Below are 55,897 nucleotides of genomic sequence, written 5' to 3'. Positions count from 1 at the left end.
TGGTTGATCGAAGCTTTTGAAATATTAAAAATCTAGAAATAGATTTGAATTTTCAAAATTTCAATTCAAAGTATATCATCACTAATTTCCACTTCTTATTTTCTTATTTCTCTATCTTTGTCCCAACAAATTTTTTTCTATTGTCACAATTTCTAATAGTCTACTACAACAATAGTTTGAGATTGTTGTATTATGAACAAAAAAACGCTTTGTTAAGAATGTACAGTAAATTATAAAGTTGTGAATTTGATTGTGAAGTTAATTCTAATCGATCTTTAAATAAGTTTTTTTTAAGGGTCATCAAATAAAAAAGAGTAAAAGAAAATCCAATCCACAAAACACTTTATTAAGGATAATTAAAAGTAAAGTCAATGAAAGTTTTACTTCACTACAAAATTTTAATTAATTTTCAAAAGAATATTTTCAGTATGAATCAAGGGTTGAATCAAGTTATTTTGAGTCAAAGGCTAAGAAAGGTCAGTCCTAACCAAAGATTGAGATAGGTCATTTTGATCGGTTCAAAATTTGAGACAGGTCGATCGAGGTCAAAAATAAAAATGGACTGCCCTGAATCGAAGGTCGAAACAGATTGTTCTAGATCAAAGGTCAAGACGAGTCGGTTTGAGCCAAAGGTTGAGAATGGCTCGTCCAAGCCAAAGGTCAAGATTGACGAATCAGGCCAGAGATCGAGACTAGTCCTCTCGGGCCGAAGGTCAAGTTGGACCATTCCAAATAAAAGTCGAGACAAATTGTCTCAAGCCAAAGGTCGAGGCGGGTCAACCCAAGTCTAAGGTTGAGATAGACCAAAATTTGGGACAGATCATCTCAGGCTGAAGGTCAAAACAAGTTAGTCCATGTTGAAAATCGAGACGAGTTGGTCCTAATCGAAGGTCAAGACAACCTAACTTGGACCGAAGGCCCAAACAGGTCAGCCTGAGCCAAAGGTCGAGAGAGTCAAACTCGAGCCAAATATTTAAGATGGACCCCTGCAAGAAGGTTGAGACGAATCATTTTGGGCCAATGGTCGAGATGTTCCATCCCAAACCGAAGGTCAAGACGGATCGTGTCGAGTCAAAGGCCAATATGGGATATCACAAGCCGAAAGTCGAGACGAGATCTCTTGAGCCAAAGGTCGAGACAACCAAGCCTAGGCCAAAGATCAACATGATTCGTCCTAGGCTGAAGGTTAAGACAAGTTAGTTTAAGATGAAGGTTGAGATGGGTTGCTTCGAGCCTATGGTTGAGACAGGTAACCTGAGGCTCAAAGTCAAGATGGGTTGACCTAAGCCCAAGTTCAAAATAAGTACTCTTGCTTCGGAGGTTGAAATAGGTTGACAATGGCCGAAATCAAGACGGCTCAAGCCTAGTAAAAGGTTTAGACAAGTCAAAACGGGGCAAAGGTCGAGACAAACCATCCCAAACCAAAATTCGAGACGAGTCTTATTGGTGAGTCAGTCCAATCCAAAGGTCAAGATAGGTTGGCCTATGTCGAAGTTCGAGAATGGCTAGTCCGACCAAAGGCCGAGACATGGCCAATCCGGACCCTAGGTCGATACCAGTTGATTTAAGCCAAAGGTCGAGATGAACCAGTGTGAATTGAAAGTCCAAAATAATATATTTTAAAATATTAATGTTTTTGTTTTGAGTGTGAGGTCGAGTATCCCTATCAAACACTCCTTCACACTTTTCTTATGGTAAGTTTATGTTATCTTGAGTATACTTAGTCTAATTCTTCTATGTCCTCAATGTTTTTCCTCCAAACCGTACAGACGGGTACCTGTTAAAGGCACTTCGACGCCCAAGTCAGTAATCTAATTGATCGGGTGTCACAGTAAAATATTAAACTTGTAATAAATGCAATCACTCACCTCCTTACCTCATACTTGTATTTATAGGTTTCGAGATCGGCTTATGATTAGCACAACTGTAATCTCGGTCCAATACCTAATAATTAAGACTTACCAGTAAACTTGATTAGAGATTGTGCTTAAGGTTGCATAGGATTTGGGATCACTCAGTCACCTTATTCTCGGGCCGGGCGGTCTCTCAGTTTCCTGTACGGGCATACGGTATAGTTTTTTATGTTTTAAAAAATGTCTATTTATTGACCGTAACCCATAAAGCTTTTGAGGGCGATCATGTGAACTTTTCCAATTTGAAATTTTTTGGCCTTGTGGACATTGTTTACTTCAACCCATGTGGATTAGGACCAGGTCATCTTGTGAAGTGATTCAAATTAACAACTCTAGAAAATAGTTCCATAGAATTAATTTTGGAAGAGAATAGATTAAAAGATGTTAAGACTTTGTTAAGAATGGATTGTGCTATATTTTAGGAATGTTGGTGTGAAATTGTGAGGGATATATAATGACTCCTAAGAACATGTAAATAAGGAAGGGATTATTTAGAACATTTTGACAAAAGGATGACTACATAAAAGGTTTATATAAGATAAAATTGTTTTCTTTGAAAACTAGATTGATTTAAATTAAGGATGGTAAAATAGACTAACCCAATCCATTTTGACTCAGTCCATTTTTTGTTGTTTGTCATCCACTCGTCAAAAATAAGTTGGTTAAGATTGGCTCGTTGTTACAAAACGAGTTAGAATTTCTGATTCATCTTATTCAAAGGTAAATAGATAGGTTGACTCACCTTTTTTTTTAATGTTTAATTTTTTGTAATTTTTAATTTTGTATTTTTTTTTATTTTTTAATAGTTATAGATATAAATGTAAATATATAAACTCATAACTTACCACCTTAAATATTTTAAAATAAGATGTTACTTGTCTATAGATTTCTATTCATTTACACATGTATTTATGTTTTATATATGCTAAAGTGAAGATAATTATAAACTCTTAATTTTGATAATTAACAAATGATTACGCATCTTGATAAGATCATCTAATTAAAGTATAAGATAAAAGTTCTTTATATTAAGAAAGTGGAGGTTAAAAATAGTTTATAAATATCCTTTTCTTTTAAACTTAGTAATATGTCTTTTGCAAATAATAATGGTAGTAAATATGGACTCAAATGCGAGAAATTCCTTAAATAAATTATGTTATCTTAGAGAATTTGAATTTAGAATCGTAGTGTGGCTTGTAACAGCAAAAATCCTCTTTACCATTGATTGGAAGGCTTGTTTACATAGATTTAAAGGTTTTGTGGTGATAAATTTTAATATATTATTAATATAAATCTCACTAAGCTCACTAACAAAAATAGCAGCAGTAGTCATGAAGACAAATTAAGTAATACAAATGAGAAGGATATTCTTAGTGGAATGAGACTTCCATTGCACAAATAAGTCCACACAAATCAAAATTGAAAACTCGATCACAAAAACATATTCAAACGTAGTTTTTTGATCGACCAAGAATATCAAAGTCCAACCACCTTAAACTATTTTCATCTTTGACGCATTAGGTATTCAGTTGAAATTAACCTAACGTCAATCTTATTCATCTTCGATACGAAATTGTATATGGTTAAATTTTGTACTAAAATTAACTTTTATTTTTTGTTTCTGTTACTTTTCATTTTCAAATAATTTACATTAATATAAAATAAATTTTATCAATAAATTAAATAATATCATACAAATAAACGTCACATGAAATAAATAGTTTATAAGTAATCACTTACCAAAAAGAAGATAATATTTACATATAAAAAAATATTTATTTTTAAAATAAAAAATTAAATAAACATATAATAAACTGAAATATATTTATTTTGCTGAGAAAAACATTTTCTTAACATGTAACTACAAGCTCACCCCTATTTTTTAAACAATACCTTTTAGTGACTGACATAAGCAACTGTTAGTTACTTATCAATAAAATGTCGGTTAACACCCCACTTTAATTCTTTCGAAACTTTTCAAAACGTGAAAGCAAAACGTGTTTTTTCTTCCATGTTGTTTATTGTCACAGAATAGGTGTCTAGAATGAAATCTCTTCGCCATTAAGTCATTCGTTGACCTGCTTCTGACTTTTTGAAAAACAATTCTTTTCATCTTATAAAAGGGTTACCGAGCCCAACTACAGTCGTAAAATTGGATTAAAATGGCTGGACAACGAAAACCAGCAAGTCAAATCTTGAAGTCAGATTGAATTAAAAAAATTATAAATTTTCACGCAGGTTAATTCACTTTCACGTTTATAAATTTTAAATATTAAATTATATAAGAAACAAAAATTCTAAATGTTTTTTTATTGTTAAATATAATTAAATTATATTATATTTTTGTGATTTTACATTGTATTTGGATTCAACTTTTCATTAGAAAATATTCATAATTCTTTTATTAAAGAAAAACAAAATTATAAATAAGTGAGACAACTTGTTTAATTCACTAACTTGTTAATGAAATAAATTTCTTCAATATATATGATTCTACGTAAGATGGAAACTTCCAAATAAGTTGATGGTTGCGGAGGCTTAATGGTTGGTGAGAATAGATGTTATAGTTGTAGGGAGGGACAACACACACATATACACATAGATCTTCACACTGGTAAGATATTGTCCGCTTTGGGTCAAGCCCTCACGGATTTGCTTTTGGTATCACTCCAAAAGGCCTCTTACCAATGAAGGTATCTTATGTGTATATAAACTCATGTTCATCTCTTATTCTCTTTCACGATCCATGGTCACAACACTGAGCATCTCGTGCTCTCCACCTCTCATGACTCATCTGGCTATCTGTCACTGGCCACCTGTCATGGTTTCACCTGATCAAGGAGGGACGTACTCGACTGAGCTCGGTCACAGACCTGAACCATGGGCTCTGATACCATTTGTAGGGAGGGACAACACACACATATACACATAGATCTCCACACTGGTAAGATACTGTCCGCTTTGGGTCAAGCCCTCACGGATTTGCTTTTGGTACCACTCCAAAAGGCCTCTTACCAATGGAGGTATCTTATGTGTACATAAACTCATGTTCATTTCTTATTTTATCCGATGTGTGACTTTGTTTGTACCCAACACTAGCCTTGGTGACCTAAGTTGAGTAGTATAACACAATTTTGGCACCATAATCATACTCAATTCAAAGGTAAATTTACATGGGGGAAACACCTTTATTTTTAAGCTTATGTAATCCTAAGTGTGTCTCCAAATTGTAGAAGTAAAGCCATAATACTCTGACTTAGAGACCAAGGTAAAATATTTTCCATTATGATGATGACACGTTATCACTACTAAGGAAAAATCATCTCCATTGGGATTATGCCAAATGGCAAGAGCATGTGCCACAAAAGAGAGTAACTTGGAAACCACTCTAGCCAATGGCCCACAAGCTTCTAAAAGGTTTGTTTTCCAAGCTAGGTTTTTACCTTAGATCCATGTGTCTTCTTAGAGTTCATCTCCTCTAGGCCTAAAACCCTACACTACAATCCAAGACTCAAATAAAAGGTCCAAAAGAAACCTTATACTAGTTGGCCTATTATACAAAGTCCAAAAGAAAATCTTGCACTACTTGTCCATGATGATAAGAGCCTGAGCGCATACTTTTCACAAATGATTGCAATACTTCTTAAGTATGTTTGGTCATAGCTAGTGGTATGTCATCACCCATGATGGATAACACTGAATTTTAATTTTTTAAACTTACTAATAAGTAAGTAAGATTGGATTGAATCACTAAGTGACTAATTTGTGGTGAACTGAATGAGATAGTATGCTTTAATAGCTTTATCATAACAACCTAGTAATTATTTAGTTAATTTTGTATAAAAATTTAATTAAATTTTAAGTCTTGAAAACGTTACATAAATCTACTTTGGTTTTTGTTCCAAACAAATCAAACTGTACTAAAAAAAATACATATTTTAGTTTTTAAATAAAAAATAATAATCTTTACGATTTTAAAATATTTAATTTTTATAATGCTAAAATTGTTGTGCATATTTTTTTTTTCATGATTTGTTCGCAGAAAGTAAAAGTTGCTGAAATTCCAAAAATTAGAGTGATTTTTAATTTAAAACTCAAAAACAAATTTATCTTAACTTTCAAAAGTAAAAACATAATTAAGCATTTTATAAGTACTTATACGAGAAAAAAGTTACCATAATAAAACAAAGTAAGAGGTAGAAATGGTATATATATATATATATATGGATAAAATTTGTGATAAATATAACATTTAACATTTTTAATAGATATTTCATAGATAAGGTATTTAATTATCTGTTTAATGATGGATTGAGTAGAAGTATCTCTAGCCAAAAATATATTTACTCAAAAATAATTATTAATAAATTTTATTTGAGTTTTTTTTTTAAATTTAAGTGATCAGAATATATTGTTATCAGATAAAAAAAAATATTAATTATTAGATATTGTTTTAAAATTAATTTCACATATTTCTTATTTAAATCTATAAAATTAAAGTTATATTTTAAAATACTAATTTTTTAAAATTTATATTTTGATATAATTCATTTAAGTTTATCTAAAATTATTTGTATTAATATTTTAGTGAATAATTTTATTTGAATTAAACATTAAAATTAAAATCAATTTTATTATATAAGTTTATATTTTAAAAATTTTTTTGCAAAAAATTTTATTAACAATTTGTAAAAATAAAATATAAAATATCTGTGGCTTTTCATGAATATATATATATATATATATATATATATATATATATATATATATATATATATAGTATAAAAAACCTTATAGATATCATTTTTAAGAATATTCAATACATAAAAAAATGTTTTCAATTCTTAAATTTTGATGAAAAACTAAAATTTGTTATTATCTTAAGGGTTAAATATGTTTTTAGTCCCTAAACTATTGACCGTTTCTGGTTTTCGTCCCTCTTCCAAAGTAAGGTACAATTTAGTCCTCAATATTTAAAAAACGTTCGTTTTAGTCGAAAAAACGAACGTTTTGAGGACTAAAACGAGGACTAAAAACAAAATTTTGAGGACTAAAACGAACGTTTTTCTAAAGAATGAGGACCAAATTGTACCTTACTTTGGAAGAGGGACGAAAACCAGAAACGACCAATAGTTTAGGGACTAAAAACATATTTAACCCTTATCTTAAATATTAATATTTTAAACTTTTAAAATTAAATAAACTTAATCATTTTGTTAAATATTTTATATGTAAAATGTATTTCAATATATAACAAATTTAAAATTATTTATTATTAAGTTAAAATGATTATATTTATTTATTTTTAAAACTTATAAATAAAATATATTAAAATAAAAATTAAATCAAAAATTAATTTTAATTTATATCCAAATTTAGAAATTAAAAACATATTTTTTAATTTTTTTTTAAATAAAATAAATGCCTAATAGACACCTTGTGTGACTAATTGGAGAGACAATGATAAGAGTTGAGTGAGGTTTTTTTATGGATCTAGGTAAAAGTGAATCGGTTTTTTATTAATGTAGACATTTATTTATTCATTTATGCAAATAGAAAAGTCGTGTTGTCCTCATATAACTTCAAATAAAAAGATTGTGTAGAGGGTGCATGTTCTACCTTGACATACAAGAAAAAGTAAAGGTGCGCACCTCTCACACGTTTTCAGGAACTAGTAACTGATTGCAAGCATACATACTCAGTGTCAAAGTCTTGCAGGAAGATCACGATTTTATTGGTAATCAATTACACTCCTGCTGTAATCAATTACTAGTATTGTAACTCGAGAAGAAGCCTCTAATAATCGATTACGATGGTAATCTATTACTAAAGGAGAAATTTGTTAAAATTAAAGGTATTTATGTATAAAAAGGTTATGATGAATTTTTTTCTTCACCCTCTTATTTTTTGCTTTTGATTAGTGCAGTGATCTCTATTTTCTTTATTTCTTTTAAGATAATTTTTAAAATATTTCAAAGTAGATACATTTTGCAATTGAAAAATGAACTGGTATCTAATTCTAAAAAGTATCATTGTCTTAAACTAAAAATAAATTAAAACCTTTATAAGTAAATTCATAAACCAAATATAAACTATTTTATTAATGGATAAAATGATTACAAAAAATAACAATAAAAATAAAATATAGTTAATTTATTAATATTAAGAAATTATTAATACAATGATATAAATTATCGTATCAAAGTAGAAGTCGTGTATCTTTATACAACTTTTTGGTTTGAAGTTGTGGTGGGGCGACGGAACTTATGTATTTGTGTAGATAAAAAAGAAATTACCTAGATCTGTAAAAAAGAATCGTCTAAGTTAAGTGAAGAAAGCGTAATTAAGATTCTAACCCAATTAATTATTAACATCAACAACATCCACTGCAGTATAGAGATGTGGAAATCAAGGTAATATTACGGTTTTTCTTTTTATCTATTTGCTGTGTTTATGAGTTGTCCATTTAAATGTTTTTTCAAAATATACTAACTTTAATATTATAGAACATATATTACCAAATTTTAATATACTAATATATTTTAAAAATATAACGAAGTAACAATGAAGAATTTATGTGAAAAATCTAAACTTGTTTTGTGCAATGATATAGACATATGCATGGTTGTTTGTTGTGTTTCTAATTAACATCTGGCACACAGCCAAATCTAGCTATGTGAAGTATAAAAAAATAGAAGTTTCCAAGGCAAGAGACAAGTGCAAGACTGCCAATAGCTAGCCAAATGCCACCCACTTTGGATGACACGATGATGCTTCTTGCAACTTGTTCATTTAATAACAACCTCATTCTTATCAAACAAATCAATTGTCACTTGTATTTACCATATGCTTGATAAAGATAGTTTTTTCTTCAAGTGGTTAGAAACGCAATAAGTGTATTGCAATAATAACATAAATTAAGATAAAATAGAGTAACGGGGTGATTTGATCTTGAAACGAAAAACACAATTGGCATGCAACATACACGAATATGTGGTGGGACACTTCGATAGTTCAACAACCGCACGCGTAGTCACAACTTTCCAACAAAAAAATTGTGTATATAAGAACAACGAAACCTTTACAATCCATCAAATTCTCTTGATATCTATTTTTTTTATAACTATAAAAAATTACTTTTTCTAATTAATTAATTGCATAAATACAGTTGGAAAGTTGTATTAATTCTATCATACTCTCATAAAACTTGTATCAACCATAATTTAATCAAGTTTAACCAAATGATTCACCGGATTCAAACCTGATCTTAAAAATGCATTCGGTACAAGCATGTAAGTAATATTGTTGTGCTGCAAAGTGGTGTTCTTTATTTCATCTCTCTTCTGAAGTTTGTTGTGAATGATAACAATCATCATGCAAATTAAGTTTAATTCATAACAATGTTTCATGCATTCCTTGCCTCTATAGTTGTGTTACCTTTAAACCCATCTCCTCCATTCTCTCTTTCCTCGCAAAGAGTGTTTGCAGAACACAGTTATTTGAAGCTGCACGACACATCTCTCAATCTCTATCTCCTTCTCTTATGTCATTTTCTTTTTTCTTTCATATGCTTTTTTAAAACCCTTGGATCATAATAAAAGACATGGTGAGGTCTCCCTGTGAAAAAGTCAATGTCAAAAGGGGTGTGTGGGCCACGGAAGAAGACACAAAGAAGCTTGCATTTGGTTCCAAGCATGGATCTGGTAACTGGACTTCTGTCCCCAGGAAAACAAGTTAGACAACTTTATTTTTTAAACTTCCAAAGCTCAATTTTTGCACTTCCTTACTTAAAGTTTTGCATTTGGGGACATCATTTCAGGGCTCAAGAGGTGTGGAAAGAGTTGTAGGCTTAGATGGAGTAACTGCCTTAGGAATGATCTTAAGTACGACAATTTCACAACCCAAGAAGAAGATCTAATCATTAAGCTTCACGCAGCCATAGGTAGCAGGTGAATATTGTGGCCTAATTCTTCAACTGCTCTTGCTTCTCTGCTTTTTTTTCTGAATCATTTTGTGACAGGTGGTCTATAATAGCCCAACAGCTTCCTGGGAGAACAGACAATGATGTAAAGATCTACTGGAACACAAAGCTGAAAAAGAAACTCTCTGAAATGGGGATTGATCCTGTTACCCACAAGCCCTTTTCTAAACTCATTGCTGACTATGGAAACATCGGGGGTTGCCAGAAACCAAGTACCAGAATAGGGTCTATCAATAAAGACTTCAAGAGCGCAATGATGCTAAAATCAGAACCCCATCAAACCATGCCACAAGGATCTACAAATATAAATGACCAAGAAACCACTAGAAACAACTTTTTATTCAACAGAGCTCATGGTGATAATCTCTTAATGGACTTTGAGAATGAGATGATCTCAGGATCTATGTTAGGGGAAGATCGTTTGTCAAAAACTTCATCCCCTTCTACTCCTTCTACTTGTTCCACTTCAGCTTTTAGTTGGAATGACTTCCTTCTTCTAGAAGATGATTTTACACCACTTGACTACCAGGAAACAGACACCCTGGTTTCAAAGGAGAATGTGGTGACCATACAGAGTTGGAATAGCAAAGAGGTGAAGTCACAGCATGCCTCGGGTAGTAGTGACTTCCAATTTTCATCATCCTCTCACACTTCATTCATAGAAGCCATGCTTGATCAAGAAAATGAAATGTTTCTGAGTTTTCCACACCTTATGGAGGAACCATCCAACTTGAGTTAAATTTTCAAATAATAATTCCCCAATGTCGAAACGCATCTACCTTATCTTGCCTGTATTCTGGACTACCATGTTACTGCTTTTGTTCTTTCTTGCCTTCAAGCAAACATCATACATCAAGTCTCACCATGAATCTTCTACCATGGGAATGATTAGTAGTATTTTTCATTTTCCCCATCATGTGTATTGCTACTATTTTTCACTACTGTTTAATTATAACGACATCTCAATTATAAATAAAATAATATATATATATATATATATATATATATATATTTGTATAAAAGTGTGTAAGAAAAATAAAAAATATATAAATATTTAATTACATTCTCTGTTTGCGTATTTTTAAAAATATATAAATTAAAGAAGACCATGATATTGTAAGAAAAATTATATATGAAAAGACTAGACAACATTATTGTCAACTTCATTGTTTTTTTCTAACAAAAAATTTTGTAATTTATATTATAGTTTGTAATATATTTGATTTGATTTATAAAATGCTTGGTGTTACCCAATAATGACGAAATCAATTGAAAAGGATGACGTATATAAAAATTACGTTAAATTTACGAAGTGATAGCTATAAAAAGATGATACCGAAGATGAATGTTAGTTAATCCAAACAAAAATAAAATTGAAATATTTAAAATTCTTTAGGAAACCTATATAAGAACCCAAATTGTGTTGCCAAAAATGAACGAAATCCAAAAGGAGTCAAGAATGGTGGCAATCTCACTGTACAGAGGGAACCTTCACCGAGTACCGGAAGTGCCTCGCCGATGGCCTATGCCAGCCCCCAAAATCTCTCTCAAAGACTTCAAGTGTCTTCTCGCTCGCCGTTCCAAGGCACTATCTCGCCTTCAAGCCTCCAACCCTAACCCTAACAACACTCTCCCCGACGACTCCCATCTTCAACCAACTCCCGACGCCGCCGTCACCGTTGCTCACGCCGAGGGCCCTTCCGCCGTCTCCCAAGAAGACGAAGATCGCAAAGAACCGCTACTGGTCGCCGTCAGTTCTGCCAAAAGACCGCTCGGCGAATCGGATTCGCCTGTCGATGCAATGACTGCCGAGGCTTCCGAGAAAAAACCGTTTGACGGTGCTGACCTTTCGACGGAAAAACAGACTGAGCCGGTAACCGGTTTTGGATTTTTTTTTCTATTTTTCGTAAATCGTTTATTGTAATTTTGCGTTGTTTGTTTGCGATTGTCACGTTGTTTGTAATTTTGGCTAGGTCACTGACAATGTTGATCTGCCTGACGAAAAGGCGAAAAGGAAAAAGGAAATTGAGGAGAAGTTGCACGGCTTGAATGAGAATAAACATAACCTGGTGTTGGTGTTGAAGCAGGTAAATGATACTGCATAACTGACACCAGTTTGTATCGACGTATTGATCTTCCTTGATTTCCGTCGGATATAGAATATGTTTTGAAAGTCTGAGACTTTTAATTGTTGAATGATAAAATGTCTGAAATGTTTTTTTTTGTGTGCAGAGGGTTTGGTATTAATTAGCGAAGGTGTTATTTGTTTTGGTTTTTGTTGTGTTTATGTCCATGTCTTTTCCTGCAATGTCAAGTGTCATGTTGAAACCCTAGTCAAAATTCAAAACCATGATTGTGTCTGTGTGTATCCCTTGCATGTTGTGAATGATAATTTGGTCTTGGCAGATATTGAATGCGGAGGAGGAGTTTAAGAGACGAAATAGTATGCAAATGGCTGGGATTCGTGGTCCTTCGGGTCCAGTTCAAGGGGATGGAACCAACGATACTGGATCCATGATTAGGCACATGCCCCCTAGATTGGGATCGGAGGGAAATCTTGCTGGTGATGTGGATGGTGGTGACGGGGATGATTTAGCTAACCATACCATGCATTCTCGCCACATACTTCGGCCAAGTAGCATGTCACCTTCGTCAGAATCTCCTCTTCGGAGGACCCCTAGTGTTCAACAAAATGCGGTAACGTATATTAGCTATTTCAGTTAATTCATGTTGTTGATGTGCTTCGGATTGTATAACTGTCTTGTGGTTGGATCTATGATCTGTTTTGGTGGAATGAATCTGTGATTAATTATATATGTTATAGAGTGCATGTAGGAGTAGGACGGTCAAGAATGGCATGCTAGTTCGAGTTATATGTGCTTGAAATTTTGATATTAGTTTGCGGAAGTAAGTTATTCCTTTGTTTGGTTATTTTGCAATAAAGCAGCGGGAAAAAAAATGGGTCCATACTTACTAAATTGCAATGCATTCCATTCTTTCAATTTTAAACAATCCAAACAATAGAATCTAATACCATTACTTCCAGCTCACTTCATTTCATCATTCTAACATAGCGTAACTAAAGCCAAATTATAACGGAACCTTGAATGTTGCGCACTTGAACTAGCCTCATTGCACTAGTTACTGACTCAGTTTTGAGAAGGGTTGAATCAAGTAAATATTAGGTTGAACCTAATTTGTTGAATTTTATAAACTGCAATTTACAGATTTTAAATTGAATTTAGGGTCTTGTTTCATGTACTTTGTTGTTCGATACTTTTTATGGTTATGATTCTAAGAACTAGCTTGTATTTGTATTGAATATAATCGTACACTTGCAATCTTGTAGAGTCTAGGCTGCATTCATGTCACTCTTTTTCTTAACTCTTCAATCTATTCTTTCTCTCTGTTTTAGCTAATTACTTAGAGTATCTATAATGCAAGAGTCTTATAAAAAACCAATAAGGTTCTTAATAGCTTGATGTATGCATACACATATATGTTCTGCAAATGAGATAAATTATGCTTTAGTAGTTATGCTGTGTTAAGAAGCTGAATATACGAGTAAAGGTCAAGCCCGAATCCATAAGTAGAATACTTCCTTGAATTGCCCTGTTTTCTTTTGACGTACTTAGTTGTTACCTTTTCTATGAAGATTTCGAATCCTTCTCGAGCAAATTTGGGAGCTGCTGGAAGTCCATCACGCTTTGCTCTCTCAGGTCATCAGGGAAATCCAGCGAATCTACCACAAGTGTCAGTGTCAGGAACTAGTTACATTGCATCATCCCCTTCCCCAGCGGCATCTGGTGGCACTTCTGTTTTCAGAGATGCTCGACAGCCAAGTCCTTGGAAGTAGAAGGTTTTGGTTTTTATCATTGGTCATATGTTATCAATCGAAATTTCTATACTCTGATTTTATGTATATAATTTTCTTAATGAGTAATGATAAGAAGACCTCTGTTTCTGTGCGGAGAATTCTATGCATTTTTTTTTAACTGCCTAGCAGGCTGGTTCTTTATCTTGCTGTTTCTCGAGCAGGATTTTCTAGTCATAATCTACTTGTCCTCTAAAAAACATTGAAACATGAATGTTGCTGACTTGTCATACAGGTTTAGGTTGTCATTAGGAACATTGCTGAAATATCCTGGGTTTATGGTGATTATTTCTGCACTCTTTTTCGGTTCAATTGACCCTTTTTTGGTTTGGAAAAAAGTTGTTTTTCATTAAATAAAGGTATACATTTTATAATTAAAATAAATTTAGTTTTGTCGATTTCCTTGTTGTTCAAGCTTTTAAAATATTATTTTCTATTCAATTAATTGAGAATTTATGATCCATTTGATAAGTGAAATGATTTAAAAGCTCAATAGTCATAAATTAGTGAGTGAAATATTTTTTTAGTTTTTGAACTTTAATAGAAAATTAGAATTCGTTTATGTTGGAAACTTTGACACATTTTAGTTTTTAAACTTTAAAAATAAATTAATATAGCCTTTCTAATCTAATTATGTTAAAAAACATTATGTGGCAAACTTGTTTTAGGTTAACATTTAAATTGCTTCTAATGTTTGATACGTTCTTGTTTTAATGTTAGTTGGAAATGTGTGTTAAAAATTTAATGTAATTGGCAAGAAATTGATGATTGAGAGGGTTGTTTAACGATTGAGGTGAGTTTCAAAGAGTGTTTGTGGGGGTGGGTTAAATTGGTAATTGTAAGGTTGGGGTGGTGGTTGAAATATTGGAAGGGAAATTGATTGTGATAGAGGGGTCATGATTAGATCAAGGAGCTACAAAATATTCTTTTGCATTTGATCAACAAGGGTATTCTTGTTTGCGTCATTTCTTGAACTTGTTGGTCCTCATGGTTTGTGTTGCACTTCACTTTTCCGTTTGTTTATAAACACCAAATTGATCGGATAGAATGGTAGACTTTGAAGCCGTGATCGTCTAGGCACCTCCTCATCGTCAAACAGATGATTTGAGATCAAAAACTCTTAAAGAGAAGGTAGAGAACTCTAGAAAAGTAATTTCTAGAGAGATGAACGTTTTAAAATAATGAAATTTATTTATAACAAAACTATTTATAATAAAACTATTTAATATTAAAATAATCGAGTCTCACTATTTTTATACTACCACCGCTTCTAAAATATAATTTCATGGGGTTTTACAGTACATGTTATATATTTATATATATATATTTATATATATATATATATATATATATATATATATATATATATATATATATATATATATATATATATATATATATGGGTTTGCTAACGTGCGTACGCTTAATTTTAAGTTGGTACATTTTAGCAATGTGTACCGCGTTTTAGTAGACAAAAATATCTTTATATATGATGGACTCTAAATCTTAAAATTAAGGATATTTTAATAACTTTCATTCTCAAAACTAAAAAATTGACATTAAATATCCTTATATATATAATTTTTCTTTGTCCACATTTTAAAAATTATCCTTAACGTAGTTATATTTTAAAATTTAACCGTTTTCTTATATTTAATTATTTATTAAATTAAATAAATAAAAATTATGTACAGTTAAATTTCAAAAATTATTTATATTTATTTTCGTAATTATATTTCTATTACTTTTTTATCATAAAAAATAAATACAGATATAAAAATATTCCTTTTTTGTCCATATTTATTTTCTAAATTTATCATTTAAATTAATTTTTAAATTAAAATAAAAAAGAAATTCTTCTTTTTAGTGTCCTCCTTTGTATTTCAAATTTATCTTTTAAATAAAAGTTTGTTAATCTATACCTATATATTCTTTTTTTATCCACATTTGTTTTTTAAATTAAAATAAAAAATAAATTCTTTTTTTGTCCACGTTTTCTAAATTTACCTTTTTAAATAATATAGTTTTTTTAAATTAAGATAAGTATATCATCAATTTTACCGTTTTTCAAATTTAGCTTTTTTTTAGTTGATGGTTTTTCTAAACTTAACCATATTTTAATTATAAAACTATTACTAAAGAAAATAAAAGGTATTTATAATAAAATTACAAAAATCATTTACATTTAATTTCATAATTAATTTAATTTCATAATTAATAATAACAATAATAATTTTATGATTTTTCATAAATATAAAAAAGTGAACTTACATTTCATTAGTATATATAAAAAGAGATTTTACATTTTTATGTTTACATTTGTTTTTCAATTTTACTATTTAAATAAAAAAAATTAAATTAAAATAAATATTTTATGAATTTTACACTAACAGTTTTGTTTAGATTTAACCGATATGTTTTAGTTTGACCATTTTTAAAATTAACCATTTTTCATTATAAAACTACCTAAAAATGAATAAAAATATTTACAATAAAGTTTTGATAATTATTTATATTTAAGTTTATAATTATAACAATATATAAGAATATATATCTTCATATATATATATATATATATATATATATATATATATATATAGTTGTACACGAATATTGTTAAAAAATTATGTGATATTTGTATTTAACTAATAAATAATTATTTATTTATTTAGGTTAAAACTGTCAAATTAAAAGATGAACTAAAGGAATCAACTATAATAATGATGAAATGATAATTTTCTAAAAATAATATTAACAAATTATGTGATCGTTATTTTCAAAAATAGAAATCATTTATTTATTTTAAAATAAAAAAAGTATTCAATTACTTATTTTTTAATAAAAATTAAATTGACATTTATTAAAGAGTAAAGTTATCAAATTAAAAAAAAAATTATATCAAAGGAAGTTATGAAATGATGTGTAATTTTATATAAGAATATAGATGTTATAATAAAGAGTGGGAGTCCATTTAAATAACTGAAATGAATTTCTCTTTCTGTTATGAACTCAAATTAAAGAGTCATAAGTGCACATTAATATATAGAAATAATATTCTATCTCTAGAAATATGTGTACTACATTTATTGTATTCTTTATTTTCTTCTCTCTCATCTTTATTACTGGTAAAGTAAATAAGAGGTTTAATATGACAAATATTTATTTTGTTTTTAATATAATAAGAAAAAAAATTAAAATCTTAAGACAAAATTTTTATTTTTATTAATTTTTTATTTAAACATTGTTATTAAAGTAATTTAATATGTGTTTGACTTTTAACAATTATTATATTTGTTCATTAAAACAAAATTTAATATGTGTAAGGTTTTTTTACTTTATTAATTTTGACATGAAACTAACATTTGTTGTTAAAAGTTTTATATATTTTGATTATAAACTTAAAAAAAATTAATGTAGTGTTATTAATTCAAGTATATTAAATTATTTTAGCAGTTTGCAACTAATAAAAATAAAACATTGCAAGATATTTAAAATAAAACATATTAATAGAATTAATACAGCGATATCCAAAAAGTAAATAATTATAAAAATATATATAAAACATCTAAAGATAACTTAGAATTTATAAAACTCCTATACATGCTAATTATCACAAAACGAAAAAATAAAAAAGTTTGGTCATCATCATCTTCCACCATAGGCGCATTAACATTTACCCTTCATCCAATCACACCAATAAGATAATTATTGTAAAGTTAAAAAACACATACACAAAATAACATAAAAGAAAGTGTAATATAATAAATTATATCGATTATAAACTAAGCATGCATAAAAATATAATAAATTATATATATTCATACAAACACTTGACATTAAACTCAATTATTCAGATACATGTTTTTGATATAAAGTTTTCTCATAGGTAGGAATGACAAAAATACTTGTGCTCGCAGGTAGTTGAAGATAAAATTCACGATGGATAGTTGGTATTCGCGGATAGCGAATATTTTAATACTCGTTTATAAACCGGACGAGTGAAGATATTATTAAGTTAAATTTAATTAAAATTAAAATTAATTTATATTTTATTAGTTTAAATTTCATTCAAATTAAATGAAATTTTAATTTATATTATATTTTTTTGTAATTTTATTTAAATTTTATTCTTAAAGTTTATAAAATATATTTTTAAATATTTGTGGGGTATCCACATGTATATGCATGTTTTAAAATACTCATGAGTATTTTTTTATACGAGTATCCACGTAGGTAGAGGACGGGTAACATGTGGATTTTTTTGTTGCGGGTCAGGTAACAGGTAAGCACTATTTGTGTCTGACCCAACCCGTTGTTATTTATACTCATAAGCGTGCACTTGTAGTAGTATATGCTTTGGAAAGTCATAAACAAGGGATTATCACCCTACCACTTACAAGGGTAGTCCCCTTTCGCACCTAGGATCAAACATTTTTCGTAGACTAAAACCTTTTGCGACTCTCACCACATAACTCATTTTATTATATTTATGTGTGAATAATTATTAGAGTTCCGGATACATCCGTTCTGACTCTCATATGTCAATGCATACATTAATATCATCATTACAAAGAATTTCTCCTTGAAATTTTTTCAACATCATCACCATGCATATCCACAAAAATAACATAATCTCAATAAGTCATCATAATACTCATAAACATACATAAACTCCATTATAAATCTATCTCAAATAGTCAAACAAGAAAATAGATCCAAACATACACAATGACGCTCAAAGGTGGAGTCCAACGTCATACCTTTCACAAAAGGTGGTGCCTAATGTCACTCATGGCGCTCAACACCACTCTTTTCGCAAAAAGGTATGCTTAGCTACACTTTCTAACGCCTAGTGTCTTGGAGTGAAAAAGCTTCAGACATATAATACAAGAATGACGCACAATGATACCTTAACACCACTCAATGTTCAACCCTTCACAAAATTGGAGACTTAATGACATCCTAGAGTCACTCAACGTTATACCAACTATCAACACTTGTATTTTTTGTGTTTTTAAGGGAACTTATACCTATTCAATTGATCAAAATGACATTCCTTTCTTAGTGAATTAGTTCCAAAACAGTTTTAAACATGAAAACTTGCACCACTTGATCAATTGTCCAGATCATAAATCTCTTAAACTCACAAAACCAAGTCCAAACTATTACGATTCAAGGATCAATAATTCAAATCACAATTTCAACATATCATACATACCAACACATCAATCTTTAGTCAATTAACCATACAATCATATATTCAAAAATTTTAAAGTATCTATAACTTAAAAACAATGCAATTAACTTCCCTTACTTGAGAGACAAATGAACTTGCTTTAAAGAATCCCAAATCCCTTCCAGCTCATAGAATCTAGAAACAACACAAACGCGATAAGGACAACTATTAGAACCACTAATAAGAAAATACTCACATAGATGACTATAAAGACGCATATAAGTGAAAGAAGGTCCACATTCAACAGATAATAGGAAAAGACCAAGAAAAGGGGTTGAAACTCAACTTATACAAATGAAGAAGTTGATATGTCCAAATTGAAAAACTCGCTGGAAGAATCAATACTATGAAGAACTCTAAAAAATTAGTTCCTAGAATCATGGTATGTTTTAAAAATATAAGTCTCATCCATAACAAAATTATTTATATTAAAATCCTTTTATATTAAAATAGTTGTGTCTCAATATTTTTAAGTCATTGTCACTTCTAAAATTCATTTTCTAGGTCTTTATTGGCAATGATTTTAACATGTAAAAAAAAATAAAGTTTTTATATCCATTCATTTTTAAAGTTTGAGGACCAAAATGTATCAAAATTTTAGACAATTATAAATTTTAGTTTCTCATCAAAATTAAAAACTAGAAACATGCTTCATTCTATAATTAACTTTGAGTATTAGAGTATTAGAGTTGATATGTGTTTTAAAATAACGAGATCGAGTATGTTAGTTTTAAAGTAATTCAATAATATAAATAGAATTTATTAAACTCGTATCATTACTTAAAACACAAACCATCCCTCTAAAACTCGTTCCTTGAGTTTCTCCACATTCTCTTTAAGAAATCTAACTCCTCAATCATATGTTTGACTATTAGAACATGTTGAGGAGATCACAACAGAGTAATCTCCATTCCTATCCGATTAATTTCTGGTTAAGAGTAAGTAAGTTTCTACCCCTTTTTCCTTTTAGCTTTATGTCCATGATCATGCATAAGAACCCCTTTGCATGTGTCATTGGTCTTCTATTCCTGGTTCTTTGTCAATTTGAGGTTTTAATGACTTATTCTGATCATGATTCGGTGATTTGTAGGCATTTCTAGGATTCCTTGCGGTTGAAGCAAATGTTAGAAGTTCTTAGAGTTGTAGTAGTTCCCTTTGAGGTAAAAGAAGCTAGTTCCTATTTCATGTTAAATTATAAAGTATGAATTGATAACATTAGGATGTGTAGTTGGTAAATATTGAATGTTTATGATTGAAGTGTTATTGTTGTTGAGTAAGTGAATTTGATTACATGATGATTGCTGATGCATAATGATTTCATATTAAGTTCAAAGTGTATGATGAATGATGGTGTTTAGTTGTTTTGGTTGTGTTGTATGTGGTTAAAAATGGAGGAGAATGAAACTAGGTGGAGTAGTAGGTGTTTTTGGTCAAAATATGGAGTTTTGGTATGTGAGTTTTTGAGCTAAAGGTTAAAAATAACGAATTCAGTCTTAGAATCTGTTTATAAGGAAATTAAAACTTGTTAGAGTTGTTAATTAATTGAAATCTGGTCTAGATAGAGTTAGTAGTATTTTAATGGTGTTTTGGTTGGTTTTAAAGTACATTTTGGGATTTGGACTAATGAAATTTTAAATCAAGGTTATGTGTTCAAATGGAAGGTTTGAGGTGTGTTGGTAAGTCATTTTTGACTTGTTAGAGTCCTTAAGTTACTTTAAAATGGGCTAGAACTTGTAGAATTCAATTTTAGTCTCAAACGAAAGATTTTAGATGTTTTTAAGTGAACTCTTATGGTAAAATAATTTGATAACTAGTTTAAGTTAGGTAAAATACTTTTGTTTAGGTCTATAATAGTTTATAATCCAATCTAGGAGTGTTAGAAGTTGGTCAAAATTATTAGAATAGGTCATCGGCGGTTTAGGACTGTTAGTTATGCAGTTTTGGCGCTGCAAAATTGTGTAGTGAGGTCGACCGAGCAAAATGGGCTCGTTAGGCGAGTTGAGGAGAGTTCTGACAGTGAGTTCAGAGGCTAAGCAAGCCATCTCGCTCAACTTGGGGAGTTTGCTATTTTGGAACTCGTTGGACAGGTATTTGAGGTGTTTGACAGAGAGTTGTAGAGGTTAAGCGAGCCAACTCGCTTAGCTTGGGAGGCTTGCTGTTTTGCCTCTCGTTGGGTGAGCATAGGCTATTTGTTGGGCGAGTGGTTTGAGTTCTTGGGTGTTTATGAATTCTTTCTTTTATGTGTATGATTTTAAAAAATCTATCATGGTTTGTTATATGATTTGTGGTAAGGTTTGGAACATATGTTCGAATGGCATTAGGTGTGTAAGAGTTCTAGGGAGAATTCTTAATGGTTGTATCAAAGTACTGTTGGTATGAATGCATGAAGCTTAGTCTTGGGGTTATCTTGACACTCTAATGATTATTCTCAAGTATAGATGATAGATTCATGTGGTGAGAGTAGCATGAGGTCTTAGTCTAGTGCTTCTAGTATGACCTAAGATATGGTACAAACTAACCTTGTAAGTGTGGTAGGGTGAAACTCATTGACAATGACTTTGCAGAGTAGTAGAGACCACCACAAGTGCACAACCTGCCATAGCTCGACATTCATACTAAATCTAGTCCAGTCTAGGTTTTGGCATAATTAAGATGTTTGGATTATTGTATGTGAAATATGACTCACGTATTAAATGTTAATGCATATTATAATTTGTTTTGTATAACTAGCTTACCCTGTTTGTTTTTGTCTTGTTGGGACGTTCTTATGTGTTGTCTGTCTTAACGATGATCATCTGTTGAGTGTGAGAAGAAGGTGATCATGTGATACTAGAACAAGCGTTAGGTGAAGTTGACCTAGAGACTTAGAAATTTTAGTGCTTTTATCCTTATTATTTATGTTTTAGCTTTGATGGTCTAGATACAATTTTTGTGTATAATTTTGATTTCAGTACTTCGCATGTAAATTTTGTTAAATTTTGTTTTTATAATTATGTTAAATAATTATAAATTAACTTTATATTTTTGGGATTAATAGGTCTACTTTATCGTTTTAATACTATATAATTTAGATGTTATATTATAAATTTATTATTATTATTAATTTTTTTAATAAACTTGTATAATAATAATGATAAATAAAAGTTCAATTACCATAATTGTTAATAAAAATTAAATGAAATCAAAATATTAGATATGTGATTCTTTAATTATATTAAAACCAAATTTATAACTATTTATCTTTATTATTATGTAAAAGATATTGGAAATACTTATTTCTTATTTTTCATCACGTTATTGGAATAATAATCATATGACAATATAATAATAATAGTAAAAATTTTAATTAATATACATATTTCCTTTTGTAAATTATTTTGAATCTCTGTCAAAATAAATTACTTTTTAGTTTATGTTTATACTAACGGAAGATCTAAATAAAATAATAATGAATTATCCCAATATTCCATAAATATTAAACAGAAAAATATATTTCTAAAAAGTAGTTAATTCTTAAAAGATAATATTAAATTATAACTTACTTAAATAATGTATAATACAAATTTCCTTATTTTGAGTATATATTCCATATTAATATTTACACTTAATTATATTTTAATATTGTAATATTTTAAACATAATAATTATCTTAAGAAAAGTCAAAAAAGAAGAATAGATGTATAATTTCATGAAATGTAAAAGTTATTTTACTTTTTTTTATATCTTCTATCTTTATTTTTAATATATTAATATAAAGAAGAAATAATTACAATAATTAGGAATATATGTAAAGAGAGAAATAATATACATACATATTTCATTAATTTAAGTTATTAATTAAAATAAAATAAAATGATAAAATTGAAATTAATTCATTCAACTTATTCTTGAGTTACTAAACCAAGTGTAACTTTCAGTTCTCAGTCAATGATATAACGATATTATTGTAACTGAATAGTATTTTAGAAATATAACTGAAAGTAGTCCATGTAATTATTCTCATATCTTAATAGTTATTAATTAATGTTGAAGTAAGTTTAAAATTACAGAATACTCCGTGTTTAGAGTTTTTTAATCTAATTTTCAGTTTTAAGGTTCATTTAAATTTTTGAAACAGAACCAGAAATAATTTCTTTAAAACATTAATATTAACTTAGATTAAACAATTAATTTACACACCAAATATTTTATCATTTGTTCCTTAAATAATCATATAAAGAACAACAATTTGTTGATACAGAAAAATTCGTCTCATGTGACACAAAAGCAAAAGGATCCGTTGGCAAGAAAGTTTAATGGTGAGTGGGCCAGCCTCGGCCACTTCAACGAAATTTCAATTCCACTATTATTATTTTCCTAATTTTCCTTTCAAAACTTCAAACCGTTGCCGTTTCTTATTTAATTTTTTGCATTTTTCTATTATTCCATAAAGTCGGTCACCTCCTCCTTCTCTCACGTCTCTGTTCTCTTCTCCATAACTGAGGGGAGAGAGAAACAGCGTTTGAAGAATCTTCGCAAAAAAGAAAAGAAAACAGAGCAACATGAAGCGAAACCTTCAAACGTTGTTTATGTTAACACGAAAACGATCGATTCAGTTTCTAATCGGTGCGTTTTTCTTCTACCTCGTACTCGTTACACTCGAAATCCCTCTCGTTTTCAAAACCGACTTCACCACCGTCGCCACGCGCACCCACAAGCTCCTCAGCGAGGAGGACTCGCTACTGAAGGAGTCCCCGGCGCGTCCTTTGAAAACGGTTTCCAACGCTGACTCGCCGAGTCAACTCGCTCGCCGCAGCGTTATTTCGGGGCTGGTCTTGAACGACGCCGTGTTCGAATCCAACGGCAACGACGGGTCGTTGGAGCTCTACAAGCTCGTAAAGCATGCACGCCAGATGGGACGGAGACTCTGGGCGGACCTTGAATCTGGAAATTTGCGGACCGTTGTGTCGAAGCCCGAGAACCGGTCCAGTTCGTGTCCCGGTTCGGTTTCTCTGTCAGGTAAGGATGCATTGGGCGTCGTGCCGCTGCCGTGTGGGCTCACATTGGGGTCACACGTGACGATCGTTGGGAAGCCGTTGGCGGCGCGGCCGGATTTCGAGCCGAATATAGCGGTTGTGAAGGAGAATGAACCGGTGATGGTGTCACAGTTCGTGGTGGAGTTGCAGGGGCTGAAGACGGTGGACGGTGAAGAGCCTCCTAGGGTTTTTCACTTCAATCCGAGGTTGAAGGGGGATTGGAGTGGGAAGCCTGTGATTGAACTCAACACATGCTATCGCATGCAATGGGGTTCCGCTCTCAGGTGCGACGGTTGGAAATCCAAGGCCGATGATGATACCGGTGAGTTTCGAAACTGAAATCACATTACTTTTTTTGCCTGTTTGGAAGTTTGATTTCACGTGATTAATTTGGAATTGGTTGATTAGGAACTGTTTTACGATGTGGAAGTTTACTAGTCATTTTAATGTGTTCTCAGTTATATGGTTCTCTTTGATCTTTGCTTTGGTTTTGTTTCTGAATATTTACTTTTTTTTCGTTCTTTGGATTGGAGAAACTGTTTAGAACGTAATGAAATTTTTTAACGCTATTCAACCACAAATGTCATCCAAAGATGATTCATTAGATGTCTGATTTTCTGCCCAATTAAAAGTGTAATTTTCTTGAAGAAATTTGTGATTTGAGTGGTGAGGCTGCTTGTGTCTGGTTGTGGTGGTTGATTGAATTGAATTGAGTTATTGCTTACATTGGGTGCAGTTGATAGGATGGTGAAGTGCGAGAAGTGGATTAGAGATGATGAACAGCACTTTGAGGAGTCTAAGTCGACGTGGTGGTTGAAAAGACTTATAGGGCGCACCAAGAAAGTAAACGTTGACTGGCCATTCCCATTTTCTGAGGGGAAGCTTTTTGTTCTTACTATTAGTGCTGGGTTGGAGGGGTATCATGTTACCGTTGATGGGAGACATGTAGCATCTTTTCCTTATCGTGCTGTAAGTGATATATCCATCCCCTTGATGTTAACTACCTGGACTTGAAGATTGATTTGCTTAATCACTTGATTTTGCATTTTGATTTTGGCAGGGTTTTACTCTTGAGGATGCCACTGGGCTTTCGTTGGCTGGAGACATTGATGTTCACTCTGTATTTGCAGCGTCTTTGCCTTCATCGCATCCCAGTTTTTCCCCACAGCGGCATCTTGAATTTTCCACCAGGTGGCGTGCCCAGCCACTTCCTGACTCTGGCGTAGAATTGTTTGTTGGTGTCCTCTCAGCTGGAAACCATTTTTCTGAGCGGATGGCTGTGAGGAAGTCATGGATGCAGCATAGGCTTGTCAAATCTGGAGCAGTGGTTGCTCGATTCTTTGTTGCACTGGTTGGTTTTTGTTTTTGAAGTTGTTATTTCATTTCTGATGTTCAGCTGGCGTTTCTTTCTTACTATTTTATTGAAATCTTGGCAGCATGCAAGACATGAAATTAATGTAGAGTTGAAGAAGGAAGCAGAATTTTTTGGTGATATTGTTATAGTGCCCTACTTAGATAACTATGATCTTGTTGTCTTGAAAACAGTGGCCATTTGTGAATATGGGGTGAGTTATCGATTAACTATAATCATGCTATGAACTACCAATTTTCGAGTGATATTTTAAGATTTTTTTATGGAATATAAGATGTGGTCTATTGTTCACAGGTTCATACGGTTTCTGCTAAGTATATCATGAAAGGGGATGATGATACTTTTGTTCGAGTGGATGCTGTTATCAGTGAAGCAAGGAAGGTTCCAGATGATACCAGTTTTTATATCGGTAACATAAATTACTATCATAAACCCTTGCGATATGGGAAATGGGCAGTGACATATGAAGTAAGTAATGAGCATCCATCGAAATGCTTTTGTTCAAACCTTAAATTCTGAATGAGAATACTCTTGAAATGATGATTATTTTAGTAATGTCTATTTTAATCCAAAGAAGGCCTGAAGTTACCCTGTGTTAGATGTTAAGGATTTATTTTCTGTTAGTTGGGCTTAGCCCATTCTGTATTAAGGGCATTGGCCCTTATGTTTCACTATAAATAAAACTACCCTTAGTGTATTCAAAACACAAGGGGATATTTTCTCCTAATCCTCTCCATTTCTCACATGGTATCTAGAGCATAGGATTAGGTCCAGCCAACTCTAGTTTCCGGCACAACTCATCGCCGCCGCCGCGCCACTGTGGCTGCCGCTGTCGCCGCCTCCGCCGCCGCCGCCGCCGCCTCCGCCGCCGCCGGAGTTCCAGAATTGACCGACGACCACATCATCGGCATCGTCTCGCCCGGGCGACCACCGTGGTACAAATATCACAGCCAACGGACCAGTCACGCGCCTCCACGCGCCGCCGCCAGAATCGCCGGAGCCGCCGCTTCCCACCGCGCGTGACGGCGCGTCGCCGGAGAGTTCCGTCGCCGATCTGGACCGCCGTGATCGCCTCCTCGTCCTCTTTCTGGATCTGTGATCGTTGCGTCAATCGGAGCACTTTGGATTTTTAGGGTTTCTCCTTCTCCATGGCATCTTCCTCTTCTACGAACACTTATGTTGGTGGCTCTTCTTCTGATCCTTCAATATACACCAATTATGTGAATGTACACTTGTCTATTGACAAGTTAGATGGCACAAATCATGCAACATGGGCGTCTGACATCAAACTTTGGTTGAAGAGTCAAGGGTACTTAGATCACCTTACTCAAGATGTGACTACTGCTACAACGGATGACACTTCCCGCTGGATGAAAATTGATGCTCAGCTATGCATTGTCATAAAATCCACCATTCACTCCTCGTTGAAACAAATGTTTCGATCATATGAAACATGTTCAGAAGTTTGGGCACAGGCGAAGTTGTTGTACACAAATGACACTCAACGCCTGTATGGTGTTTGTCATGACCTATTAACTGTTATTGGTCCACGCAATCATGGTCCCATGGCCGAATATTTGGGTAAAATTCATGCCCTTCTTCATGATTTTAATGATATATTACCTCCTGCTCCCACTCCTGCTGAAGAACTGGAACAACGATCAAAGTTCTTCATGTTGTTGGCTTTATACGGACTCTCTGATGATATCTCTCATGTCCGTGATCAGATTTTGGGTTCTCCTGTCATACCCAACTTTACTTCTACTTGTTCAGCTCTTCTGCGTATACCGAGCAAACCAGTCACTGAGACATCTCCTCATATTGATGACTCCTCAGTTATGGCTATCCAACGTAATGATCGAAGTCGGCCTCGCAGGCAAAATAAAGGACGTGTTACAAAATGTGACCACTGTGGCAAGTTAGGCCACAAAATTGATCAATGTTATGCACTTCATGGACGACCTCCTCGACCTGTAGCAATGGCCAATTCTGAACCATCTGGAGACCCTCCTACTTCATCTAATACCGTAGAAAAACCTGCAATCTTTAACGAATTTCTCAGATGGTATGAGGATCGTCAGCACTCTAGTTCCACTACATCTGCATCTGTTGCACGTACAGGTACACCTTTTGTTGGTCTGACTCACTTTCACTCCCTCGGATCTTGGGTCCTTGACTCAGGCGCCACCGATCATATCACTGGTAACAAGTCCTTATTTTCTTCTTTGTCATGTCCGGATAACTTACCCTCGGTAACAATGGCTGATGGGTCTAGAGTCTCATCTCATGGTGTTGGTACTGTTGATATTTTTCCGTCCATATCCATTGATCATGTACTTTATGTTCCCGGGTCTCCTTTCAACTTATTGTCCATAAGTCGTCTAACTCGTACCCTTAATTGTGTTATCTCATTTACTAAAGATTCTGTTTGGTTGCAGGACCGGAGTTCGAAACACATGATTGGCACAGGATGTGAGTCTCATGGCCTATACCATCTCCGCCCTTCTCCACATGTTGGCGTAATCATGGAGTCACCATCCCTTCTTCATGCTCAGTTAGGTCATCCTAGTCTTGCCAAACTACAACAACTTGTCCCGAGATTGTCACAATTATCAAGTTTGTCGTGCGAGTCTTGTCAGTTAGGAAAGCATACTCGTAGTTCCTTTCCTCGTAGTGTCTCACAACGGGCATCGTCCCCTTTTTCATTGGTTCATTCTGACATTTGGGGACCTAGTCGTGTTAAGTCCAATTTAGGTTTTCAGTATTTTGTTACTTTTATTGATGACTACTCAAGATGTACTTGGTTGTTTTTAATGAAGAATCGTTCTGAGTTGTTTCCTATTTTCCAATTATTTTTCAATGAAATAAAAACACAGTTTGGGGTTTCTATTCGAACTCTACGTAGTGATAATGGTCGTGAATACCTTTCTCAATCGTTTACACATTTTATGGCTTCTCATGGTATTCTTCACCAAACCTCATGTGCTTATACCCCTCAACAAAATGGGGTGGCTGAGCGCAAGAATAGACACCTTATTGAGACAACTCGTACTCTTCTAATTCATGGTCAAGTACCCTCACGTTTTTGGGGTGACGCCGTTCTCACGGCATGTTATCTTATAAACCGCATGCCATCTTCCGTCTTAGATAACAAAATCCCTCATTCTATCTTGTTTCCTCAAGATCCTCTACATCCTTTACCTCTTAGAGTTTTTGGGTCTACTTGTTTTGTTCATGATTTTAGTCCTGGTCTTGATAAGTTATCTCCTAGGTCTCACAAATGTGTCTTCTTAGGATTTCCACGGTCACAAAAGGGCTATAAGTGTTTTTCCCCTTCCCTCAATCGTCATTTTATCTCTGCTGATGTTACTTTTGATGAATCTTCTTTCTACTTTTCACATCTATCTTCGAGTTTTGAACCTCCACCTGTTACTGTTGATATTCCTATTTTCTGTGATTCTCCTAGTGATGCTCCACCCATTTTGTCTCCTCCTTCTTTGGACTCTCATTCACCACAGGATCGTCCTTCACCACCACCCCTTCAGGTGTATAGTCGTCGCAATCGTCTCCCTCATGACTCACTTCCAGTGCCGGTTCCTGTGTCTCCTCCGGCTCCAGCAAATGAGTCTGACCTGCCCATTGCCCTTCGTAAAGGTATACGCTCTACCCGTAACACTTCTCCCCATTATACTGTTCTTAGTTACCACAGATTGTCACCATCTTTTTATACATGTCTCTCATCCATTTCTTCTGTGTCCATTCCCCACTCTGTGGGTGACGCCTTAACTCATCCTGGCTGGCGTCAAGCTATGCTGGATGAATTAAGTGCTTTACAGAAAAGTGGAACTTGGGAGCTTGTCCAATTACCATCTGGAAAGTCTGTTGTTGGTTGCAGGTGGGTGTATGCTATCAAGGTTGGTCCTGATGGCACTATTGATCGTCTCAAAGCTCGATTGGTTGCCAAAGGCTACACACAGATTTTTGGTTTGGATTATGGTGATACCTTTTCTCCAGTGGCAAAAATGACCTATGTTCGCCTATTCATTGCCATGGCCGCTCTTCGCCAATGGCCTCTTCACCAACTTGATGTCAAAAATGCTTTCCTTAATGGTGATTTGCATGAAGAAATTTATATGGAGCAACCGCCTGGCTTTGTTGCTCAGGGGGAGTCATCTGGATTGGTATGTCGTCTTCGCAAATCCTTATATGGCTTAAAACAATCTCCTCGGGCCTGGTTTGGTAAATTTAGCTGTGTTGTTCAACAATTTGGTATGTCTCGCAGTGAAGCGGATCATTCAGTGTTCTATCGCCACTCAAATGCTGGATGTATCTACTTAATAGTGTATGTCGATGATATTGTTCTCACAGGAAGTGACTATCTTGGCATCTCTAAGATGAAACAACACCTTTGCCATCATTTTCAAACCAAAGATCTTGGCAAACTCCGGTATTTTTTGGGTATTGAAGTAGCACAATCCAACACCGGTATTGTCATATCTCAGAGGAAGTATGCGTTAGACATCTTGGAGGAAACAGGGTTAATGAACTCTAAATCTGTTGAGACACCTATGGATCCTAACATCAAACTCCTACCAAATCAGGGGGAGCCTTTCTCAGATCCTGAACGGTACAGAAGACTAGTTGGCAAATTAAACTATCTTACTGTTACACGTCCTGACATTTCCTTCGCAGTTAGCGTTGTGAGTCAATTCCTAAACTCCCCATGTGAAGACCATTGGGATGCGGTTGTTCGCATACTGAAGTATATTAAAGGATCACCTGGAAAAGGTTTGCTATATGGTCCTAACAACGATACAAAAATCGTTTGTTATTCAGATGCTGACTGGGCTGGTTCCCCGTCTGATAGGAGATCTACTTCTGGATATTGTGTCTCTGTTGGTGGCAACCTAATATCATGGAAAAGTAAGAAGCAAAGTGTTGTGGCAAGGTCCAGCGCAGAAGCAGAATATAGAGCTATGGCATCAGCTACTTGCGAGCTTGTGTGGCTTAAACAATTACTCAGTGAATTGAAATTTGGAGATGTCACTCAAATGACACTTATATGTGATAATCAAGCTGCTCTCCATATCAGCTCTAACCCTGTCTTTCATGAGAGAACCAAGCACATTGAAGTTGATTGTCACTTTATTCGAGAAAAGATCATATCCGGAGACATCAAGACTGAGTTTGTTAACTCAAGCAACCAGTTGGCAGACATATTCACTAAGTCCTTACGAGGACCTAGAATTGATTATCTTTGTAACAAGCTTGGAACATATGATTTATATACTCCAGCTTGAGGGGGAGTGTTAGATGTTAAGGATTTATTTTCTGTTAGTTGGGCTTAGCCCATTCTGTATTAAGGGCATTGGCCCTTATGTTTCACTATAAATAAAACTACCCTTAGTGTATTCAAAACACAAGGGGATATTTTCTCCTAATCCTCTCCATTTCTCACACCCTGTTTTCTTAGTTCCAAATTGCAGTTGCACCCTCGGTCGGCTGTGTGAATTTATGAACTGTGTATCGTGGTCCTTAAGTGTGTTTTGTCATACTGTTGTGACTGATTTAACTAGGAAATTGCAGGAAAAATATTGGTGTGTTAAAATATTGATGGTTTTGTTTCTTTTTTTTTTCAGGAATGGCCAGAAGAGGATTACCCACCCTATGCTAATGGCCCGGGTTATATTTTGTCATCAGATATTGCACGATATATTGTATCTGAATTTGAAATGCATAAACTAAGGGTTAGTAAACATTATTTACATTGCGCTTTTTCTGTGTTCATCCTGACCTTAATGAGTGAATTCCTTTCATTTGAAACTCTGGCTGAATGTGTGATTTGCTCTTTATGCAGTTGTTTAAGATGGAAGATGTGAGTATGGGAATGTGGGTAGAGCAATTTAACCGCTCAAAACCTGTACACTATTCTCATAGCTTGAACTTCTGCCAATTTGGTTGCATAGAAGACTATTACACAGCCCATTACCAATCGCCTAGGCAGATGATGTGTCTGTGGGATAAACTGCAAAGGCAGACAAGGCCTCAGTGCTGTGACATGAGATGACAAAAGAGACATAGGTTCTGATCTTTGATTCCGTTAGAAGGACAGAGAAAACAAGTTTTGAAGTGAAGCCATATACCATCTCGAATATTGTATATAACTCTGGAGCTTGGTTAGTTAAACATCGCCCTGTATAAAATGGCCTTTTTTATTCTCAGTTTATAATATTATTGGTTTTCTTGTTCTTTTCTCACCCTTTTTGGGGTCCTCAATTCTTTTGGCTCGGCATTGGGATTGGAATTGGATGATGATGATGATGATGTTACAAGTTCTGTAAAATCATTTGAGGGATAGAAAATATAGATCAATTATTATACCAAGCTGGTGCTTTTTGCCTGTCCTCAGTCTATTTTTGTTTTCAACTTTCCACTCCACCACTATATTAACCTGGTTTGCCTTATTGGGTAAAATCCCTCCCAAGTTGCTTATTTTTTCTCACAATTTTAGTTATTGAATAATTCTTACGAAATTTTGATTCTTTAGTTTTTAATTATTTGTAATTTTTTTTTATTTTAGATGTGATGCAGTACAAAAATGTATGACATTGGAATGTCTACAGAATTGAATAGGTAGCAGACGGAATGAAAATTGAATAAATTAATAAACAGTTATAACTCAAAGAAGTACACTGCATATGAAAAAAAATCAAAGTTACAAGTTAAAATCAAAATTTTTACAAAAATTAAGAAGTAAAATCGTGAATTTTGTGAAGTACAGGAAAAAAATCTAATTACTTGTAAAAAAGTTTAGAGAAAATAAAAATATAAACAAAAATGAATTATTGTAGAAGTTAATTTGTAATTTTTTAGATTTTTTAAAAATTTCGGTGTTTTTTTACCTATTTTATAAATTAAATTTATTTTTGTGGAAAGTTAAACAGAATATTAAACAGAAGGGTGGGCCATGAATTAGCAATTTGGCTTTTGATGAGTTAAGTCCATTCTCAAAAAGAGAAAATAGGCATGTTTGTTTGAATTGTGATTAATATATATTACAGTAAGATACTTATTTTGAAAGTGACAGACAAAAGTTATTAACTACTTTTTCATAATAGATAGAATATTGATCTTAGTAAAATTTGTTTGCGCACACGAATGATGGTTACACTACACTACACACCATGCCTGGTCGCATTCTCAGTCGTGTGAACCAGATCAATGATTTTTTTTTTTAATTGTTCACTGAATTTTTATAATCCAAAATATTCTTATTCCAGAATAATTGATTAATTTATTAAAAACAGTTTCTTTTATTTGCACAGGTGGAGGAATGATCTTAAAACATGGTATTTCACATTTTTTTTTCTTTCACATTTCACATTTCTTGTCATTAATTCATATAAAAATTATAATATTATTTTTTTTCCAAAATTTTAAATTAATAAATTTATAGTTTTTTTTATTCAATTTCTTATAAACGTGAAATTCAGATTTCTTTTTCTTCAATTCCTCACAATTAGATTCTTTATAATATATTGCAAAACTTTTCTTGAAAATTTAAGTATTTTATTCATAAATATCTTATTCGTATTATTCTTCTCATATACACATCACAAGAAAAAATTAGATTTAATAAATCAGAGTTAATGATTACAAGACAAAATATTATTACACAAGCTCCAAGTTAATCAAACTTCTAGAGCAATAGTAAATGTATAATTAGTAAATGTAAACGGGTAATGACATTTGTGCTTGTGTTATTTTTTTATCTTTTATATAGTAAAATATTTTTTTTTCCAACTTGAAAAACATCTATGAAAGACTGTCAGCTCGGATTGATGGAATTGATTTCATAATAATTCAAATTTAATATTTTAAAATTTATGTATAACCATTTAATTTATCGAATTAATTAGATTATTTGGATTGTAAGTTAATTCGGTTAAATTTTTCAAAACCCAAATTTATATTATTATCTTTTTAAAAAAAGGTATTTTTTGTTTTGAATAAATAACGAAAATATAGTAAATATTTAACTAAAAAGATATATGTATAACTTTAATAATAATTTTATACAACTTATCATTAAATTTTTAACATAATAATATTGTATTCATAAATTGATATAAGTTATTAATAAACAAATTAATAAATTTATAAATATTAAAATATAAATTTGGTTGAGTGAAATATTCATAAAATTTCAAGTTGATATTCAAACCTAATCATATTCATTTTACTCAATTTTATTTATTTATCCAATCCAATTTTACTGTTACTCAAATCTACTTCAAATTTTTTTGAGTTCAATCGGATTGAGTGTATCACTAATGCTGCTATAATTTTGGGGGTCATCTCCAGCATCCATTATTCTTCTGTCTGTCATGTGATAAAATAAAAGTATGTGTTCTATTTGAGGTAGGATTTTTGGGTTTACGTTTGACAGGTAAAGAATACATTTAAATAGTTTTAGTTTTAATGTCGATTATATATATATATATATATATATATATATATATATATATATATATATATATATATATGTTTAACTCAATCTGACACTGAAAAAACATGCAATAATAGTTACATATTCGATCTAATAATTGAACTTCTAACGTCCAAAGGCCTATTTAAATGAACTATGGTGTCGTTTTAAAATCCAGGGTTTGAATTGCTTTAAACTATCATCAATATTATCTTTCTCCAATTTAGCTACATTTTTTGTGAGAAAAAGTGATTGCACCATTAAGTTACGATCAATACATCAATTATTTACTTAAATTAAAGTACTTTATGAATTTCACCCACTTTATCTATTATATATAGATTTTTAGAGTGTATTTTTTTTCAAGATTTGTGAAAAATCATTCTTTACCATATCTATATATAGAAATCAAAGAGTCCTTATCCAATGAGAATGTAACTTGTCAAAAGTGGAAATAATGATAATTAAGAGAATCAAAGTAGATAATTTTAATGATTTATTGTCGAGTTGTTGTAAAAATTGAGAAGAGATAATTGGTAAATGATCGTTTAATACTTGAGTCCAAAAGAATTCAAAGAGAATACTAAAATATAATTGTAAAGTTAGTAAAAATAATTGAGTATACTTTCAAATAAATCAATGTATTTATAGAAATTTGAATTCCTTAATTAAGGTTAGAGAAGATTGAGTTAGTTATTTGAATTTTTTTCTTAAAATATATTTTAAGGAGTTAGGAAATTGTATTTAAATTGTCATTTACATATAACTATTGAGAATAAGTTTCTTATCGAGGTTGAAGGATATCTATTTCCTTAAAAAACAAATGTTTGAATTTGAAATATTGTTTTCATTGTCATACACCAGTACAAAAACACCATACAACGTCGAATATTTTTGGCTTTTAACGACGCATTCGAGTTCGACGTCACAGCTAGAGACGTAAGTTTGACGTCGAATATAAAAAATTCCACATTCGTCGAATTTTGCCTAATATTCAATGTTAATCAATTTTTTTGTTTTTTTAATTAATTGTGATCCTCTTTTACAACTCTACAAGACCTAAAAAGGAAAAAAAAAACAACAGATTTCAGTTTTTGATATTTTATAAAGCATGAATTATGAACGTGTAGTATACTATCAACAACAAACAATAATAACCAACAACAAACAAGTTCAATCAAACAACAACAACAACAAACAAGTTCAATCAAACAACAACAACAAACAAACAAGTTCAATCAAACAACAACAACAAACAAGTTCAACCAAACAACAACATCAAAAAAGTTCAACAAAAAAAACAACAAACAAATAAGTTTTTCAAAACGAAAACAAAAAAAAGCTTCGTCACCCGTGAGAGAGAAAGCAGAATGCGCCTACGAAGGACAAGAGCACGAAAATAATCGGTTAAAACAAACAAAAATCATACATAAAGTAATTAATTAACATGCATTTGTATCAAATGAAAGAAAGATTACATGTGATGCTCGTCAAACTTCGTTCTAGAGAAGTTTTAGAAGAGAAGAGGATATCGCGCGCTAAGATAAAGTGAATGAATTTTCAATCTCTCGCTTAAATTTTTATTGAATTCACTAACCTTTTGACGTCGAATTTAAAAGTCATTCGACATTATATATCTTTTACATCGAACTACAGTTCTAAACGACGTTTAATAATTGAATTTATTTACAAAATATCACCGCTCATTTTTAACGTTGATTATTTCGTGGTGGGACGTTAAACACATAACGTTATACATTGTGTTTGTACTAGTGATAGATGACATTAATGTTTTAACTTCAAGTCGAATCAGATAGAATCAGATAACATTGTTAGGATTAATTCTCATATTTACTTATATACTTATAATTTCATTTTATCCCTTGTGCATTGAAATCTTTTTACAAATTAATTTTTCCTCGTTGTCTTCAACAAACTTGACCATCAATTCTCATAGTCACAATTTAACTTAATACGCAAATCATACTTTTTACATTAAAAGGTCTAAAAACAATACACATTTAATATCAAAATAGAAAATATTGCTTGCTAAAACATCATTTTCTAAAATGTTTTACGTTTCACTTTTATATATTATGAGCACTTTATATGGGATGTAAAAATTTTCTTTTATAATTTTTTCATGAAGATTTGATCAATATGATTTTGGTTTGGTTTTCTTCCTATTCAATTTTTCATTGTTACTTTTATTTCCATCTTAGTTATATTACAAACAAGTGCTTGAATGCAACAATTTCATCCATCTCCTATGCAAATTTTTTTTTTTGCGATCAATGATCAATTTCACGTCAAAATTATATATATTTATTATATGATTATTGTTGTAGAGATACTATGATTATAAATCAACTAACAAAAATTGACATAAAGTATCTTTATTTACAAAAAATAAAAATAAAAAATTAATTTATATTTTATTAACTTAAATTTAATTAAAATTAAAATTAATTTATATTTTATTAAATTCAATTCAATTAAAATTAAATTTTAATTTATATTACATTTTATATTTTTTAATTTTATTTTAAAAAAAATATTTGTGAAATCTACGTATATCATGAATTTTAAAATATTTATAGATAATTTTAAATAGTTATCCAACTAATAACAAAATAAATGAATTATTTTTATTATAATTAAGTAACAAATAGATATTATTCATTCATGTTCACCAGTTGTCATCCTAGATACAAATTTATCATAGAATAACTATTAACATATTCAAATATATAAAATTAAAAATTAGAAAGGACAAAATAAAATATTTTCGGATATTTATTAACTGTTTTAACAAAATCAGAAGGTTCACTTACATACCCTCCTATACACATAGGCATGTCACTGTAGGTCTGTCACTAGGTCTGTCAGGGAATATGAGTATTGAAAACATAATCATGATTACTTATAAAGACTTAGACTCATACAAATAAAACAATCATAAGATGTCGAAAACTGAAAATTAGTATTCAAGCGTTATTTCGTAAATTGAATATATTTTTCATTATTCACGTTTATTCATTCAACTCTTCATTTATTCACTATTATGGTTCTTACTAACTTGAATTTTGGAAAGTATTTTATAAATAGACTTTCCTTCAGTCTTAAACATTCTAATCAGAATTTATTCTTAAGGATTTCATAAGCTTGTAAAATAAATTTTACGTTATTTAGATCTCGTTCAACTTACGCCCCTCCTTTCAATAAAACATTAGAGTTGAAAATGGGAGGTTGACAAATATTTTTGGACTTGTAAGGGAAAATGTCCAAGTGTTTATTATGCGTTTATTGAACTTTTCCGCAATAAATTTTAAATATTTTGGAATGCTTATGCTCTAATATAATTTTTTAATTGTTATATATAAAGTAATCTAAAAATCAATTTTGCAATACATCTTTTAAAAAAAATATAACGTATAAGATAAGAATCTAGAAAATAGAGTATTAGACTTGATAGGTGTATTAAAATAATCAGATCGAGTATTTTATTTTAAAATAATCTTATAATATAAATTGAATATTCTAAAACTCGTCTTGTTGTCTAAATATCTTCTATCTCTCTAAAACACTATCCTTTTTGTTTTCTCTTATTTCTCTCTACAATTTCTTACTCCTCATTCATCTATTCAACGATCAGGAAGTGTCTAGGCAATCCTTGCGTCGAGGGCTACCAATCTGACCGATCAATTAGTTGAATCGAGTAGGTACATGGTAAACCCTTTTCTTTGGTATTTAGGGTTCTTAATCCTGCGAAGGAGTTTTGTTTGCATGGATCAAGAGTTCTTCTTCTTCAATTCCTGACTCAATTTATGTTCTAAGGGTTATTTCCTATCACCAATCGGTGATTCATAGATATTTCTAGAGTTTCCTTGTGGTGCAAGCATCGGTCAGGGTTTCTTTTAGAGTTGTGCAGAATTACACTGAGGTAAAGGAAGCTAGAATTTGCTTTAATTAGTAATTAGTTTTGTATGTTTGGTAGTGTAGGATTCTTGATTTAGTTGAGTTGAATTCATGATTCTAGGGTAGATGGAAAATGTGCAATTTGATTGTTTTGAGTATGAAATGATGAACTGTGATGATAAATTGTGTAGAATGATGTTTTGGTTGTAATTGAATGCATGAAATGTGTGAAATCTATAATAAGGTTGGTTGTTTAATAGTAGAGACACTTTGTCATGTTTTAAGGTTAGTTTTGAGGAAGTGGAGTAGTGAAAATGTGAATTTGGGATTAGGTGCTCAATTGGTGTTAGGATAGCTTTGGTAAGTTAAATGGGACTTGCTTGAGTCCCTAAGTTGCTCAAAATAGTGACAAAAGTGGTAGAATGCAAATTGGGTTCATAAGTTGAATAGTGCTGCAAAATTATGCAGACTCGCTGAGCGAGTAGAGTCGCACAGCGAGTGGTGGTAGAGTCTAACACACTGTTCTAGTATTTGCTCAACGAGTTGGGTCGCCGAGCGAGAGGGTGAGGTTTGGGAGCACTGTGAGTTTTAGTCGACCAGCGAATGAGGTCGTTGAGCGAGTGTTTGAAGGGCCTGGACCACTGTCTCAGGTCTCGACCAATGAATGGGGTCGCTGAGCGAGTGAGTTGGGGGTCTGGACCACTGTTTGGGAGATTCGCCTAGCAAGTTGTGTCGTTGAGTGCGAGGTTAGGGTCTGGTACCACTGGGAGTTTTATTCGCTCAGCGAGCTGGGTAGCTAAGCGAGATGACTTTGGGGTATAAGCGAGATGACTTTAGGATGTTTGAATTTAGTTATTCTATATGCATGAATTGAGTATGGGTATATGTTATACTAATGTATGAATCTTTTATATCTAGTTTACACTTCTATTTGTGCTTGTCCTTGTATGTGGCTATGTATATTATTTGGCTATGATCATCCGGTAGGTGTGAGCAGAGGGAATGACATCTCTGTGGAGTAGGCGCTTGATGGAGAAGATCCCGCGGTGTAGTCAACTTAGACTAGCTTTGTACATAGTTTTGGTTTATCCAGTTTGTATATAAAGTTTTAAATTTATAGTTGTTTTTGGATAACTGTAAGTTAAACTTTATACTATAGTAATTACAACTGTTCTATCATATCATGTCGGTAATAACTCTTTTATATTGTTTATTCTATATTTTTGGGATATTATATATAAATTTGAATTTAATTAATTTTAGATCATATTTTTCAAAAAATAAAAAATATTAAAATTATTGATTCTTTATTCCATCCTAATGGAAAGGGATGGGAAGAGGTACAAGAACAGAAACATAGAAGAACAAAAACTTAGACTCAAATCAAGTCAGAACAGAACTCCCTGTAATATTTTTAAAATTTTACACAGTTTTTCCCTGTTTTCGTTTACAAAGAATACTGTATTTTATTTCATAAAATTAAAAACTTCAAACGGAAAGAGTTTAAATTTCAAATAAAAAAGTATGAACTTAATTTTGTCCTAAAATCTTCTTTCCACGCTATCAATCTTAATGGTTTGAATTAATTGCCAGCTTTTAAAATAGTAGATTATGTGGCAAACTAGCAATCAAAACTTCTATTTTGGATGCAAGAACAGACAAATTAAGCACAAAAAGGTTAGTAATTACGTAGAGAAATCAAAAGTGGGACCAATTTTATCTGATCAGATGAAGAAAGAAAAACAGTTAACCCTATTTGCTGAGAAGCTGATCAATATAAGTCCATGAAGGAAAAAAAACATAGAACTACAGGGCTTGATAATCAAAAGCCATATATCTATTTAAAGTTACAGTACTTGTTAACAGTTATTGTACACCGATTGGATTGGATGGGCCAAATAACGCCCAACAAATTCTCATTCACTTCCGTAGACCCTTTGATGTAGAAATACTAAATACTAAAAAATGACTACCTAATCTACACAACTCAGTATCATGCTGCTGCTTCTGGTGGAAAATCATGCACCAAGGGCTGCTTAGGTTGCCACAGGAAGAGATCTACCCTTAACTTCCCTTTGAGGCACATAACAAAATTTATAGTTCTATTATCATACATGTCACTTGGTTTCCTTGATAGCAAACTACCATCATTGCTTTCAAGAAAGAGGTACCTTCACAAATCTTCATTGCCTTCATCTTTGCTTGTTGTATTTGGAGCATCATCAAAACCTGAGCTAGGGGCAAGCTCATTCAAATCAAGGAATCGTCGCTTTGTGGTGCCTTCAACTTCCTCCTGGCCTGGACTACTAGATTTTTCAGGAGGCTGGATTTTGCTTTGTTCATTCTCCTCTACAGCAGGATATTGGTTGTTCCCTTCTGCAGGGTAAGTAACAGGCTCCACATCTTTGGTTTCTTGTTCTTCATCGTCATTGCCATCTGAATCTTCACTTTCCATCATATAATCTCCATTCTCAGAAGGATCTGAGTGATCATCTGATGCATTTGCATTAGACTTGTCAGGTTTAACGAACTCGGTTTCTGAATCAGACATCTCTAACTGCCGGTAATTTATACGTTTTTGTGTTGCCCTCTTACTGCGTCTTAGACCTGATTGAATCTCACCCACAGACCTTAGTTTAGTTTCCCTCCTAGTTCGGCCTGCCAGTCGCTTGAATTTACGGGGCTTGTCACTCTCCTCACTGACACTCATGGAATCTTCTTCATCGTCCTCTTCTTCATCTTCGATGTTATCTTCATTCCAATTATATTCTTCGTCTCCTTCAGAGCCAGAGCTACTAGAAGCCTTCCTTCTCTGCTTGCGTTTCTGAAGATACTCTTCAGAATACACTGCTTCTCCCACAATATCATCATCACTGTCATAGTCAGCCTCATTATCGGACAATGCTTCAACAAACTCTTTCTCTGAATACCGTTTAGGCTTCTGTCTTCGTCGATTGCTGATGTGAAATAAAAATTATCAGTGAAGTAAGATATAGAAGTCATCAGAACATATTTGAAGGGATAAAATCAAAACCACAAACCTTCTATCCAAGTCCAGTATGTCAGTTTGATTATCTTCCTCCATATCATCGAAGTCTGGTGATTTTGGAGACAGCATGCCAAAATTTAGTTCTTGAGGGTCATAAGAAGGGGAAGGACCACTCCATTTACCATTGGATAAAGCTTCCGGTTTTGATCCTGGTTCTCTTCTCGGTATAGCTTCTGGGGACGGTGGCTTCCGTCTGATATAGAAAGAAAAAGAGACTATGTCATGAGTACAAAGCATGACAAATGCATATGATTGGCTCCTGTTCTCTCAATATATGCAACAACAAAAATTACATACATATCTAGAACAGCCAAATAGAGGTACAAGAATGTAAGATCACAATGCAAAATCCATACTTGGTTATCTTAATTGCCTCGTTGATGGACCGATCATAATCATCTGCAATGACAGCAATGTCAAGTTAGGTCAATTTAAAGCCTCAAATACTGACACTCAAGAAATGAGTTTACTTTTGTCCAACCAAACCAAAAATTATGTAGTTCAGGAGAATTTTTGTCATAATTAAAGTTAAACAGGAAGCTGAGGTAAAGTTACATCCTGGATGCACAATGAAACTGTGAAATTATCAATGTCCAGATTCCGCTATCATCAATGCAGGGTAAAATTGCAACAAAGCTTAGTGATAATGTTACTTTTTTAATTAAAAGATGTGGATGTATGAAAAATATAAAGGCTTGCCAAGTAGCTATGCAAAAATCCAATGGAACTTTCATCAGATCCAACGGAAATCCTAAAACCAATGTCAGATATCAGAAAGTCCCAATAAATTATCCCTGTACTTAATAACCAGCAGCCAGCCCCCTTGGTCCAAGCAGGGAAAGCTTTTTAATTCTACTAACCATACATTCCCTAAGAAGAATAGAATAGATATCCTTCACAATATTCAAGGCCAACAATGTTTTAAATAGCTAACGTCTCTATTCAGAAGGATTTTTTGGAATAATCACATAGATTCAGCCTTCTATTTTGTCCGCTATGGCCACTACAGCAGTCCCTACAGCAGGCAATGGCCGCTTGCTGCTACTGTGGCAGTGCTATAGCACATTATTTAAAACCCGGATTCAGGCTACTTGACCCAGAAGGTACCTAGGGTCCTAACATACCCACAACAATCCAACTGTAAAATTATTGAGCTGTCTAATAAACCTCAGCAGTCCATATAAAGAAAAAAATGAGGAAAATGAAGAGGCCAAGTCCAGCTGTGAAAACAAAATGCAAACAATGATGAAACTTCTTACCAAAAGTGTAGGTAACAGGTTTCCTATCACGTAGTGAACGCCCTAGGGCAAGCCCATCAACACCTAAGAAATTATCAAGAAGAAGAGCTTGTCTGTGTTGTTTTTTCATCAATCTCTCCTTTCTCTGCACAAGACAGGTCAATTTTCTCAGTTAAAAGTACAACAGGATTCTTGAACCATTTATCAAGATAAAAAGAAGAGCAAAAATGAATTCATGTTCAAATCCTATAAAAAGAAGAGCAAAAATGAATTCAAGTTCAAATCCTAGAATGCTACATCTTCTCAACCATGCCAGATTAATTTTGCCAGTTAAAAGTACAATAGGGTTCTTCAAGGACCATATATGAAGATAAAACTAAGAGCAAACATGAATTCAAGTCAAAGTGCCCATTTTTTCAATTTTCTAAACCCACTGAGAGGAGGATAGGGTAGAGTAAGCAAACACAGATATAGTACCTTGTGAACCTTCTCAATTTCAGGAAGCATGTCTATCTTCACCTTCTTCCCCACAGAAACCTCCGTTCTGTTTTTACTTGTGAAAAGCTTCTCCTGGGCAATCAGATGGTAAAAGCAAATAAGATGAAGCCCAACTAAAAAAAGTTGCAAACTTCACGAAAATTGGCAGAATTAGGTTACTTTATAATATTTCCCTTTGAAAATGAAAAAAAAAAAACTAACGGTCAATCCTATCTTCTATAACAAAAATATATCTGCATTCTTAGGTCTGTCAAAAAAAAAAAAAACAGAGCAATAGAGGGAATTGTAAACCAAAGGATTCAAGTAGGGTAGCCAATCCCAATTACTGGCAAAAGGCTTAGTTGTTATATCAGAATGTTTATAATTTAACTTTAAAATGATATTAGTCAAAGGATCAATGGATTTTGAACAAGACAATTGAGAAAACAACTGATTGCATTAGATAATTGCTGCAGCTAATTTGATCTCCCTGGTTCCAACACTGATGAAGGCCTCATTCTGGCCAACAACTACTTTTTATTATAAATAGAAGGCACTTAACACTTATGGTGGCATAAGGCACCCTCTGACCACTTTAAGTTCTTAGTTGCATTATATTTTCTTCATGCATATTATGGCTGAGATTGCCTTCTAGCACTTATTGATATTTCGGAAAAGATTGTTCTTTTTTAGTAGTAGTCATATGAAATGGCAAGGAATGAAATTTGAAAAGTATAATAATGTTGTAATGTATAGTAGAATTGTAACAATCAATGTTCTGATTTTGTTATTGTTAGATATATTGTGTATATGGGCTTGGCCCATCCCTATGTAATGCTATGTATGACATGTATATATGTTCCACTACACACAATCCTATCACAAGATAAATATATACCATTTCTCTCTACATGGTATTTAGAGCCTAATTTGAATCCATGTCATCCCAGTGGACTCACTGTTCAATAGTGCCAATTTTTCCTGGATATCATGTCCACTCTGATTTCCTACTACCCCTTTCGCTGTGGATTTTTTCCTTTACAGTTATTAGGTTTATCAACAATTGGTGAATCTAATGGTTTCATTCAAGGACTATAATTAACTTTGAATTTTCTACAAAATAACAGTTTCCTATTTGATAAGTTCACTTGGAACTTTAGTTAGGGTTTCTAAATCAAAATAAAATTAGTATCAATTTGTGACTCCATATATACATCACATTAATTTACTGATTAATATATTAAGTGATCCATTATCTAGTTCAAAACCTATAACTCAAAAGTCCCAATTCCCAGAAAAACACTGAACACTCGTTAAAACATGCCCACTAAGCATAGATAGATGAGTTTGAATAACTTACAGAAACATCCAGAAATTCATCAAAATTGGTAGCAACTGTTTCCCACTGGTAGGTTGTATTAGAAAAAACCTGGGAACCTCTTGGTTTCCCTTTCTTCATTTGAACCACTTCAGTTTTCCTTATCTCCCGATACAACCTCTGACCAATATTTTGGTCATCTTCATACCTGCACTAATCAAATGCCATGTAAATAAAAAGAAAAAAAAAACAGAGATAAATGTGCATTAACTTTCCAGTATGGCACTTCAAACTTCGAACAGATTGAAGTCAAAGCACATGAATATTACCAATAAGAAACTCCATGCGAATCACCACCAATACGCTCCTTGCGAAATGTTGAAAGTGGAATGCCATGCTTGATTGAGCTGTCAATGTAACTCCTGATATCTTCTTGCTGCAAAATACAAGTCAAGTTTAATCATGTACACTATCAAGAGGGATGATCAAAAGTAAGATTTGTGAGTCAGGCTATAAATGATTTGCCCCTCAATCTGTGCACTTGGCAAGTTTTGATCTTGGGAGTTAAATACCTTTTGCACTGCTCCAACCACTACCTCCCCCCCTTCCCCCGGTAAAATAACAGAACCCCAAAGAAAGTTATTGCATAATAGGGTGTCCTAGTTAGACACAATAGCCATTGGCCAACTAAAATAGTGCATGGTCATGCATCTCGAGGAATCTGTGTGAATTTTATTAAAAGAAACTATTGAGGAAAATTATCACACCCTTGTTAATAGACAAGCCCAAAGAACCACTCAATATAAGAAATAGATAAACTAAACCTAGAATAGGTGGTTGCAACTTGAACACAAAACGAGGCAAACAAAAATAGTGAATGACAGATAAATCACATGCATATATGATAGTATAAGTTAATTCAGTTCTAAACATGAATCGCATAGTTTTCAGAGATCCAACCTAAAATAAAGGAAAGTGGCCTCATTCTTCCATACTAACTTTCACCCATTCAAGGAAAAGTATATAAGAAATATAGATATATACATAGACATTAACTGGGCAAGGGTACCTCAACACGAATGTCACATAATGCTTTTAAGATGACCACACGAACCCCTGGATCAAGTGATTTATATACTTCAATCTCCGCTCTGTCACGTCAACATAACATGAGACTCGGTAAACATATAAAGTGGATTTTAGATATTGCAAGATTAACTTACCCGTGTGAAGCAACAATAGGAAGATCCCCATCCGCAACCTGCATTTGAATTCCCTATTCATATTAGCTCTGGAAACTACAAAATGTTATATAGAATTTTCAGCTTGCTGAAAAAATAGTCTTATTACCCAGTGCCACCAATCTCTTAATTTTCTGCATAATACGGTTATCCAAGTATCACGTGAGAGTGCCATTCGTGTAATGGGAGGAATTGCCTATAAAAAAGATACAATTAATGTTATCAGACTAGCGGCAATTTTGACAGCTTGTGACATTGTACAAAGAAGAGAGTATTGATCTTGCAGAGGAATAGATTTTGAGAGGGATCAGTGCCCTATAAAAGACAATGGCAAACAACTCTCACAAGCTCTTAAACTGCAAGACAACTAGAATTAAAACCCTTGACTTTGTCACTCGTTTAACAATATCTATCTATCCACCAACAAAAGAGATTAAGCAAGATTAATGCTATTTATTATAATATCTAATCTAATTTTAAAAACTTAAATGAGTTCAAGTATCACCACTGTTTTGATTAACCACTTCAATAGATGAAGGACAAATGGAACTAAAGACAAAATTCAATAGATTCAATAGATGAAGGACAAATGGAAGTAAGGAGATAATGGCATTGAACTTGTGACAGCATTCGTTGCACTACAGCAGCTTAAAGTACAAAACTTCAACTACCTCTGCAAGATATGGAAGTGTGTGACCAATAACATCAAACAGTCTAAGCTTTCATTCTCCCCAGTCCCCACTATCTCTTTATCACTCAAAACCTAAGTACCTAACATACAAGTCAGACTTGCACAGATTTATGTCGTTATCTACTCAACCCAAAAACTAAATTTCAAAACAGTCCAAGCACACTGTTTTAATCAATTCATTTCCATCCACAAACTCATTACATCATGGATGAGTATAGCATGCACCATGTCTATAACAACACTTTCTCATCGCAGAATGGGAGTTTCAATACAGATCTAAAAGATCTAAACCCTCAAACAATTAACTGAATAATTTCCCACATTATTTAAATCTGCAGGGAAGCTATAGTTCAAGTATAAACACTTTGCAATAAGAATTAGGTATAACAAAAACTCGTCTCAGAAGTTCTGAGAATTCTTCAGAGTAGGCCTTTTCTATAGTAATTTCTGTAGTGATGCCCGCCTATATAAAATGTCCAGTAATGTATACATCCACCTCTTGCAAGAATGATCATGATTATCTTTGACATATTGATTTGAACTCAGAAAATCAGAAATAAGACCAACAAGGATGAAGCCCAGTGAAAAAAAATCCAAAGGTACATTTGGAAGTTGTAACCATTTGATGCAGCATAGTAGTTTACACTTAGAAACAAAAGAAATAAGTAAACTAAACTTAATAGCAGCACACTTAAACACTATCCTTCAAAAGCAAATTGGGCCAATATCAGGGCAGAGAGCACAAACAATCAGCAAAAGTCCCCAGTTTAACACTCAAGAAAGGGTTTCCCAACATGCAACAAAGGCCTCAAATCAATTACTTGCTTTGCACCAACCAATTCCTGCCAAACTCAACTCAGTTGCAAATAATCATGTCCATCTCCCAGCATCATATAGGTCAAACATATTATGGCCATGAATCCATCAGACAGGCAATGCACTTACAAACGCTATATTCGTTGGTGTTCAGTTTTTGGCTCCTTCCACAATTCCCACATTTAAAAGAGTTTCAACCACCGCATTGAATAAAGAGTCATTCGAACAGTCAAGTAGTGGCTAATACTGAAGCTTATCATTTGGATATTCAACTCAAACTCTTAGAAAATTTTGAAACAAGTTCTGACCTTTGCCATTTGAATTATAATCCCAAAACACTCTTCTCTGTTTCAGCAACAGCAACCTCCAGATACCCTACACTAATAAGAACTCCACTTTACAGCTATTAATTTCCCTCGCTCCCGGGTAACGGGCACTAGACATTATCACGAAAATACAACTTCATATTTAAGGCATACAATCATAATCAAAACCACCGCAATATTACTCAAATTAAGAAAAAAAACACACCAAAACAACATCCTACAAACTCCTAACAATAATAACAAGCACAAAACTAACACAACCGACATAGTCTAGAACTTCACAGAAGAAAAAAGAAATGCAGTACGAACACAAGAATAAACCAAAGGAAGAAAAAAAATAAAAAAGCACCAACCTTTAGCAAAGGCATATGTATATCACTCAATGTGTCATTGGGAGTGAGCAAAGCCGTCTCAAACTCTTCAGCCGAGAATTCTACTGAAATATTCAAAAGATGCCTAAAAAGCTGCAGCAGCAACAACAACCACAAAAAAAAAAGAAAAAAAAAACTTAATACAAAGAATGCACAACAAACCCAATGAAAAGCAAAAAAAAAAATCACAGTCTCGAAGCTCACATTTAAAAAATTGAGTATTGAAGCCAATTCCCACATAGACCGGAGGTTGTAACGCGGCAACTGTGCAGGCGGGGGCGGTTCCACCAGCGGCGTCACGATCTTGCCGCATTGCTGCGGCTGCGGCGACGGCGGCTGGGGCGACTCCTCGCGGCGAGGCTCCCTCTTTGCAGCCTTGGGCCTGGCCGGCTGCGACGCCGAATAGAGGCGTGCAGCCGTGCGAATGGTACAGGCGCGAGAGGGGCGGTTCCTGGTGGGTGCGGGGGGAGCAGCATCGGCGGCGGCAGTAGCGGCGGTGTTGGTGGTTGCTGCCTCCTTGTGCGAATCGGGTTCCGGCGAGGGTTCTTTGTTGTCTTGCAGGGGAGATCCTTGGGACATGGTGTGAGAGAGAGAGATCAAAAGGGTTTTAGGTTAGGTATGGTGGGATTACGTGTAGAGGATCATGGTTGGGTTAGCATTGAAGACGGAAAATCAAAGTGAAGAACGAGGGGTTGTAGAGAGAGAACCGAAGAAGGGTACTTTCTTTTTTTTTTTTAGAGAGAGAAACAATGAATGTTTGAAAAAAAAAAATTGGAGCAGTGTTTTTTTTTTAAAGGGACCAAAGAGAGGGACACAAACCCTCAAATTCAAAGGTGCATGTACCTATGTACCTATGTGGTTCTGCAAATATAGGTAACTCAAGGCAGCACAGAGAGATAGATTTGTAAGGGTCAGAAACACAAACACAGTGCCAGGAATTTGGGTTTTCACTTTGCAGCTTTCATTTTTATTTATCTTTTACTTATACTTATGTTTCATAATTATTATTTTTTTAAATTGTACGGTTGCAATGTTCTGTTTCTGATGTTAATTTTAATTTAAATTTTCGTTACTGTCTTTTAAAAATTTGATATAACTAATAATTTATTTATAAATATTAAACAGAAAGGAAAACAGGTTTTGTGTTGTCACTTGTTTTCCTTGCCAGCTCCATGTACGATTTGTGCAGCTAGTATCCTCCAGAGATGAATTTTCAATGGAGGAATTTGGTTAAAAGGTTGCATTTGCAAAGTTTTTGCTGATATATTTGCAGATATATGTGAAAAACAAAATTAATTAGCCAAAAAGAATGAGAAGAAAAAACACGATAATATTTATTTTTATACTATTGGCAATCAGTTTTCATTATTATGGATTGATACAATGTCTGACACTTAAATCTGAAGATCTTAACATCTTTTCACCTATCACATGGATTATATCTTCAAATTGGGTGAATTTCGTAGAAAAAAATGAAATAGAAAGATATAGATGTGGTAAGTAATATAACGAAAATTTAAAAAGATAAAAAATAAAGTAAAAATGGGATAAATAAAAAATCCATGTATTCTTATAAGTTACTTTATCATGGGTTTTAAAATATTTACTAATCTAGAAAAATCACATTTTTTTTGAGTTATGTTTTTGTTTAAATATCATATTTATCGTTCTTTTGTAATTAAGTTTTATAACATATATAGATACTAAAGGTTTTACAGTACATATTTTATTACTCAGTTTATTTAAGTTTTGGAGTGATTGCCTTTTATCTTTTGACTATTCGTATAACCTAATATATATATATATATATATATATATATATATATATATATATATATATATATATATATATATTAAATTACTTCAATCTAAAACATTTTCGCTCAAAATTGAAATGTTTCTCATTCCTCCAATATTAAAAGTATTGATGGAAGAAACATTTTAGATGGAATTGAAAGATGTTTTTTCATTAAAATATATTTATAAGTAGTGGATCATACATAAAGTCAAAATAAAGTTATTTTTTACGAATATTAGTTGGTACAAGGATACTTATATGTGTTCAACTGATATAACATTATAATATGAAATAAATCACATTAAGATAAAACACTAACATTGTATTGGCCTAAGAATCCTATCATTTTCTTACAATATCTTGTTATTAGATAGAACATATCAATCATCTCTTTTAAACATATTATCTTAACCTTTAGATAAATTAATCTAAGTAATTATGGAGAAACTTGATCAAATTTTATAACTTCTACTATAATTATGTTAATATAAACATGTGAATGAATCATTATGAGTTTATGATTAATTCATCTAGGTCTTTTTTTTATATTGGATAAAAATAAGTTTTATATGTGACTTATCAGATAATTTCTAGTGATTAACTATATGACTTATACTCACTTTTTCGTCTGTATGGAATGTTGCGTTAATATTTTTCCCTAAATTAAATATCAAAACAATCCATTAATTTCTCGGTCAATGGTATCATAGTTTCGACACTTAATATTTAATGGGTTATATATATATATAGAAGAGTGACAAGAGTGGACATTAGCTCCATGAGCATAATCTAGGATTGAACTTAGAAAAATTCATCATTGATATGAGTTTTAACACCAATACATGTCATAAATTTGAAAATACAAATAAAAATTTAAAATTAAACATATATATGTATATCATGAGCATAATCTAGGACTGAACTTAGAAAAACTCATCATTGATATTAATTTTAACACCAATGTTATAAATTTGAAAATATAAATAAAAATTTAAAATTAAACATATGTGTATATATATATTACAAAAATAATATATTTTATGACAAGTTATTTTTCGACGGTTTTAGAAACCTCGAATAATTGTTGGCGGTTTATGACTAAAATTATAATGTTTTTTTTTAATTTTCCAACCGTTTATAACAAAATCCACTCCTAAAGTATTTTTTTAAAAAATAATTTTCCTATGGTTATTTAATGAAACCGACGGTAATCCTTAAATATTTCTTCAAATCGTAGTTACTTCTCATCCCTGCTTTCATTCCTTCTGCATCTAATCTAATTTTCCTCTAAACCCTAATTCCCTCCTTCTCCTTCATTTCCCTACACCACAATCATTTTCCTCCAAACCCCTTCTCCGCATCACAATCTTCAAATAAGGCGACTTATTGTTCATGGAGCTCCTCAGTTTGGCTTCATGTTGGTCTTCTCCTGCTTGGACTGAGCGAGGTGTCAAGGCGTCGAGGAATTTGTGAGCTAAGCGAGGCGTCGAGGCGTCTTATTGTTCGTCGAAATTTCCTACTTGTCCAATCGAGGGACCTTGTCGTGGTTGCATAGGTCATCGAGGTGCTTTACCGCGTTCGCTCCTGCACTGACCATCAAGGTAAGCCGTAAATACTGCGTTCGAGCTTGACACTCTGGTTTTGCCTCTCTCAAACTGAACTCCCGTAGATCTTTGTATAGTAACACCTTGTTTGCACATTTCCATTGTCTCCATGCAGCAACATGTCATTGTAATACGCTATCGAGGGTCTTCCTCAAAGAATACTTCATATTCATGAACAAATATGATGATATAATGTTCATCCACAAAGAGAGGATCTAAATAAACTCCTTAGGATTTTAACTGCTAAACAACACTAGAATTAGTATACTAGGTGTATACTTGCATTAAAAAAATTAGGGTTCGAAAAAAAAGGAAAAGTGTATGATGACTTTCCCAATAAATATACGATGTTGTATTGGGAAAATTGGGTCCCGATATTTTGACAACAAAGTTTTAACACTTTTGACAACGCCATGTATCAGCATTTGATTGACCAGTTTCAATTATTATTTTTTAATAAAAATATGATGTCGAAATGGGTTGAGGGTTAACTTTTTCATGCTTCCAAAAATACCCTTATTTCTTTATCTCTCCAAATTGTGTTTCTGCGTTTTGGTTCACCATTCCATTTTCTTATTCTCCTCTTTCTCGGTGTTAAGCAAAACCCTTGGCATTCTTTAACTTTGCCTCCTCTTCGTCGTTCTCTCGTGGCTCCTCATTTCCTTTGGCTCCTCATTTGCGTGGGACGAACCCAAAGTTCGTTCTCCTCATTTTAGTCCTCCATTTCGTTCGCTCTCATATTCCTCATTGTGCACAATGGCATTCTCCGTTGACCATGGTGGTTCGAGCATGGTAAAATGGGTTTATCCATTTTCTTCATTGTGTATTGGGTTTGGCATTGGGTTTTCGTTGTTGTGTTTAATTTTCTTTTCTTTTCGTTTTTGGGATTTGGCCTTTTCTTATTTTGGTCTCTTTGATGCAGTTCGTCATTCTTTTTCAACAAAGTATGTTTGTGCTTTGAAGAGAAGAATAAAAGGAGAAATGTACAAAGTACGCCTCGTGAAGAATCCGACATGAACACGACCTTTGTAAGCCCGAGAGGCATGTACTACAACCAACCCAGTGTGTAGAGGTTTGTGAGGATCGGATCGTGAAAGCCTTACAAGAACAAGGCGCTTAGAACCCCATACAAAGGAAATATAGCAAAACATGAGTGATTTTTGCATTGAATTGTTATAGAAAGGAATACAAAATTGTACATAGATGAACAAATAAGTTTATTGTACCCAATTTTTTTAATGAAATAAAAGATGAAACTTTATTCAGTTTGGTTATTGTTAATGTTAATTGAAGTTTTAATCTCTTTGTTATTTTAATTGTCATATGTGTTGTTGTTTGGAATGTGAATAAACAAAGTGGCCAATGCAATTGACTACCATCCATGAATAATGATATCACCAATTTTCATTGCATCTATGGAATGTGTTGCCTATTTTGCCTCTTGTAATCGATTACAATGAGCCTGTAAACAATTACACGAACAAAATTGTGGTTTTGTACAAAAACTTGTGCTGCAAGAGTCAATTGTGGCCACACATGTAGCCAAAGACATTTTACGTTATTTTTTCATAATTCTTCAGTGGATGAGAGTTGTTTTTAGTGTTTAAATGTGACTAGAGGAAGAAAACTGAGGTTTGGGCCGTCCATGGTGAAGGAAAGACCTAATGTTGGTGTCAAAGCCAAGTTGGTTCAAGTCCTGAAACAAGTGTAGGCCATTTTGTGTCTTGTAATCAATTACAAGGGCCTTGTAAACGATTGCACGAACAAAAATTCGGTTTTGTACAAAAATTTGTGCTGCAAGAGCCAACTGTGGGCACATAAGTAACCAAAGGCAATTTGAGTAAGATAACATGCTGTCAACTTTGACCTTTGCTCACTATTTTAATCATAATTTTTTCCACAGACCTCCAAAAGATGTGATTCTTTTTTTTATTATAAAATAGACTCAAAAATCTTTCCAATGACTACTTATTTGTGATTTTTGGACATCTGAGTAGGTGCGGTTAATTCCTTAAAGTTAACATTTTACACATTCCTGCCAACTCTCACCTTTGCTGATTGTTTTGCTCATAACTTTCTTCACAAAACTTCAAATGAGTTGATTCTTGTTTTGTTCGAATCTAGACTCAAAGAGCTTTCAAATGACTATCAACACATAATTTTTAGACCACTGTACTAGATGTGGTTAATTTCCCAAAAACAACGTTTTTGTAAGCTTCTTTAATGAGTTTACTTTCAAGTTATTGTTTCATGTTTCTTAGTTTAGATGGGAAAATTACAAATTAGTAGTCATTGGAAAGATTTTTGAGTCTATTTTGTAATGAAAAAAGAATCAACTCATTTAGAGTTTGGTGGAGAAAGTTAAAAGCAAAACAACCAACAAAGGTCAAAGGTGGTAAGAATATATAAAACTTTAACTTTAGGGAATTAAAATTACAAATTTGTAGTCATTTGAAAGCTTTTTGAGTCTATTTTCTAATAAAAAAAGAACCACATCATTTGGAGGTCTGTGGGAAAAGTTATAATTAAAATAGTCAGCAAAGGTCAAAGCCCATATATGTTTTTGAAGCAAGGTAGGTGAACTGCAGGAGTCAACTGTGGGCACATAAGTAGCCAAAGACATTTTACGTGATTTTTTCTTATTTCTTGAATGTATGAGAGTTCTTTTTAATGTTTAAGTGTGAGTAAAGCCTAAAAACTGGGTTTTCGGCAGTCCTTGGTGGAGGACAGACCCAATGTTGGTGTCATGACCAAGTTAACATGATGTTAACTTTGACCTTTGCTCGCTATTTTAATGATAACTTTTCCCACCGACCTCCAAATGAAGTGATTCTTTTTTTATTAGAAACTAGACTCAAAAAACTTTCCAATGACTACTAATTTTTAATTTTTGGACATCTAAGTAGGTACAGTTTATTTCTTAAGGTTAACGCTTTATATATTCCTGTCAACTCTGACCTTTGCTGGTTGTTTTGCTCATAACTTTCTCCAGCAAACTCCAAATGAGTTGATTCTTTGTTTTGTTGGAATCTAGACTCAAAGGCCTTTCAAATTACGCCTTGGTAATCAAGTGTAGGCCTTTTTGGGCATTGGAATCGATTACAAGGACCCTGTAAACGATTAAACGAACAAAAATATGATTTTGAACAAAAACTTGTACTGCAGGAGCCAACTTTGAGCATATAAGTAGCCAAAAAAAATTTACGTTATTTTTTCATATTTCTTGAATGGATGAGAGTTCTTTTTAATGTTTAAGTGTGAGTAGAGCCTGAAAACTGGGTTTTGGGCAGTCTTTGGTGGAGGAAAGACCCAATGTTAGGTGTCATGACCAAGTTAACATGCTGTCAAGTTTGCCTTTGCTGGCTATTTTAATGATAACTTTTCCCACCGACCTCGATGTGATTCTTTTTTTATTAGAAACTAGACTCAAAAGGCTTTCCAATGACTACTAATTTGTAATTTTTGGACATCTGAGTAGGTACAGTTTATTCCTTAAAGTTAACGCTTTATATATTCCTGCCAACTCTGACCTTTGTTGGTTGTTTTGCTCATAACTTTCTCCCGCGAACTCCAAATGAGTTGATTCTTGTTTTGCTCAAATCTAGACTCAAAGAGCTTTCAAATTATGCCTTGGTAATCAAGTGTAGGCCTTTTTTGTCATTGTAATTGATTACAAGGACCTTGTAAACGATTACACGAACAAAAATATGATTTTGTACAAAAACTTGTGCTGCAGGAGCCAGCTGTGAGCACATAAGTAGCCAAAAAAATTCACGTTATTTTTTCATATTTCTTGAATGAATGAGAGTTCTTTTTAATGTGTAAGTGTGAGTAGAGCCTGAAAATTGGATTTTGGGCAGTCTTTGGTGGAGGAAAGACCCAATGTTGGTGTCATGACCAAGTTAACATTCTGTCAACTTTGATATTTGCTGGCTATTTTAATGATAACTTTTCCCACCGACCTCCAAATGATGTGATTCTTATTTTATTAGAAACTAGACTCAAAAAGTTTTCCAATGACTACTAATTTGTAATTTTTGGATATATACAATTTATTTCTTAAAGTTAACGCTTTATATATTACTGCCAACTCTAACCTTTGTTGGTTGTTTTCCTCATAACTTTCTCCACCGAACTCCAAATGAGTTGATTCTTGTTTTGTTGGAATCTAGACTCAAAGACCTTTCAAATTATGCCTTGGTAATCAAGTGTAGGCCTTTTTGGGCATTGTAATCGATTACAAGGACCCTGTAAACGATTACACGAACAAAAATATGGTTTTGTACAAAAACTTGTGCTGTAGGAGCTAGCTGTGAGCACATAAGTAGCCAAAAACATTTTACGTAATTGAATTTGATCTTTTTTTAGGCATCTGTGTGATGTGATTCTTTTTTTAGGCACCAACACTCAATTGAATTGGATCTTTTTTTAGGCACAACACTCAGGCCTATCAAGGTCGCTTACAGAATCAATTTTTGTACCAAACACCCATAACCAAATAAAAGTTTCAATATATATAGTCGAACAAGACTAGTAGAGAACGTATGGTACTAGATCAAAATTGAAATTTTATTCATATAATATATTATCAATACATATTACCCAACATTTATAATCATGATCTTTTGTATTTAAAAAACATGTACAAGTTCCAACTCGAGTGAAAAATTTCTTTCGATCGAGAGGAAGACTCGTGAGAGTGAAAACAATGCTCTAGACAAAGTGAAAATGATGGAGGGAGACGAAGAAGAGGGTTGCCATTGAGTTGCCATTGGACTTGCAGTTATAACATCAACAAAACAACAAGGGTCGAGAAAATGGTTAGGGTTCGCGAAAGAAGAAAACGTCAAAGCTGGAGAAGATGGTTACGCTTCGCGCGAAAGAAGAAAACGTCAATGCTGCAGAAGACGGACGTACAAGACAACGAGAAGGTGAGTCTTTAGGGTTTAGCGAGAATGTTAGTCTTTGAACACCAGAAAGATAAGAGAACTGAGAGAGATGAGGGAATGCGAAAGGTTAGGCAAAAGCGAAACTGCGAAATGTAAATGAAAGAAGGAGCGAAAGCGCAAAATGAAATTTTGTATTTTTTTCTTCCCATAATACCCTTACTTGATCAATTGCATACTAATTTATGTTTTTAAACATCAGCCAATGGACAACCGCCACGTGGT

The 55,897-nt window shown here is 32.9% G+C and overlaps 4 protein-coding genes across 6 annotated transcripts; 3 read left to right on the top strand and 1 right to left on the bottom strand.

Moving 5' to 3' along the window:
- Positions 1-9,516: 9,516 nt before the first annotated feature.
- LOC108330221 (transcription factor MYB35) lies at positions 9,517-10,720 on the top strand. The gene is made up of 3 exons (XM_017564721.2): positions 9,517-9,646; positions 9,733-9,862; positions 9,934-10,720. The coding sequence occupies exons 1-3, from the start codon at positions 9,517-9,519 to the stop codon at positions 10,631-10,633; spliced, it is 960 nt and encodes a 319-aa protein (XP_017420210.1). The 3' UTR covers positions 10,634-10,720.
- A 591-nt stretch (positions 10,721-11,311) lies between these two features.
- Positions 11,312-13,869, top strand: LOC108330767 (uncharacterized). The gene is made up of 4 exons (XM_017565310.2): positions 11,312-11,767; positions 11,868-11,981; positions 12,301-12,591; positions 13,550-13,869. The coding sequence occupies exons 1-4, from the start codon at positions 11,327-11,329 to the stop codon at positions 13,748-13,750; spliced, it is 1,047 nt and encodes a 348-aa protein (XP_017420799.1). The 5' UTR covers positions 11,312-11,326; the 3' UTR covers positions 13,751-13,869.
- A 9,540-nt stretch (positions 13,870-23,409) lies between these two features.
- Positions 23,410-31,643, top strand: LOC108329856 (hydroxyproline O-galactosyltransferase GALT6). Of its 2 annotated transcripts, XM_017564212.2 has the most exons (7): positions 23,410-24,341; positions 24,756-24,988; positions 25,080-25,370; positions 25,456-25,584; positions 25,686-25,859; positions 31,031-31,138; positions 31,249-31,643. In XM_017564212.2, exons 1-7 carry the CDS (start codon positions 23,546-23,548, stop codon positions 31,456-31,458), a joined length of 1,941 nt encoding a protein of 646 aa, XP_017419701.1. In that variant the 5' UTR covers positions 23,410-23,545; the 3' UTR covers positions 31,459-31,643. The 2 variants fall into 2 exon arrangements, with proteins under 2 accessions (XP_017419701.1, XP_052733076.1); XM_052877116.1 differs by lacking the exon at positions 25,456-25,584.
- Positions 31,644-39,574: 7,931 nt separating this feature from the next.
- Positions 39,575-48,280, bottom strand: LOC108331961 (DDT domain-containing protein DDR4). 2 transcript variants are annotated; one of them, XM_017567000.2, is made up of 12 exons: positions 47,529-48,280; positions 47,307-47,417; positions 45,230-45,316; positions 45,103-45,140; positions 44,949-45,030; positions 44,209-44,315; positions 43,922-44,087; positions 42,562-42,654; positions 42,106-42,229; positions 41,203-41,245; positions 40,839-41,039; positions 39,575-40,754 (listed from the first exon to the last, which is right to left on the bottom strand). In XM_017567000.2, exons 1-12 carry the CDS (start codon positions 47,901-47,903, stop codon positions 39,971-39,973), a joined length of 2,211 nt encoding a protein of 736 aa, XP_017422489.1. In that variant the 5' UTR covers positions 47,904-48,280; the 3' UTR covers positions 39,575-39,970. The 2 variants fall into 2 exon arrangements, with proteins under 2 accessions (XP_017422489.1, XP_052732306.1); XM_052876346.1 differs by lacking the exons at positions 47,307-47,417; positions 47,529-48,280 and adding an exon at positions 46,936-46,959 and having other exon boundaries at positions 39,613-40,754.
- Between the last annotated feature and the right edge of the window lie 7,617 nt (positions 48,281-55,897).

The sequence above is a fragment of the Vigna angularis genome, chromosome 4, assembly GCF_016808095.1.
Source record: "Vigna angularis cultivar LongXiaoDou No.4 chromosome 4, ASM1680809v1, whole genome shotgun sequence".
Lineage (NCBI taxonomy): Eukaryota > Viridiplantae > Streptophyta > Magnoliopsida > Fabales > Fabaceae > Vigna > Vigna angularis.
This window is presented reverse-complemented; position numbering and strand designations above follow the sequence as displayed.

What these genes read in the sequence shown, in the direction of transcription:
- LOC108330221 (XM_017564721.2), top strand. Translation starts at nt 9,517, where the DNA reads ATGGTGAGGTCTCCCTGTGAAAAAGTCAATGTCAAAAGGGGTGTGTGG. An exon ending in TTCTGTCCCCAGGAAAACAA is followed by an intron (nt 9,647 to 9,732) that starts GTTAGACAACTT and finishes ACATCATTTCAG; the next exon opens with GGCTCAAGAGGTGTGGAAAG. An exon ending in CACGCAGCCATAGGTAGCAG is followed by an intron (nt 9,863 to 9,933) that starts GTGAATATTGTG and finishes ATTTTGTGACAG; the next exon opens with GTGGTCTATAATAGCCCAAC.
- LOC108330767 (XM_017565310.2), top strand. Translation starts at nt 11,327, where the DNA reads ATGAACGAAATCCAAAAGGAGTCAAGAATGGTGGCAATCTCACTGTAC. An exon ending in CGGAAAAACAGACTGAGCCG is followed by an intron (nt 11,768 to 11,867) that starts GTAACCGGTTTT and finishes AATTTTGGCTAG; the next exon opens with GTCACTGACAATGTTGATCT. An exon ending in TGGTGTTGGTGTTGAAGCAG is followed by an intron (nt 11,982 to 12,300) that starts GTAAATGATACT and finishes TGGTCTTGGCAG; the next exon opens with ATATTGAATGCGGAGGAGGA.
- LOC108329856 (XM_017564212.2), top strand. Translation starts at nt 23,546, where the DNA reads ATGAAGCGAAACCTTCAAACGTTGTTTATGTTAACACGAAAACGATCG. An exon ending in CTCGATTCTTTGTTGCACTG is followed by an intron (nt 25,371 to 25,455) that starts GTTGGTTTTTGT and finishes AAATCTTGGCAG; the next exon opens with CATGCAAGACATGAAATTAA. An exon ending in AATGGGCAGTGACATATGAA is followed by an intron (nt 25,860 to 31,030) that starts GTAAGTAATGAG and finishes TTTTTTTTTCAG; the next exon opens with GAATGGCCAGAAGAGGATTA.
- LOC108331961 (XM_017567000.2), bottom strand. Translation starts at nt 47,903, where the DNA reads ATGTCCCAAGGATCTCCCCTGCAAGACAACAAAGAACCCTCGCCGGAA. An exon ending in GAGGCAATTAAGATAACCAA is followed by an intron (nt 41,040 to 41,202) that starts GTATGGATTTTG and finishes TTTCTATATCAG; the next exon opens with ACGGAAGCCACCGTCCCCAG. An exon ending in ATACTGGACTTGGATAGAAG is followed by an intron (nt 40,755 to 40,838) that starts GTTTGTGGTTTT and finishes ATTTCACATCAG; the next exon opens with CAATCGACGAAGACAGAAGC.